The sequence below is a fragment of the Balaenoptera ricei genome, chromosome 15 (genome assembly GCF_028023285.1).
Source record: "Balaenoptera ricei isolate mBalRic1 chromosome 15, mBalRic1.hap2, whole genome shotgun sequence".
Lineage (NCBI taxonomy): Eukaryota > Metazoa > Chordata > Mammalia > Artiodactyla > Balaenopteridae > Balaenoptera > Balaenoptera ricei.
Genome location: NC_082653.1, coordinates 9,626,629 through 9,698,717, shown reverse-complemented (window position 1 = coordinate 9,698,717; position 72,089 = coordinate 9,626,629).

Below are 72,089 nucleotides of genomic sequence, written 5' to 3'. Positions count from 1 at the left end.
CATTATTTCATTGAGGCTTTATGTCTGTGCTGTGCTATGTATGTGCATATTATTTTGTGTCTTATGGTGTTTAAATATTCTAAGTATTACTTTTTTGACACGTTTTCTTCTTGGCAAAATAGTTCTCACAGCTATTGGTAAAAAAGGAAAGAATCCAGTATCTTACTTCCTTGTCAAGAGGATGGACAAAATTGGAAAAGTAAAGATAACCATTGGTGCCCATTCATCTGTGGGATTATTGATCTGCCTTTGGTAGTAACATCCTTCAGCCTTCTGGAACCTGATCAAGGGACCCCATAAAATTATGAGCATGTGTTACCATCAGAGGGCAGTGTGCACTCTCTCCAAGAGCCCATAAAAATTATGCGTTTCCCTGCTGTAGCTAAAAGGATTTGTCTGGCAAAGGGCAAACCCATTAGGCATAAACATTCAGCATTTTTTGCTGCTGCCTGTCATAATGGAAACAATGATCTGAAAGTTCTGATTAAACCTGCAAGATTTCCCATCTAGTGTATGTCTTCAAGCATATGCTTCTTAAAGTTATTTCTTTTAATTTCCAACTGTACTAAAGAGACAGGAGTTTAGAGCTGGGATAACTTTTTTAGGACTTTGGTAGGGAAAGCTCTCTTTAATCTGTGTCGCAGCACTCATTGGAATACAGATGGTCAGCAAATAATGGGTCTTCATCAAAACAATATCCAAAGTTAAAAAAAATTTGTTTAATGAAAAAGGAGTTATGATTAGCTCCAAGATGTGCTGGAAAGTTCTTATCCACCAAAACCTAATGCAAACGTGAAGAATTAGTGAATAACTTTTTCAGTCCTGGTTTTTCTGAGACGCATAAAAAAGAAATCTCTGTGTATATGACCGTTGGTAAGCCAGTAAACAAAGGCCAGAGAACACATTTGTACAAACCTGAGTATTTGCATTTAAAATATGGTCACCTGTGACTTTGTCAGCGATCGGAATTTGATTCATCTGTGGGCATAAAATCTTTGTGTTGGAGGGTGGACCTGGAGCTGGGAAAATTACGATTGCGTCGACGCACGAGCCAACATCAGCTCATGGTTCAGGTGTGAGATTGTAAAGGAAAGGGTCTGGTAGACTCGTCTTTCAAAAATTTCAGCAAATAAATTGTTTGCTTTACAACTTCAGGCGCAGTTGCGATGGGTAGCGTTGTTTTTCTGCTGACTGCGACAGATTGAGCTCTTCTGCTAGAATTTCTCAAGAGGGCAGTAAGGATTCGAGGCTCTTTCAGTATTTTTCTGAAATGACAGATCATCATCGTGCAGCTGCCATGGTTAGGGAACGCAGCACATGCTCCTGGGCTGGAGAGAGCTGCCGAATGCTCCAGAAAGGAAACGCTGCTGCCTCCTCTTATGTCCTCCAAGATGATATTTTGGGATGATTTCCCCCTTTTCAAAAAGAAATGTATGGATTTATTAATAGAGTGTAACTATTGATACAACATATATGTATTAATGGTTGACAAAGGATTTAAAAATTAAATGGCTCCTGGGATGGTGCCTTGATGGCTGGGTAAAACCAGGAATGGTTAATCAAGACAAAACAGCTGGGAAAGAGAAGTTCATGTAACCTAGTGGTCCTCAACCAGGGGGCACTTTTGCTTCCAGGGGGCATTTAGAGACATTTTTGATTGTCACAGGTGGGGTGCTCCTGGCATCTAGTGGGTAGAAGCCAGGGATGCTGCTGAAGACCCCGCAAGGCATAGGGTAGCCCCCTCCACAAAGAATTACTTGGCCTCAGATGTCAGTAGCACAGAGCTTGAGAAACCCTGATACAAACAATTGGGTAGCCAGGAAGGGATTGTGAAAATAGATTATAGAACACTAAAGAAAATCTAGTTTATTTTCAGTGTGTTAGACTCTGAAGATGAAAAGCCGGGAAGTCTGTGATATTCAGGATTGTTTTTCTTGTGCTTCCTAGTAAAAGTGTTAAGTTCTGAGACCCAAGCAAATGTGAGCCCACTTGGCAAGAGGAGTCGTTGAGGTGGATTTGCTGAGCGGTGGGAGAATGCCTTTTTATACGCTGCTATGAATTTGGGGCTGGTCTTTGCTGCAGTTCCCTAGATGCAGGGCCTCCAGATGCTGTTTTTTTAAACTGCAGGTTCAGTATAGAGATGCTGATGTGCCAGTGCAGAAACATTCTCTTGGGAAGGTTCTCAAAATGGGATGTTTTGCAAATGGCAGACTTTGGTTGGATATTTCTACGGCTGCATTTCTCAACCAGGGGTGATTTTGTTCCCCAGGGAAACATTTGACAACGCCTGGAGACATTTTTTGGTTGTCACAAGCAGGGATGGTGCTACTAGGTAGAGGCCAGTGATGCTTCTGAAGATCCTGCAGTGCACGTGACAAACCCCTCCCCTCCCCCAGTGCAGAATTCTCAGGCCCCAAATCTCAATAGTGCTGAGGAGCAGAGAGCTTGTTCTAAGGTTTCTGGCTTTGCATAATACATCATAATGCATTTTCCTTTCCTTCCTGCTCCAGAATCAAAAGTCTCACCGTTGATGAAAATTTCCTATCCTCAAACATTCCACAGATGATTTGCTTGTAGGGGCAAAGAGTGGAAATTGGATGCACTGTGTTTGTAAGGTTGATCCACACACTGCCAGGCATTTTAAAGGGACAGCTCTGAGCCCAGAAGTAGGCATTTAGACAGAGAAAACAGGTTGGGGACACGCAGTCATCCTGGAAACGCAATGAATTTTCCGAAGACCCAGGTACAGGGCCAGTCTTTGCAAGAACTGGAAGGTGACATGGCTTGACAGAACTATCCAGGAATGAGTGGACGTGGTAACCTGTCAGGAGAGAGGTGAGGAGAATAAAGACAACGTGAAGCGAGGGTGAAAAGCTTGCAGTCGGGATGGAGTTAGACCGAAGGGGGTTTGAATCCCAGCCCCACTATTCACTGGCTCGGTGATTTTGAGCAAGCTACTTGCCTTCTCTCAACTGTAGTTTCTGCATCTGTAAAATGGGAATAATTGTGCTCTTTAGTTTAGTTTTAATTGAATTAGGGCTTTAAATGTAATAGTGTATTAAAGAGCTTTGCAGAGTGCCGGGTATCTCCAAGTGCTGAATACATGCTAGCTACTTTAGTATCATTATCATGATCACTGTGAACACTATTTCCATCGTTCCAGAATTTTTGTTTGTGCTGAACTAAGATTTTACGTGTCCCAAAGCATTGCTTATTCGCACCCCCTTTTTACTAATCTGAGAAACTAGAATTTTAATTGTATGATTTTGGGGGTATCTCTTTCATATATCTTTTCTCATATTTTGAAATTTTGTCTGCATAGTGGGAACATTTAAAACCATTAGTCAAAAGATAATTGTTTGGGTTATTTGCTTACTCACATTGAAGGAGATATATTTCTTTTTTTTCTGTTTGGGTTAAAATAATCAGGAATTAAACAAATAATGTAACAAGGTGAAAAATTATCCTGGCAAGTAGCACTAGAATTTCCCTCATGTAGGTAAGACTGAATTCCTAGGCCAGCAGATATGGCTGGTGTTTACGGCAGAAATTCTACATGCTGTGGAACAGCTGTGTGACAAGGCAGAGGGAATGTTTCCATAGGCACACATGTAGAGTGTCTCTGTCCCTAGAAGGGCCACATAGGTTATCCCAGCTCATGATGTATAAATGTAGGGGCTAGCCTCCCATTCAATTGTTCAGCCGCTCTACAAACATTTACAGAGGACCTCTCATGAGTAAAGTGAGGCTCTGCTGAGGCTTGGAGCTAGACAGGAACTTTGTCTACAAGAAGATTGCAGACGGGTAGGTCATCCCAGAAGTGTCCACGTGACAAACAGGATACCCTTAATTTTATTAGTACTCCTCCTCAAACCACATGTCTGGTCAGGTCACAAAACTGAGGATACACGCCAGAGTCCGTATAATGCCCTCCCCAGAGGTGGGCAACCTTCACCTGGGAGGGGCCAGAGAATAAATATTTTCTACTGTAGGGGCTATGTGGTCTCTGTTGTTACTACCCAACTATGCCATTGTAGTTTGAAAGCAGTCGTGGACAATTTGGAAACAAATGGGCATGACCGTGTTCCAATTAAACTTTATTTATGGATGGTAAAATGTGAATTTCATGTAATTTTCATATAAGAAAATATCCTTTTTAAAATTTTTCCAACCTTTGAAAAATGTAAAAACCATCGTTAGTTCCTAGGCCATATAAGAGCAGATGGTGGGCTGGATTTGACCTGTCCACCCCTTACCTAGAACATGACAACGGAGGGAAGCCCTACCCTCTCCAAATAAAAATCCCATAAATTCCTACTTTTCTGTCTTTAAGGTGGAAGACACCACCCTGGATATTTGAGGACTTGATTTGATTAACTCTATAGGAATTAGCCTGCCAATACCTGACTTCTTACCCATACTGTCTCTGTTGGTACTACTTGACCCTGACATTTGAAAACGGGCATGGCTGTGTTCCAGTAGAACTTTATTTACAAAAACAGACTGACGTGGCCCGCTGGTCCTAGTTTGCTGGTCCCTACCCTACATGATCTAAACATGCCTATCTCCCCCCTTCTGATGTCGTCTTCTACCTCTCACTTTTTCTCTCAATTTGTTCTGTCCCTGTAGGACTTCTGCTGCTTGCTGGGTGTGCCAAACCAGCTCTTACCTTGGGGATTTGGTACCTTGCTGTTGTGTCAGCTCGAAATGCTCTTCCCCAGGCATCCCCTTAGCTCACTGGGCCCTGCATTAAGGTTCGTCTCTTATTCCTCAGAGATGTCTTCTCCGCTATCCTGTAAGATAGCAAGACCTTTTGTCCTGATAGGCACCATCCCTTACTGTGCTTTATTATTCTTCACAGCATTTCTTGTCACGTATATTTATTGTCTATCTCTCTCCTAGGGTGAGAGTTCCATGAGGGGAAGGCCTTAGTTTTCTTTTCCACTTCTGTCTTATCTTTAGTGCTTAGAAAAGTGCCTGGTGTATAGTAGGTGTTCACTAAATGCTCTTTGAGTGCATAAATAAAAATACTTAGAGTTTTCCTCTTTGGAATCAGACTGCCATCTCTTACCTGAACCCACAAAGGAGATTTAAGGTTTCTTTTACTTAAAATTTCAGCTGTTTGGTCTTCCTGCTCATGGAGACAGTGGAATGTTCTGTAGTAACGCTAATGACACAAATATAATGTAAGTCACAAATGTAACATAAAATTTCCTAGCAGCCATATTAAAAGGGTAAAAAGAAAAAAGTGAAGTTAATTTTAATAATACATTTTATTTGTCTAATATATCCAAAATATAATATTAACATGTAATCAATATTTCAAAAGTTACTAAATGGATATTACACACTTTTTTTGGTAGTAAGCCTTCAAAATCCGCTGTGTGTTCTATACTTGTGGTATTTCTCAGTTTGAATAAGTCACATGTAAAGTCTTCAGTCGCCATATTGGTTAGTGGCTACTATATTGGACAGCACAGGACAATAGAGTTTGATTCAGGACAGGAGACAGAATAGTGCCCTGGTGACTCATCAGTAGTTCTTCAGTAGCAGTTAAATACCTGATTTTGGCCAACCTTCATTGTGTTGTAGTCTGCCAAAGTTTTGGGATAAAACATCACTGTCAAAATTTATTGGTGCTCAGGGGAAAATCAGGATTTCTGTGGTATAATGCAACACTATAAATTAAAACGAATGCTTTTTAAAAAATTATGATTTTACATCATGCTTTGAGGTAATATAATGTGACAGGTTGTAATTTTTGTAAGATTTCCTTAATGTAAAGCAGGAAGTGAGTTTGAGAAAGTTTTCATTGCCCAGGACGTGAGAATCTGGGCCACATTTCAGCTGGCCATGGTAGTGTGCCACTGCTCAGATGTTGGGGCAGCAGATTCCAGCTGAGTCCTTAGTTCTGTTTGGTGTGGCCCTTGTGTGGTTCATTTGGATTTTAGGTTTATTCTAAGAATCTCCCAAGGATTAAGAGGCAAATGAAGAGAGATCTTTGTAACAAAACCACTCTACAGGGTTATATGATTTTGGAACTGGAGTCCCCATTGGTCCATATGACATGACTGGCAAATAAATTTCATCTCAAATGCAAGCTGAGATTGGTTTTTAGTGGTTTTCTGGGGTCCTGCATTAAGAAAACTTCTGAGGATGCCTCTGGACTCATATGAGAGAGTATCTTATTCAACCAGCAATGTTTGCCATGGGCATGGGAAAGGGTAGTTGCCGTTTATATGCTATGTATTTGCCCTTCCTGACCTAAGGTGTCTATTTCCTGCTCCTGGGGTGGGCACATAACAGGAGTTTCTTTTTCTGGGGTAAGAACAGTGCCAAAGTAGGGGTGAGGGTCCTACAATTGGGTTGAACTAGAGGCCAGCTTACTTGAGGCAGCCAGTTAGCTAGAAAGCTAGAACTGTGGTCAAATGCCTTGCTGACCTTGTTGTGTGGGAAACAGTCCCCAGTGCTAAGTCTTGAAGTTGAGGCTGGGATGAGCACAAGCCTGGACCCAGAAGAATTAAGAGAAGAATGGAATGTGTTATATAAAATAATTGGCATAAACAATTCTGACTAGAGAAGGAGAGCTTGTAGGGCAATAGGTTTCATGGTGATCCAGATTGCTTAGTAGTGTCTGCCTGGAGCTCTGTGTTGGAGGGATGCTGAGGTTGTGAGGGTTTAGGGAGAAAAAGACTCACGATTGATTAGTAATGTCTGCCATGAGTGTAGAAGATACGCAAACCAGCACACATGCTACATAATTACAACATCTGATTTAGAGGCATAGTGTGCTGGGATTCAGAGAGTCATGATTGATTGTTAATGTCTGTTATGAGTATAGGAGTTATGCAAGACAACACACACGTCGTTATATATTGGCAATCTAATTTAGAGGTGTGGTATAGGGATGACATAAATACGTTCCCTTGTTGTCTTTGACAGGTGCATGTTTTGTTTTCTCTCTTTACATTTACATTATTTGTCCATTTGACAGATGCCCATTTAGTTGTCTAGGTCTATGCTGGGACTAAGCTATACTCATTCAGTATTAAATGAGTCTCCCCAAAACACAGACTGGTAAGTGCCATCAAATAGGTGGAAGAAAAGGGCCAAGGAGTTTAAGAATGGCTTCATGAAGGAGGTGGCATTTGAATGGTGTATTGAAGATTGGGCAGATTTTCAACACGTGGGAATGAGGGAAAGAGCATTTGGGTGGAGGGGACAGCACAGGCAAGAAGGTGTGTTAGGAAAGCATGCGTGTGTATGAGAAACAGTGAGTAGGTGAGTTTTGCAGGAGTGCTTCCTGCATGGAAAGAACAGTGAGAGAGAAGATGGAGGAAGTTGAATGGGGTAGATTCTGGGGGGCCTCAAATGCCAAACTAAAGAACTGGGACTTAACAAACTGACCATATTGAGTGATTTGGAATATTCAGTAGCTTCTGTTTGTGTAGACTGAAGAGGTACCAGGTAGATGCCTCTACCACCTGGCATTCCCACCATCATAGCTTAAGCCCTCGGGGCTTAATGTAATTTATTTTCAAGAGCCGGCAAATGTGTGACAGGATAAAAATTATATTGATTATAAAATGTTCCCCATCCTTTCCACATTCCTTGCCTCCTAAAGAAGACTGTGGCTTGGCTTGATTCTATCTCCTCCCCTTTTCTGCCCTTCAAAGAGAGCCTTATGCCACGTAGGTCTTTGCGTTGGAGAATAAAAAGGAAGGAAAGGAGCAAGACTGAAATAGGTGTTTGGTGAATTGAGCTGGAGGATGGTTTCAGAGTGGTTTGAGGTGAGAAGTCGGGCTGTGCAAGGCAGTGGGGGACACAGGAGAAATATTTAAAGGGTTATTTTTTGCAGTCAAATATAAAGGACTGGCGTAATTCTGCAATCACTTTTGCTTGCGTGCAACGGGTTCCTTTAACTGTGACATAGATCGGGGACAACACAGGATGGGTCCTGGGTCCCAACTTCAGAAACCTTACCCATGGAGGCCACCTTGGGTCACACTTCAAATCCTCATCAACCACTAGGAAGATGCTCATCCTGTACATCAGTTTGGTTCTCAAGTCATCCTCAACGGGAAAATTCTTATAGAGTCGAAACTACCCCTGGGGGCTTCCCTAGTGGCGCAGTGGTTAAGAATCCACCTGCCAATGCAGGAGACACGGGTTCGAGCCCTGGTGCGGGAAGATCCCACATGCCGTGGAGCAACTAAGCCCATGCACCACAACTACTGAGCCGGCGCTCTAGAGCCCACAAGCCACAACTACTGAGCCCGCGTGCCACAACTACTGAAGCCTGCACACCTAGAGCCGGTGCTCCGCAACCAGATAAGCCACCGCGATGAGAAGCCCACGCACCGCAACGAAGAGTAGCCCCCGCTCGCCGCAACTAGAGAAAGCCCACGTGCAGCAACGAAGACCCAACACAGCCAAAAATAAATAAATAAATAAAAACAAAAAACAAAAAACAAAAAAACTACCCCCAGAAAATCCCCCAACTAATTACATAACAATGCAGCATCTTTCAGTAAGTCCAAGCCAGCCAGGCTTTCCTCCAGGGTTAGTACAGGATCACAGATTCTTTGGTGGAACTCCAGATGAAAGAGCTGGCTTGTGTTTAGAGGCACAAAATCTACGCTCAGCAGGGTGAGATGCTCACCTGTGGGAGGCACGTGGTGATGAATGACAGAGGGGAGCTCAGATTTGCATCTCCTTCTCACACCTGTTCTGGGCACACGCTCACTGAGGAAGACAGGGAGCAGACTTACCAGCATGCACGGTTTCCTTCCTTCCGGCCTCTGTCTCGCTCGGCCCAGCACATATTGTAGGTTTGGCAGGAGCTGAATGCATGTAGGATGTGACTCGATAGCATGATATTATCATGAACACCCAGGATGGCTTCATAGGACCATGACATGGAGGGGGAGGGTCAGGAAGTCCCCACCGCAGGCTGCCCACTGCCCATCCCATTAGCACGGAGAAGAGCATCCAGGATGATTTTGGTGGTTGGAGAGAAAAGTAAACTAGACTTTAAATGTATCCTTTACTTCCAGTGCTGATTTCTAATTTCTACGTAAATACAAGCCCTGGTGCGAGGACAGAGGCAGAAGCGTCATATGTATGTGCCCTCCCACTGGAAGCCAGCTAATAATTTCTCATGAGCAAGAATAAAGTGAAAAAGACTGCTGTTGCACTGGAAGCCTATTGACTGTGATAATTGTGTTTGAGTCTGGAGACCTCACCTGGTGCCTTCCTGCCCCAGCCCAGGTAGGTGACGTTCTGGAAACTGCATAAACTCTGCATGACCATGGAGGAAGGAGGAACCTATCTGCCCCTCAGAACATGGGACATGGGTGGGGGAAGTGTGCTGTCACAGCTAAAGCCATAGAGATGATGGCCCCATTGTTTTCCTGCCAAATGTGATGTGACCAGTTGGGAGGTATCTGGCAAGTTCTTCTTACATTCTACGTTTTCCTGTTCTCTCATTTCACTCCAGCCTTTTTCTTTCACTTTTTGAGTTCATTTCTATCTTGCTTTTTCCTCCCGAGCTGCCTTTGTGTAGCTGCCAAAGGAAGGCTTGTGCTTTCGATGGGAAGAGAGGGTTATCTGCTGCCTTCAACGCCTACACTTGCTCTGTGAGTTCCCTGACACAGGGGGCTGTTCGAGGCGTGTGATAAGCATCTCCCCACAGTCAGAGGCTCCCACCATACAGCTCTTCATCCTCTGTGTCACACGGCCTGCTGGGACCCCACGTGATGAACAGCAGGAGTCCTTAGAGGTTGGCTTATTTGAGGGTGGGGAGAGCTAAAAAAAAAAAAAGCCTACCTGACCATGACCTTGAGAGTCAGAGAGGGCAGAAAATTCTTCTTCTTAGAAGTCCTGACTTCTTTTGGTTTCAATAGTTTGTATACTGGTGAGGCTGGAACATATCTAGACTCCTGCAAATTCTGTCAGTGGTCTAACTTTCTGTGCCCTTGTATTTAGGGAATTGTATACAGTGGCGGTATTAAAACTACTAAACTGTAGGCACCAACCAATCATAAGAGAAGCCCAGTCAATCAGAACAGGTGCTGGAAATGAACAATTGGCATTGCCTTGCCAGGGTGTGCCTGCCGAGTGTGGCCTTATATGTACCCCGTGCTGCTGGTGTGCTTCCTGTGCCATTGAATCACACAGCTGTCTTAGGGACTAGTGGAGTCCATCCTATGTGCTTTTAATATATATCAATCAAAAGTATATAAAGCAAAGGAGAACAAGAAGAAAGCAATCTAAATAAGGACGCTCACCAATCTGTTTAACACTTAATGCTCCACACAGTGTGAGATGGGAAATGAGAATTTGCTTTTCCTTCGGTTGGTCTCAATTCCTGCATTTCACTTAGAGAGTGGGCATCTCACCCTGTTTGCTGTGGTTCTAGCATTTAAAGAGGCATATTGGTCATATAACATGGCCTTTAAGTGCTAGTGAGCTCTAGAATGGACCAGAAAAGCAACCATCTGTTTCAATTCTGTAGAAAAAGGGTCTGCGCTGGGCTTGCTGGGAGATGGTGTATAGGTGTAGTCGGTAGGTAGGTGTAGGCATGGCACCCTTTTAAGGATGATTTGGACCATTTGTAATTTGCGCTTTTTGTGCTGCCTCTAGAGCCCAGCTCCTGTGCAAGTTGTCTCTTGACTGTGTTGGCATCTTGTGCTTGGCTAACTAGCACAACTCAGATTTAGAGAGGAGTGTAAAGCTGCCTTCTAGGAAAATGAAAGTCAACATGAGACCATTCAAAAGTATCCTCTTCTTGGGGCTTCCCTGGTGGCGCAATGGTTGAGAATCTGCCTGCTAATGCAGGGGACACGGGTTCGAGCCCTGGTCTGGGAAGATCCCACATGCTGCGGAGCAGCTGGGCCCGTGAGCCAGAACTACTGAGCCTGCGCGTCTGGAGCCTGTGCCCCGCAACGGGAGGGGCCGCGATAGTGAAAGGCCCGCGCACCGCGATGAAGAGCGGTCCCCGCACCGCGATGAAGAGTGGCCCCCGCTTGCCGCAACTAGAGAAAGCCCTCGCACGAACCGAAGACCCAACACAGTCAAAAATAAAATAAAATAAATAAATATATATTAAAAAAAAAAAAAGTATCCTCTTCTTAAGGTCACTAGTTATTTGGTTTCTAGACCAAATAAACCCCACATTTCATCATTCTACCTCTTCCCATGATAATAAACCAAGATCATCCCACATTTCTGATGGTTTCTAGCATTGTGTCCCTAGAGTAGAAATAATACAGATTGTGCGTTCAGCATCTGGATCATTCATTTCACATCTCCCAAAGGAATCTCTTAGTCCGTTAACATCTGGATTTCCCACTTGTAAACAAACCCAAAATTACACAGGAGTTTAAGTTAGACTTTCATCCAGATAAACTGTCTCACAAATCGGGAAGGAGAAGACTGATTTTAGATTTATTTGCAGAACAAGGACTATTATAGAGGTAGGTACTCCATCTTTTATTTATTTATGCTTTGGCTTCAATATTTTGGGCAAATTTGATTTTAAACTTAGTACCCCATCTAAAATTTTGATCCTTAAGTAGATTTCAAACAGAATGTATCAATAACAAAATCATGTGTATGATCTGTTGGCTAAACAATACTGGGCTTTTCAGAATTAAAGTATCCATTTGTGATTTACCTACATTAAATAAGAAATTGAATAGAATTCCTTTTTTTGACTCCTAAGTGGATTTCATAGCTAAAAAAGAAGTAGTAAATACAAAAAGACAGGAAGAAAATTTAGTTTCTCTGTACTAAGTGCTGAACTAGTCACCAGTATTCAATAAGTCTTGTTGATTCAATTTGAATTGAAAAGAGAAATGAATAGTTGGTATTTCTTATACTGATGACTACCACAAAGACCAAAATGAAATTTCTGATGAAGTTGAATAAAGGTCAAACTTTAAAAGGCAATTGCATATATATTTTGAAGGAATGAGACCAGCAGTATTCCAAATATGAAACAACAAGGACACATCTATGATGTGGAAATTGTCACCTCATCTCCTTAATAATAACAAATACTTAAGTACTAGAATAAAATGTGATTCCAGGTGGAGTTTTGGTATTTCTTAGAAAGCTGAAGTCATCTGGACTAATACTTCTGTGTTTCTAATTGTGATAATTTCTATTTGTGAAATAACTGTAGAATAGTTATCATGACTAGTTTAAAGAATAACTTTGAAATCTACATATTTATACATTGGTTTTCCTTAGAAATAAATTATAATTAAGAACCTTTCTTTAAACACACACACACACACGCAAACACGTGTACACACACAAAACTTTGCTTCCTAATGAATGGGATCTTCTAGTCAGTTGCCTTTTCGCTCACGTGAGGAATCACGGAAACGTGCTTGCACGTGTTGATCCAGGGACGATCCTTAGTATTGGATAACATTTGTTCTAAAGAGGGCTGTAAGAAGCAGCCTTGATCTTTTCTCTGAAATTCCTTCCCTCCTTTAATTTCTGGAGAAAGGAAGCCATGGTAAGATTTGTGTACCATGGAGTGGATACAGGGGCTCCTGGAAGTTCCTGCACCCTTTCTCACTCACTCCTCCTCTGGTAATATCCGAAGTGCTCACACCCTCTTACATCTATCTCTTTTGCTCATGCCATTTCTCTTCTTGGAATATGTTTCTGCCCTCTCTCTTTCTGGCTAAATCCTATTTGAACTTCAAGATGCAGCTTAAGCAACCAGCAATTAGGTGCTCCCCTCTTGGCGTTCTCATTGCCCTCTGGAAATATTTTGGTGGTAACACTTTGGTAATTATTATTCTACCAGTGCATCTCCCTACCTAATCTGTGTTCTTTTGAAGGGCAGGGTATTTTTCTTTTATCTTATTATCCCCAATATCTGCAGAGTCTAGAACATGGTGAAGCTCAATTAGACATTCTAGTCAGTATAATAAATTATCTTTCAAATCCTTCCATTTTTTCATTGGGGAAAAAGTGTCTGGAGGTAGGCATGTCAGCACACTGCTGGGGGATTGGGCTGTGCATGTTTTACCAACAGTGTAGTGCTTTATTCCATTGTTTTGGTTTATTTTCCATAATAATATTTAATTTCTTTTGAATATCAAATAACATTTTGGAGGGCATATGGGTTTTTTTTGTTGTTGTTGTTAAAGGGAGCGGTCCCATATTTTAAATATAAGAAAATAATTGGAAATATTCCTTTTAATCATAAGAACAGCTAACATTTGTTGAGCGCAGACTATGACCCAGACAATATTGCCAGAATATGTTCCTGCTACCGAGTACCAAAAGGTCACTATTTTATTTTAAACATTAATTAATTAATTTATTTTTGGCTGCGTTGGGTCTTCGTTGCTGCACGCAGGCTTTCTGTAGTTGTGGTGAGTGGGGGCTACTTTTTGTTGCAGTGCGCGGGCTTCTCATTGTTGTGGCTTCTCTTGTTGCGGAGCACGGGCTCTAGGTGTGCGGGCTTCAGTAGTTGTGGCACGCACGTTCAGTAGTTGTGTCTCTTGGACTCTAGAGCACAGGCTCAGTAGTTGTGGCACACGGGCTTAGTTGCTCCGTGGCATGTGGGATCTTCCCGGACCAGGGATTGAACCCGTGTTCCCTGCATTGGCAGGCGGATTCTTAACCACTACGCCACCAGGGAAGTCCCAAAACATCACTATTTACATCTGGCTTGGGTGCATTCCAGTGGCTGGAGAAGGTCACATGCCTGTACCCTAGCTGCGAGAGAGGCGTGGGATGTGAATAAATAGATTTTAGTCTTTATAGTTGTAGGTGGTCACTATGTTTCATCCAGACTCATTAGTAGGAATTCACCCATGTCTATGAAAGAGGGTTCATGTTTGGGACTGGCAAGGAAGCATGGCAAATGGCCACTAAGTCCTATAAGCTGTAGCGGGTGCTCCCAGAGTCCCACCCCTATGCCCTCACCACTTCATTAGACACTGGCCCAAATTCCATCATTCAGCACCTGCATTTCCTTTCCAAAGGACTTTCTGTTGCTTCTGGATCCTGTTTTACACTGGATGCCAATGTGGCTGAGAAGGACTGATCTCCAAGTACTCAACATGGTACCTTCATTGTTAACAAACCCTGTATTGGCTGCCTCCCCTTTCCTGTCTCATGTCCCCCACTTCCCTACTGGTGTTTCCTGGGATCACACACAAAATAAACGACTGCCACATACTCATCTGTGAACTGATCGTGGTCAGGGGAATAGAAAGCTTTGATTGGGTCAGTCAGGGTCATGTGCCCACCTCTGTAACCTGGGCCTGGGGGAGATTCCACTTAAAACATGCAGACCACAGATGGTGGAGGTCTTGTTTTCCAAAGGAGGTCTTGGGGGTGATTACCAACATAAGAAAGAGTAGATTCTGAGCAGGACTAAAGAAGAATAATCCATTAATAATATGTTGGTCAGCAGAATAGACGACTCCGTTGGGAATAAAAACAACAACCCAGACTTGAAGATGCAAGTGAGAAAAGGAGAGAACAGGGGATCAGAAACAGCTTTGGTGTAAATTTAGATCTCCTACAAATTCCTTAAAACAGTTTTCGGGGAAAACCAAGGGACAGGTGGAAGATTCTAGAAAATGAGATTCCAGAAAAATGAGGGAAAAGAAATGGCCAGAATGTTAGGAGAACTTGTTGAGATTGGAGTCATAGAGGACAGAACAGGGAAGAGCCACAAAAAAGGACTGGAGTCAAATGCCACTGAGAGAACCAGAGGGGAAGAAGGAGGGCGGAAGTGAGGCGTGGGGAGCGGGCTGGGATGCTGGCTTAACAGAAAGGCCGCAGGTCTGAATCGAATGCAATTGTGTTTTCCCGATTCGGCTCTCACACGTTTCTCACGCTCTGAGTAATCTAGAACTAAGTTTCAGTTTTTGCCAGCCACTGTTCTCTAAAACAGGAATTGCTAAGAATAATAAAACTCTTACATTAAGACCTGTGAACTTACAGGAAATTACTGAATTGTGCTTAACTCTTGATCCTCACAACCAAGAATTTTTAAAATGCTTCAACCGTTTCATCATAATTTTACTTCTTCTCAAAGTATTTTGAGATAATTTTTATGAAAGATGCCATATAAAAGTAAATTGGTTTGAAATGGCAGAGGCTTTAAAAGATTATAATAGATTGATAAAGTGGGTCACCTCCTTACATGTTTGGCACGATGCCCAGAGAAAGAAAGTAAAAAAGTAAGAAAGAGACAAAAGTTGGGATAGGGCAAGAAGCCTTTTAGCCGAGAAAAGCAACCACACAATGAGAATAGTGACCTTTCAACTTTCAAGGAGTGACCTTTGTCCTCATGCTCAAAATATATTCTGGTGGAAAACACTCCAAGAACTTTAAGGTTTATGAGAGCTGAGAATAGTGTGCAGGGGTGTGTGTGTGTTTGCGGCGGAGTGTGTGTGTATACGCTGATGTAGACATAAAAGCACATTATGAACATAGGATCATATCCACTTAATATTCCAAGAAGGATGGGAAAGGAGGTAAAAATCAGAACCTTTGCCCTTGGGCAGTTGGTCTGGGTCTAGGAAACCCTGCTGGTTGTCAGTATATTGATGCAGCCCTTCACACACCTGGTGAAATCTGTGGACGCCAGCGCATGTGTGTCTCCCCAGCATGAACTCTTTGAAAAAAAGTATTGACTTAAAAATACAATATTAATTTGGGCTCACTGCAGAGATCTGGACAATATGGAGTAGCACAAACCACTCCGGATCCCTGACAATATAGACCAAGGTCTCAGAAGCACCTGGCATCAGAGCCGCTGGAGCTACTTGCTAGAAATGCAGCATTTTTGGTCTCGCCTTAGACCAAGTGTATCAGGGTCCTGGAATCTGCATTTTTCTTCTTCTTCAGCTTGTTGTCCTCATTTATACATTTAAATTGAAATTTTATTTATTTTTGCATAGATGAAAAATGTTCAGAAGTTTAAACTCAAAATATTTAAAAGATACATAGGGAAATGTAAGACTTGGTTCCATACCTGATTTTCAGGATACTTGTTTCCCTCCAAGATGCAAACCCTGTTACCAGATCTTTCTAGAGACATTCAATACTTGTGCAAGTATATAGGACATTCTATCTATCTATCTATCTACCTACCTACCTATCTCTATTATATAAAAGACTATACATACACACTTATCTATTAAAAATGGAAAGGGTAGCAAACCACATACATGGTTCTCATTTTTTTAACTGAACCTTGGGAAAATTCCACATATGTACATTCAGAGCTATCTTGTTAGTTTTTAGCCACTGACTTGATACTTCATAATTGATCAGTTTCCTCCTGATGGATATTTAGCTTGTCTCTAGTATTCGCCTCTGACAGACAATGTCATGAGTAGCCTTGTTATTTTTATACATAAGGAGAACATAACCCATATCAGTTGGTCTTTTTAGTTTCAAGCTGCAGAAAATGAACTCTGGCTTACTGAAACAGAAAAGGAATTTATTAGAGGATCTGCAGAGGGCCAGAGGGCCAGAGAAGCCAGGAAAAAGGCCAAAATCAGTCTGTGGGAGGAACTGGTATCATGAAGACACTCCTGGGTCCGGATGCTTCTGCCTACACCAGGCAGAAATGGGATTTCAGTTAGAATCACTGCTAGTGTCATTTCTGGAAACCAGATATAGCTCTGCCACTGTTGCTGCTACCTTAGCTAGAATAGATGATGCACAAGCTCTGCTTCTTTGTGTTATAAACTCCCAAAGACTCACTTGATTGTTGGAGCCTATGTATCCTTACTACAAAGGAGTCCAGGAAAGTGAGAATATAGCTTCCACCGTGGGAGTTTTGTAAGAAGGTCAAGTCCTTAAACAAAAGGGGTTGTGCTGGCTGGGTTTCTCCCCAAAGCAGACCCTTTTCCAAGAGCTTGGGTCCAGGGAGTGTATTTGGAAGATGATTCCAGGAAGCACAAGTGAAGGAGTGGGGGAAAATGAGACAAAGAAGGGAGGAAAGTCAATAAAAAAAGCATTAGCCAGTGGTTTACCACTGTGGGCATCTGGGCCTCAATCCCTTTGGGAACCCTCTGAGGAACTGTGTAGGACCAGCTTCAGAACTGACCCACCGAGCGGTGGGAAAGCTGGAGTACGATTCCTCCAACTCCCATTCTTCTTTGGTTGAGGGTTGTCCCAATAGGGTCCTCAAACTCCCAGCTGAGTAAGCTTTCCTGGTACCGGAGAAAGCTCCCAGGGAGAGAAAGAGTCATGAATGCTTGAGGTAGGAAGCTGTCATTGTGGGCAGAAAATGTCCACTTTGGCTCCTGGTCAACTTGGAGGTGGACCAAGAGTATGGGGTTAGGAATTAACAATGGGTTCATATGCCGGAAAGCCAAAAACAAGAAGGTGAGAAGACTTCAAAAGAAGAAAGAAAATGGATAACCTTCTAAACAGAAGAATAAACACAAGTGTGGGTTACTTGTTGCTTGCTGAACAAATACCCTCCTGATATATCTGATCCCTAATGCAGGGTGCGTAAAAATACTGATAGCAGTAGGGTCAATATTGTGGGAAACTTCTGATTTGTTTACTATTGACAGATACCAGCTACTATGAGGACATCAGACATAATGTTTATTTTATAATGATCAGCTTGTGGGAATATATTTCTATATGCCAATTTTTTTTTTCCTGAGCAGTACTGATGAGTACACACGAAATTGTGACTGCACCATTAGGTCTGATGAATCCATATAATTGCTGCACAAATATTTTGAGTTTAATTGCATGTAATGTAGTTAACACTCTGTTATCAGTGCCAATAAGGGGAGCAATGGCATGGATAATTCAAAACAGTGGAAAACCCGGAATCATTGAAGTGTGACTTTGGAGGACCATATTTGACTCAGGGCTGCAGATGCACCTTTCTAATTACATTTTGCTTCAGGCTAGTAGGAAAATTTATTTTCATTTGATAAAACATGGACTGATGGGAGAGGAAACTTGAAATGTATTCTGGGTGTTGGTAGAAGCTGGCATTAGAAGTTTTCAACAGATAGCCACTTTTAGGTGATTGAGAGTTCACTGGCTTAAATCTCATTAAAGGGAGTCAGATTATTTCTCTTCATTATTCATGTATGTTAAGTACCAGGCACCGTATTAAGTCTTTTACAAAGATGATCTCATTCCTTCCTCAAACCATCTGTAATGAAGGGATGTTTTGTGGTACAGAAGAAGGAAACTTCCAGAATCAAACTGTGGAGGTTTCACATCTTAGTTTCTGCCAAGTTATTTGGTGAAATGGGTTCAAGTTACTAAATGAGTTTCCTCCTCTGTCAATAATAATAGTGCTTAACCCATAGCTTTGTTGATGGCCCGTGGTGACAAAATGAGATAATCTATATAAACATGGTGACTGGCTTATTACAATTATACCCAGTCCATTTCACTGGGAGAGTTAGTTTAAAAGTCAGCATTCAGGGCTTGTTCTGCTTACTCCCCAGGCTGAGTTCTCAATGAAGCCTCTAGAACAGTGCTCCTTAAATTTTTAAGTGCACGCACATCACCTGGAGAACTTGCTGAATGCAGATTCTGACTCAGTATGTCTGGGATGGGCCTGAGATTTTGCATTTCTCACAAGCTCCCAGGTGATGCTTATGTTCCTGACTTGTGGACCACACACTGAGTAGCAAGGACTGGATAGTTTGGCTCGAGCATTTTAATTTCAGTTGGATTTTCTCCTCTGCATCCGTAAGCAGGTTCAGAGAAGAAGCAATGCTTTCTGTCTGCTCTTCTTTGCCACATGTGGTCCAACCCAGATTTCCATGAAGTCTTCCTGATACTTCAGGTCCCTTGGTTTTGTCCCTGGTCCACTTTTCTAGTATAACTCTACATGTGGTCATATGCTGGGAAGCAACAAAGAACACAGACTCTGGGGTCAGTCAGGCTTGGGTTCGAGTTGAAGCTCTGCTGCTTACTAACTGTGTGACATTGGACATATAACTGCTCTGAACTTCAGTTTCCTCATCTATAATATGGGCATGATGATCAAACTCACCTAATATGGTCATTGTGAGACTCAGACAAGATGCTTAATGTAAAAAGTCTTAGCTCAATGGTTAGCACTGAGCAAGTGCTCAAGGAGCTCCACAAGGTTTAAGTAATGTGAGGGTGGGCACTGTGTGTGTTTTGGCATTTACCAGTGAGTCTAACCCAAACTTGGCTGACCCTCTCTTCTTCACCAGAAACTCACTTTCCCAGCCTTCCTTTTAACTAACAATTGTCATGTGATCTAGTTCTGGCCAATGAAATGTAAGATGTAGTCTTCCAGGAACTTCTTGGGAAGAAAAAAAAACAACAACTGGGATCTGGGAAAGAAAAGAACCACTTGAGGAAAAGACCTCTGTCCCTTCTGTGTTTTATATTTCCAATGTCCTGCCTTTGCATGTGGTTGTGATAGCTGGGATTGTGGCAGCCCTCTTGTTACCACAATGCTGCAAGTCCTGCATTGAGCCTGCATTGCAACTCAACTTCTCCCTCTGTCCAGTCCTCCTGCCCTCCTCTTCCCTCAAGGATGTTGATCCTAAGAGCACTTTCTAATAAAATCCCTGCATGCTAATCTCTGTCTCAGAGTCAGCTTCCCTGGGAATCCAATTTATATGAATGTATTTGTAAATATATAAATAAAAGCAACGTGTGTTTTGGCTACTCACAAGGTCTTCTATGCTGATACAAAATAGTTAACATTTATCTCTGTTTGTGTGTTTGTTTCTGGTATCTGAAATTCCCTTCCAATGTTGGAAGGAATTTTCCCACCACATAAATCTTGGTTAAAATCAAATTCTTTCATTTAAAACTGAACATGACAAATGCTCACTTTCCCAGACTCTCTTGCAGCTAGGATGTCCTGCACCGCTCCGTGGGAAAAAGCCTTCTGAACTTTGCCTTGGTAGCCAGTGATGGTCATGAAATAGTGGCAGAGGGATATCTTTTTGGTGATGCTGCAGCTACATTTATGTTTCTGGTACAGCAGTGCCAGTTCACAGGAACAGCCTCTCTCCAGGGCTCAGAGTGGGCAGGGTCAGTGGTGCTGGCAGAACAAGCTGCTGTCTCCAGCATGTGTGGCCACAACTCATCCTCACCAGACTATAACAAAAGCTATAACATGCTTTTTCTGTAATTCTGGATGAAAAGCCACCTCTTGTACTGCCATTTCTCCAAGCCTTGTTATCTAGCCTTCCTGAATGTTTCTGTGAGCTTCCCAATAACCTTTTCTGTATAAATCAACCAGCATCAATTTTTCTTATTTGCATCACAGAACCATGGCTGGGACATACCACATAATAATATTTAATTTGTATCCGTGGATTTTTAAGGTCTTGATGTACTGTTGGTATCATTACAGATAACAACATAACTATTGCATAAAGATTTACAGTTCACAGAATATCTACACGTGCATTATTTCATCTGTTCCTCAGATAGCACTATGGGTTAAAGTATTTACTTTAACTCTTATTTTATAGGCGGCATCTAAAAGGTGGAATGACCTACCTAAGTTAACTAGTAAATAGCAGAGCTGGACTGGAACGTAAGCCTTCTATTTAATGCTTTTAAAGTTAGAAATCCTTTGGTAGCAAATATTGTACAGAGCAAAAATCTGAACCTCTGATCATGTTGGATAATGGAGATGTTTTAAGGAAAAAAATTCAAGTCATAAAAGAAAAACGTATTTTTCTTAATTCAAATAATACAGAAAAATAGAAGAAGAAAAGGTACCCAGAGGAAACAAACAGTTTCTTTTGTATTCGTCTAGTAATTTTCTAAGTATACTTAAGCATATTGAGGTGTATTCTTATTTTATACAAATCAGAGCAGATTACACATAATGTTCTTCAACTTGCTTTTTTCTTGCACTTAATGAAAAATCTCAGACATCTTGTCGATATCGTTGTATATAGCTTTGTTTAATTCTAACTGGCATTCATTATTATATGCTTATATCTTAATGTAAATGGTCAGTCTTCTCTTGATGTATGTTGCCTTAGCTCTGGCTTCCTAGAAGCAGTGCCCATGGTAGGCATTTGTATACACATGATTTATCAGTGGAGAGGAACCCAGGCCACCTTCCAGAAGAGACTCAGATTTGAGCCATTAGTGGCCAGCGGTCACTGCTGTTTGGGTGGAGGGATACCAGCTCATTAAAGGCATCTGGGTGGGACACCAACAGCATCAGGTACATACACTTATGTGGTTGCCAGTTTTCTTTTTTCTGTATTAGACTGTTGTGATGAACACTCTCATATTCACATCTCTATGTGCTGTGAAAAATTCTTAGATGTGAAAATTTTAAACCAAAGGATGTGGTAGAGAATGCTAGATACCCACACAATGTCCGTGGTTCCTTCCTCCTTACTGACAGAACAACAATTTGTTGGCTGCATCCACATTCCTAATTCTAAAAAATAATCATACTTCGCAGCCTTCTGTGAAGATAGAGACAGTTTTGATCAATAAAATCTAAGTGGAAATCACTGGATGTAGCTTCCAGGAAGGCTCCACAAGGGTGGGAGACAGTGACAGCAGCATTCACCTCAAACTTATTCTTTGCCTCCCTCCCTGTCCCTCCCCCTTTTATTTCCTGGAACAGGGATGTGATACTAGAGGTGGTGCAGCCATCTTGTGATTGTGAGGTGACAGGTCTTTTTGTCTGAGCAGAAGACATTAAGGAACATTATAGGATGTTTAGCAGCCCTGGACTCCCTACACCGGCTTCTATTTATAGAAAGGAAAAAAATGCCTTATTTGTTTAAGCTTCTAACAAATACAGAGTATGTGCATTTAAATGTCGGTACACACAGTGGAATTAGATTTCGTGGGATGTTAAGCTCTAAAGCAGGGTCTCTCAACCTCAACATTCTTGTTATGCGGGGCAGGATGATTCTATGTTATGGGGGCCTATCTTGTGCATTGTAGGCTGTTTAGCAGCATCCTTGGTCTCTACTCACCAGATGACAGTAGCACCATCCCTTCCCAATTGTGGCAAGCAAAAGTATCTCCAGACATTGCCAGATTGTTGAGAACCACTGCCTTAAAATCAGAGTAAGGCAAAAATCACACATAGTCAAAAAGCACACTTGAAAAATACATTAACTCATTGACAAAATACAGAATTCATTCATTCCTTCCAAAATATTTATTGAAGCTCTACTATGCGCCATGTGCTATTCTTGGTGCTAGAAGTGGAGCAGTATACAAGGCACAAAAACACAGATAAAGATCTCTGTCGCCCCTGGAGCTTACATTCTACCAGGATAAAACAAATAAAAACAACAACAACAACAAATAGTATGTTTTGTACCCCTGGGCATGTAACATCTTAACGTAGCTTCTTCATCATCACCAATAATAATAGTGAGCAATGGTTTGGAACAGGAATCTGCACACTTCAGTCAAGGGTTAAATCTGGCCCACCACTTGTTTTTGTAAATAAAGTTTTATTGTCACACAGCCATGCCCATTTTTGTATTGTATCAACAATGATCGAGATGAGTAATTGTAACAGAGACTCTATGGCCCACAAAACATGAAATATTTACTCTCTGTCCCTTTGCAGAAAACATTTGCTAAATCCTGGTTTAGAGATTTATAGTTCACAGAATGTATATGCGTGCATGACCTTGTTTATTCCTCAAAGCAGCCGTGTGAAAGAGTTGTTTGCTCTTTTGTTTTCTGGTGAGAGTTGGAGAGGTTGGATGACTTGCTCACATGCACTCTGCAGATCAGGGTGGTCGTCTCATCAGGGAGTTTGTCTTTGTAAAGAGGGTCCCCTTGGAAGAGCTCACTGAGAAGCGGCAGAGGCTTGTAGGCAGTGATGATAGGAGTCACGTGGACATCTGAGGACAAGCATTCTCGGCAGAAGGAAGATGCCTTATGTGTTTGAGGGACAGTGAGAGGTCAGCAGAGTCAGTGTCAGATGCCGGGGAGAGGGGCTGATGGGGCAGGGCTTCTCGCTCTGACAGTGACACGAGGCTGTGGAAGTTCTTGAGGAGAGGAGCAGCATGATCTGACTTAATGGTTTTAACAGAAAACACCAGCTCTGTGTTAAGAACAGACTGAGAGAGTCCAGGGTGGGAGCAGGGAGCCCAGGTGGATGCGGGGGTAGCAGTGGCTGTGTGAGAAAAGGTGGATTCTGAACGGACTCTGAAGGGAGACTTGGTTGCTGATGGATTGGATGGGTAGGGGTAGGTTGAGAGAGAAAGAGGAGTCCAGGAAGGCACTGAGGATTTTGTCTACAGAACCAAAAAGATGAAGCAATTGACTGAGACGGGAGAGCAGGTTTGGGAAGGGCCTGGGAACCAGGAGTTCAGTTCTGGACACGTCACATTTCAGATTCCTGTTATGCTCACTGAATTTTTGGAACTGCTATGGACTAAAGACAGAAGCAAAAGGAAAACGTGTGACAGTATATTTGGACCTTCAAACCCAACCATCCTAATTTAAGAGAATTATATGTTTCCCTACAGTGAATAGAGAGTGGGCGGAGAATTCTCAGAGGGTTTCCTGCTTGCTTATAAGTTTTCCATAGGTCCGTAAACCTTTTCTGTGAAGGGCTAGATAGCAAGTAATTTTGGTTTTGTGGGCTGCATTGGACAGCTAGGGCTGCCGTAACAAAGTACCATAGACTGGGTGGCTTAAACAATGGAAATTAATGTTCTCACAGTCCTGGAGGCTGGAAGCCTGAGATCAGGGCGCCAGCATGGTCAGATCCTGGTGGGGGCCCTCCTTCTGACTTGCAGATGGCTGCCTTCTCACTGTGTCCTCACATGGGGGGTTAGGGGAGATCTTCTTCTTATAGGGCCACAGTCCTATTGGATTAGGGCCCCAGCCCTATGACCTCATTTAACCTTCACTACCTCCTAAAGACCCTATCTTCAAATACAGTCATATTGGGGGTTAGGACTTCAACACAATTCAGTCCATTGCATGGGCCACAATCTCTGTCCCAACTACTCAGCTCTGCTGTTGTAGTGTGCAAACAGCCATAGACAGCGTGTAGACAACAGGCGTGGCTATATTCCAATGCAACCTATTTACAAAACAGGCAGCAGGCTAGTTGGCTCCACAGCTGTAGTTTGCTCACCCCCGGTTTATGCCATTCTATAAATGTAACATGTGTTAGTAGATTGGTTTACTCTGAGGCCTGAGAGCATCCTAACATGCAAAAGCAACCTAGCACAGAGCTTGGCATATAGTAGGTGCTCAACATATGTTTGCTTTGTTTAATGCTCTAGTTGACATATGTTCTATACAGAAGTATGTGGCTACCTGTTTCCTAATTGGCACTTCCTGTTATGCCCCCATCACTCTCATGCCCCTGGAATTGCTCTCATGACACCTTATCTTACAGTGAGATTGCATCTGACATGTGCATTAGGATCTAAAGTCAGTTTTAAATTAGTGCTTGATGCAAAATCATTGTGTCACCAAATCATCTCTAACATGGCTGTACCCAATGACATTCCCATCAACAGTGTATCTGCAGAGAGAGTGCCTAAGCTCCAGAATTTTGACCACTTATTCATATACGTCCCAACATTTAGGACAGAACAGGAGAGAAGCTGATCCATTCATCATAGAACCTGGGGGAAAAGCTAAGGACTTTTCTATGGTTCTGAAATGTTTTCTGGAACGATAGATGAGGAGTTTTGTACAGGGTGATGGAACCTGGAGTGTTTGGACGGGTTGATAAGATGGTGATTTATTTTGATGTGATGGTGAGGGCTGCAGAGGGATGTTACTACTATGAGTCTTGTTAATACAAAAATATTAAACCCGTTCCTGCTCCCTGCGTTCCTCCGATGGGAAAGATACAACATATAGGAAAACAACATTCTTTACTAGAAATATTGCTTTGCATGCTTCTCTTTTATTGTTTTGTGTTGCTGGGACAAATCAGAAAAGAAGCAAGGCAGTGAATAGAGGGAATCATGGGGAAAGATGGCATATTTGGGGTCTGCAAATGGATATTGAAAATGTAAAATAGCCTACTGATTTGTGATTGTGTTAGGGCAGTTCCCCCAGCTGGTGGTATTAGTAATGTAATTTTGAACTTCTCAATGGATATGATGCTATGCACATGTGAATAAGGCATGTGGTCATCTGAATAGTAGTACCCAAAGCCCCCATCCCTAAAAAAAAATTCCTCATTACTTGCATCTCCCACCCTGTGCTAGAGGGTTTAAAATTTGCTGCAGTGGTAGTCTTTTCTTCATGAAAGGTGAAGCAGAATGCAACTTGGTGAAGTTCATACTTCGGTTTCTGCTAAGAGCTTAGGGTTTTTTGAGCACTCTATTAGTTATCTATTGCTGTGTAACAAAGTACTCCAAAACTTAGTGGCTTCAAGCAACAATAAATATTTATTATCTCACAGTTTCTATGGGTTAGGAATTCAGAAGTGGCTTAACTGGGTGGATCTGGCTTGAGGTCTCTCATGAGATTGCAGTCAGAATGTCAGCTGGGGCTGTAGTCTGAAGGCTTGAATCCAGGGGACGGCAGGTCCACGTCTAAGAAGGCCCACTCACACGCACCCGCAAGCTGGTGCTGGCTGTTGGTGGGAGGCCTCAGCTCCTCTTGATATGGGCCCTTTCAGAGAGGTCTGCTTGAGTGTCTTCACAGCATGATGGATGGCTTCTCCCAGAGTGAGTCGAGACCAAGGCACAAGATACAAAGTCTTTTATGACCCAGGCTCAGAAATCATACAATCATTTCTGTAATACTCTACATAGCTCAGCCCTATTTAACATGAGAGGGGCATGCACAAGGCTGTGATTATCAGGAGGCTATGATCACTGGGGCCCTCTTGGAGGCTGGTTACCATAAGAGCTTGCCATGCATCAGATACTACCTCTATGAACGTTGTCTCATTTGACCTTCAGAGGAACAGCAGCAATACAACGTGGGATCTACTACTAATACGAGGAATGAAAACAAATTAGTTCCACTGATTTGTCTAAGGTCACACAGCTAGTGAGTTGTGGAGCTGGACTTGTCATTTACATAGCTGAGTTCAGAGCCTGTAGATTAACACCGCCTCCCATACCCTCCTTAGAGAGACCTGAGTTCAAATCCTAGCTCTGCCCATTGCTTGCACTTGATTTTAGTAATGCAACCTGATTACGCTTGCACAGACCAAATGCAGTAACGATCTGGAAAGCACAGAGGCAGTTCTTGGCATTTTGAGATTTTCACAAAATTTTTTTTCTTTTTTCTTCTTCTTGCATATTCTAAACCGAGGGTACCTGTGTAATAGGTAGTATGAGAGAAATTTTACATAGTGCATGTATGAGATGTGCTTTTAAAATTATGAGTTATGTATGTATTTTAATGTATATTTGGAAAACAAATTATGAATTGTAATTGACAAATTACTTAATTGAATCTTGGTTTTGATATCCATAAAATAAGCATACAAATACTTAACTAATTTCTTAGAGTTGTATGGATTAAAAAAGATAATGTATATCAAGGGCCAAGCAATTTAAAGTTCATAACAGGCACTCAATAATATTTATTACTATTAAACCTGTGATAAATGTAAAGTATTCTGGGAAATATTCAAGGTTAAGAACTGGGACCATAATCACCTGCAACTATTTCTGCACTTTCTATCTTTTAAGGGATATTCTTTTAGTGATTCGAGTTCCTTTTAAGATTATGACCCAGTGGTAGAGGAAGCTAAGAAGGAAATAAGATTTTCTTCTTAGTTACGTTAATAGCATCAGTGAGAATTAACTTTTACAGTTACAATCTTGATAAGGTAAGATATTTAAAAAGCAGGTGTTTTTATATTTAAGAAAACTGGTTGACTTTATTTGGTATATATATGTGCCTTGAAAAATTTTTCTTCCCACCCCCTGAGGTTGCCTAATTGTCACAGATGCAGATATTCTGGCTGTGTGTTCCTTTGGGTATGAATTCACACCACTCTGGTTTACCTTAACTGGAGGGACCTAACCTCCCACAATTTAATTTCCAAGCTCTAATGCAAAGCAGGCTTATTTGCTTTGACAGGCAACTGCAGGATAAACAGAAAGGGGCAGATTTATATAGTCAGCTAGCACTCTGCCATTATGAGAAATATGGCTTAACATGAAAGGAAATGAAAAAGAAGAAAAGATCTCAGACACCGTGAGATTCCCCCTAAAGAACTTATTTCCAATGAACCCTGGAAAATAGAACCAGGAAAGGCTCTTGGAAGACCAGAAGAAATAAATATTGATAGATTTATTCATAATTTGTGTCCCATCTTCTGCAAATAATTTGATATGGTTTAGAAAAGTCATTGAATCTCTCTCTTTTTTTTTGGATATTATTGCCCGAGGCATTCAAATAACTTTGGAATAGATGGTCAAATTTCAGGATGTCAAGCCATTGGTTTGACTTTCTCTGAATTTGAGATTTTTTTTATCTTAGACTATAATCTTAGTGATGAAAACAATTGAGGATATAAGAAGATAACATGATTTTAAATGTAGTATTTTTCCTTTTATAAATATAATGTCAAAGGCAATGTGTGTTTTTGAAAAATATAACAATTAGAAAGTAAAAGAAAAATATAGAAGTAAGAAGTTATCCTTTGTCACTGTTGACAATGTTAATAGTTTTGAGGATAGTTTGTGGTGGCCCTGTGCTATTGCCCTTTCTAAAAACAAAGGTTTCCTCTTGTGGAGCTGTTTTCTGCCAATTTGATCCCATTTGAGGAGCTGGGTCATCCTTAAGCTCCCTGGATGGCTCATCATGGGCAAAGATGGAATGGATATGGGAGACTCACTTATGTTGTTCAAGACACCTTGGAATGAGGTGACATGTTACTAACACTTTAGAGCAAAACCCTTACTGATACGTTTCCTTGATATCACGGTAGAGGCCAGAGTCAATATGAGAGACCCTGACAGCATGGTGGGAAGTTGTGCAGCCCTCCTAGTTGTTCAATAAATATTTGTTCAAGGAAGAAATGAGCCATTGACTGCTACTCACTCTTTCAGGGGCCACATTGTAACTCTAAGTCTACATTCACCACAAAAGGCTACCAAAAAATTACTGGAGAAACAGTTCAAAATTTAGGTTTATGAAATGATGAATGGCTTCACCTCCTATTTCCATTCCTTTTCATTTTTCTTTTGATTTTTTTTTAGAAATAGGGTTCCTCAACTTCTCAACTGAAAGACAACATTACCTTCCTTTGCCCTTTTTATCTTAGAACCCTAACCCTTTTTAATAGAAGAATTTTGCTAATGCATTCTGATGTGTTAATGACCACTCATTGGTAAGTAAGTATTTATTGTTGTATTTTGCTCCAATAGGATCCTTTTCTGGCAATGCCTTAGCTTAAAGATGTGTCACAGATAAGGTTTCTATTTGGGATCAGGTAGTCATTTCTACCTCGATTCCATATTGTCTCCTCCCTACTTCCCTTATCCAGAGGATACCTTCTCCCCAAAATGAAGATAACCAAGGGTAGGTGTATCAGTCATCACAGGCTTTCACGCCAAGATTTCATTGCCTTAAATGAAAAAATTTATTTTGTGCTCAAGTCAGGCCCACCATGGTTTGCACAGCTTTTCAAGGCAGCGTTCAGTGACCCCGCTCCATACCTGCAGATCAAGAGGTACCTCCACACTCGGCTAGGCAGAAGAGGACACTGTAGAATCAAACATCAACTTTTAGATACATTTTTTTCCCCTCACATTTCATGGTCGCATAGGCACACCTAGCTTCGAGGCGGCAGGAAAGTTAATCCTGTCAAATGCCTGGAAGGAGGAGTATTGGAAATATTGGTGAACAGAACCAACAGCTCCCATTCCTAGTCTCTTGTATTATGATGGGTTGAAATGGGAGATGAGTGTTAGCGTCTTAGGTACTTTTGAATCCCAATAGCTGATTTCCACATGAGACTTGAGGTGGGGGTTCATTCAGAGTAAGATTTTTGAAGGTCTGCTTTCCTCTTCTTTTTAAGCAGCTACCTACCAAGCAAGTGAGTTAAATAGGGCATCTGCTTAAGTTCTCTCAGCAGAAAAGGTTTATTCTTCACAAGTAATTTCAGTTTTAGTCAGCATTCCATTGCCAGCATTTTGTTGTAGCAATTGGGAGGACGTTTAACTTGTTGAGAGAATGACTCATAGAGGGGAAGCTGGTGGGTAAGCCCAAATTTTAGCTGTTTTATCTTTCGAGAATTGTTGATCTCCGTGCAGGAAAAAGTTGCACCCCTGTGTTCATTAAAAAAAAAGAAAGAATAAGAAAAAAAGAGCTGCTTTTGTTTTGGGTTTAAGAGTCTTTCTTAATAAGGAATAATGAACATCAACACCCAGTTATTCAGTAAACCAATTAAATTAAATTAGCATAGCCAGGGAAACAAAGGAACAATCCTTCAATTCTTCCATTTATACTATCGACTCAGCAGTCACAATATGAGACACAGTAGTAACAATACAGTCTGTAAAGACAATTAATATTAAATTTTCATTTTTTTATCAAGCTAAAATATTTAAAATACCTCTCCCCCCCAAAGACAGCATGAGTATATTATTTTTTTCTTTCCAATCATGATAAAATTGTGATAAAATTAGCTTTTTGTGCCTTTCCTATTACTGGTTTATGGTCAAGACTGTGTCTTTGAAACAATTGTAGCCAGTCTCCTTTTGGGACTTTTCCATTGCTTCAGCCTAGTTAAGCTACAACAAGGATGGGCCATCCTTGTTGTAGCTTAACATACAGTAAAGAATGCCAGCTTTAGAGAATGGTCTTAGGTCAAGAATTATTATTGCTTGAGGCCTCCAAGATCTAGTTATGGGTTTCTGCAAACCCTGTGGGCTCTTATGATAATGCTTTTTCTCCACTATTATTGTTATAAGGCATTAAATCAGTCAGATTCATGAGCAACAAGAGGTCACTGTCTGATTGAAATTCATAAGGTCAAAAAGGAAACTAAAAATCAATTTATAAGATATGAAGATTTAGGTTCAAACTATATCCATGAGCAATAAAATTTCACATCCATAAATGTAAGAAAATCAGTTATTAAACTTGAGGGGGGAAAGAAGACTTATTAAGTTTTACACACACATAAGGCAGCTAACACATAATTTTATCAGACATTACTGAAATCCTGTGTGTAATATAAGCGATGATGGGCTAAAATGCTAAATGGTTTAGCACTAAATTATTAAGTGATGTATCCCTAAGGTATTAAACAGATAGAAAATGCAGAGCAGGTGTCTCTCCTAGCAAGACTTGATCACCAGTTTAAGTGCATATTGATAACAAATGCACTTCAGAGGGAAAATAGTATTAGTAATATTTTTGCTGCATGAAAGCCTGGTGTCAGGATGACTAAAAGCTTCTACCTGACAAAGAAATGTTCATTTCTTTTTTTGTTAAGAAAAAAATTAATCATGATAAATGTTAGGTCCCTATGGAGCAAAAGGGGAATTCTGGAGGGATTTGAGTGTTCTTTTCCCTTCTGTCACCTCTGTGTGTAAAAAATAAAGTGAATGGAAAAAAAATTTGTCTACATTATGTAGTAAAAATTGAAATTATGAACACAGTGTGGCAAAATAAAAATATAATTTTGCTAGTATGAGTGTAAAGAAGATTTTATGAAAGCAAACATTTGTGTAAAACATTCCAATCTCTTAGAACCATGGCACAGTTTATAACCTAACTCTTTGTTTGGCTTGATCTCCATTTTGTCCTACCAATAAAAGGAAAACAGAACTTCCTGATGGTCTATTTGGTCATCAGAGGCTAGGGTTGAAAATTAAATAGCGAAAATGTGTGTTTGTGACTTGGATGGCAGTTTTCTTTTGTCTCTTTAGACACATTATAAACCCAAATATAGCTTCTGGTAGGTTTACGGAAATAAGATGTTAATTGGGTCTCCCTGGCCCTTGAGAGCTATGTAAAATTGGCGTAAACCTCACTCCATACACTAGAAGTTCAGAGCTGTCTCCCCAAATTTTACAAATACCCAGGAGGCTTATATTTTTAAATCTATCATCCTTGGATCTGAGTGCTGTGTTTGCTGTATGACTTTGGTGTAGGAATCTTTTCATCTCCCCACCTTGTTTTGACTTATGTTAGCTCATGTTTTACACTGAACCGCTTTTTGGAATTACATACACATGCACACCCTCCGCTCAGAGAAATCATGTAGAAATGCAAATTCAATAGGTGTATAAATGTACACTTAATCCTCATTTTACAGCTATGAAACAGGGCTTAGAAAGGTTCAGGAAGCTGCTCAAGGCTATGCAGCTTGTTCATGGAGCTGGGATTCCAACATCAACTAAGTTCATGGTCTCATCTTTTCTTCTAGACTTGAAATCTCCTGTTGGTGCCGACATAGGCCAGCAAACTATGCCCCACAGCCAAATCTGGCCGTCCATCTGTTTCTATAAATAAAGCTTTATTGGCACACAGCCATGCCCATTTGTTTACACATTGTCTATGGCTGTTTTGCTGCAATGACCAAATTGAATAGTTGAATTGCCTGTAAAGCCTGAACTATTTTTTCTTTAGCTCTTTATAGAAAAAGTTCGTTGACCCCTATTTAGGTGGTAGGCTAATAGTGACTCCATGGATAACTGGTTTAATAAACAATAACCTGTATGGTATGATGAAAAAAACTCCCAGTAGTTGGTGATCCAGCAAGTTTGAGAAATGTTAGGTCAGACAAAGTTAAACTGGTTCTTCTCTGGAGCCTTTAATGCATACAGTTTCTCTCCAAGAAGGTGATAAAGTTTGTGGCATAATTGAACTCAGAACTCTGTGTGTGTAACATTTCATAGGACACACTTGAGAAAGACTGAGTTGGGTAATAATTTGGGGAATACACTTCCCAAAGACTGACATTAGAATCCCTGGGTGTTCTTTGGGAAGGTGGCTAGAGAGGAGCAGAATTTACCATTTATAATTTAGAATTGATTATTCTAATATAATCTCTAATATTACTTTAGAAAAAGGTTCTCAGTCTGTGGTCCAAAGGATCATTGTAATTTTCCATGACCTGGATGGAAGCTAATCATTTTTGACTTGGTAGGAAAAAATGACCCATCAGATAGAATTTTATTCATTTTTATTTTCCTTCCTATAAATCTTGAGCCTGTGAGTACCAACTATAAGTGATCCAATGGATAAACAAAATCAAATGTTTATTAATAAAAAATTGGAAATGGCAGGACTTATTTAGTTTAATAACATGTTTTAAAAAGAGAAAAGATGTATCTATGGTTGTTACATTGTAGTTGTATCATGTTGTTATTTTCTGCCTAATGGATTGCTCTTTGTTTGTATGGTAGAATTATGTATAGTGTATTTCATGGTGTTCTGTAAATAGTACACAGGGCTTTCAGGGGCTCTGGCTGGCTTTAGGAGGTTGGGACAGCAGTGTTCAGTGCTGGAGGACTGGGTGAATCTCAATTCACTTGGTTGTGGATGACAAAAAACCAACTCAAAGTTGATAAGCAATTGACTTACATAACTGAGAGCGGAAGTGGATGTGGCTGTTTCTAGGAGTGCAAATGACATAATGAGGATTCTGTCTCTCTTCATTATTTTGTTCTGATTTCCTCTGGTTGACTTATTCTCATGGGGTATCTAAGATTATTGGCATTTCTAGTTCACATTTTGTCTGTAAGTAGAGATACCTGATTTTCTTAAACAACTTTATATCAATTCCTGAGAATGTCTTTGATTAGTCCTCAAAGACAAAGTGATTATCTGCCCCCTCCCCCCAAGTTAGTCTTACATCTTTTTTGGGTTTGAATGAATGTTTTACATAAGAAATTATTAAAACCAAGGGGGGTGGGTAATAAATGTATATAACATTAAATAATGTAATGTAATGTTACATTACGTAATGTAATAATGAGTTGGGCTCATTTGCCCAACCCTGGACCAATAATTGCGTCCAGGATGATGTATTCTGATTGACCTGACTGGATTTCATGATCAGATGTGAGGCAAAAAAAAAAAAAAAGCCCATGTTTTACAGTCCCCTGGGAGGTAGAAGGAGAAATTCCCAAAAGGAGAGGGAAGAGCCTATCGCCTGAAGAAAAGGGAAGGGAAAGTGAATGGAGAAAACCTAGAGAGGTCTATTATTGGGTATAGGAAGCAGAGACATTGGCTGGGGTCAAAAAGAATATTGATTTAGAAAACAGGGGACCTCTGTTGATACTAGAAGGTAAGCTTCATGAGGCCAGGATTTTTGTTTATTTTGTTTACTACTTCTAAAATAGGGCTTGGGACAAAGGAAATACTCATTAATTGAGAGAATGGAGTGTTCAATGGGCCATGGAATTCAAGAACTGATAGCAAAGAGGGTGGAAATCCTGGGTGTGATGTGGTAGATTATAAAATGCCGACAATCATCTACTACTCCCATAAAGAGGGGGAGTCCATTTCCCCACTTCCCACTTGCATCTGGGTTGGGAATATGACTTGTTTTGGACAAGGGGACATTAGCAAACACTAAGCAGAACAAGCGGAAGCTTGAAAAGCACCCATTCATTGGGCTTGCCCTCTTTGCTGCTCTTGGAACCCAGCCATCATTTGATGGAGCCTGAGCTAACCTGCTGGGGGTGAGAGACCACATGGACGAGAGCTGGGTGCCCTAACCAACAGCCAGCCAGCCCCCCAGCCAACTCAGAAACCAATCACAGACTCTGCAGTGAGACTCAGCCAAATCGAACAAGCCTGGCCCAGATCAGCAGAACCTCCCAAGTGCAATAGCCTGTTTGTAGACTCATGAACTAAAAGTTCTTCTTTTAAACCACTGAGTTATTTTTGTGGGGGAGGGGAGGTTATTACGCAACAGACACTCACTGATATGGTCAGTTAGGTCCTTGCCTAAAGAGAAATATTATCAGAGTCCAACACTCTGATGACCATTTTTTTTCTTGTGTTGGTCTTACTTTAAAGCCTAGAAGGTTTAACGTCCTCAAGTTCACATTTCGGTTTTTCGTTCCCTCAGTGCACAAATATATGTCTAACATTTGCATTTTGATCAGTCTTTCTATATTTCCCTGCCAGATTTTCAGTGGAGGAGGAGAGAGTGTTTTATAATTATTAGTATTATTTTATTGTCACATATATATCTCAGTTAATGCCAACATGATTGTTCCTGCTGTGGTTACCTGCATTAGAAATTTTCATGGCCGGGTATTGATCATTCAGGTAATTGTATGACGAAGGAAAAACAATTCCCTCTCTGCCTTTGAGAAAACAGTGAGGAGAAAGGATGAGGCAAATAAAAAATCAAAACATACGTGGTATTTTAAGAGGGACTGTCTTTATTGTTATTTTTTTCCTTAAAAAGAGAAGCTATTCTTGTTTAGGGAGTTTCTATTATAATAAATGTCAATAAAATTGTTTGTTAGGGAGCTAAAAAATACATGCTTATTAGAAATGATTTCCAGGTAAAATTTTATAAAATTACCCTTGCTTTATTACATTAGGTACGTTTTTATTATATTAAAATATAAATTATATAACATAGCATTATAAATTGTTATTAAAGGGATCTGCGGCATAACTAGCAGAGAACTTAAATATAACCATAAAATCTAAAATAAAAATCTATTAATGCAATAAACCTACTTAATAAAAGTTACTTTCATATTCGAAAACAAAATATTAAGGCATGCTTCAGATCTGAAAGTCAAAAAAGAGGGAATAAATTAGTGAAGGTTAAGAACCTTGTAGCAGCTGACTAACAAAGCTCTAGGGGATTATAAAATTTCATGCTCTTGTAATAAAAAGGATAAAGGATTGGCTAGAAGACCACTAAAAGTTAAAATAAATGAACATAAAGGAGATGAAAAGTCTGACATGACTGAGACCACTAATGTGTAAAAGACTAAAGAGATGGCATTAAAGTGTTAGAGGCTGGAATTAAATGTAAAATGAATTCTGGTAGTAGATTAATAGAAAATTATAAAGGTAAATGAGTTAGGTTTCATGGTTTCAGAAAACTTTATATATCTCATTATTTTTCTTGGCACTTGAGAAGAGGCAGAGTAAGACAAATTAAAATCTGGCATAAACCATATTGGAGTGGGTGGAAGTGCCAATTATCCCCCAGTGCTATTCCCCTCTTATTTCCTAATAAATGACCTTTAATTGTTCAGTGGCACATGTAAGCCCCCAATACAGCAAGATTTCCCAGTTCCCCATGCTCCTAAGTGGAACTGTGAACCTGAGTCTTATCCAATTAATTGTAGGAGGAAGTGACAACATCCGGAAAATGCACTTAAAAGGAGGTGATGTGTACTTCTTTGCCTCCCTTCTCCCCCTATTCCTTCCTCATGGTAGGACTGTGGATACAACAGTTGGTGCTCCAGCAACAATTTTGGACCATGAAGTGATCATGAGAATGGAAACTGTTTCTGGCAGAGAAACAAGACAGAGGAAGCCTGGAACCCTACCATTATGTAGCTCCATGTCAACCCTCAGCTTCCTAGTGCCAGACTTAAGAAACTTCCCCCTCTGCTATTTTGCGTTTCTTATCCTTCTAGTCAAAAACTCATCTTGACTAAGACAGGGTGGCTTTCTACTATCTCCAGGTAAACAAATGAAAATTGATATTGAGTGTTGCAATCAGCAGTGCACAAGCTAGTGGTGGAAGTCAGCATGTAATAATACCAGCTCCCATGTTGGAGTTGGGAGGGGTAACTGAGGATGGGACCATTTTATTCATTGGTGCTGATGCTGGAAATGAACAATACATTCTAAGCCAGGGTCTGTTCTAAAATTCAGTACAAGAGCAACCTGGTAACGGTGGTGGGATTTGTCCAAAAGCTGGATTTGTACAGAAAGAACACTGTTATTTAACTTGCATTACAATCAATATGATAGCTATTTTGAAAAGTAGCTTTTAGTCATATTTTCTTAAGATCAAGAAAATGTCTATGAATGAAAACCAAGATATTTTACTACTGCTTATTTGGAGTGACTTTTGAGGATAATGGATTTTTTTTGTGGGGAGGCAGGCTCAAGCCCTCCACAGCTCCCTCCCCTATCCCGTCTTGGCCCCTCCACTGCTATAAGCATATGTTCTCTTCTTTCTCTTTGCCTTGACCTTTCCCAGCTCAGTCTACCATAACAGTCGAAATGGCACTTGGTTGTTCTTAAGGAAACACCCAGTACCTTTGCTATAAGGTAGCATTTGCCCTTGATTCAGAGTAGATTTTCCAAACCATTAGAACCACTGCTGACCTGTACAGAAATTCTTCTCATGGTCTGAAATTAGTGATGGTGGAACTTTCCCAGAACTGTTTGAGCAAAGTATCTCCTGGCCTCTGTTTTCTTGTGTTCTTCAGGAAGCCTTCACACTTTGTGCCTCTTCCCTCTGCAACTCACAATATTTATTTAACATCTACTCTGTGCTACACATTTTCTAGTCACTAGAAAGATGACAGTCAACAAAACACACGAAAACATTAGCCATTTCATAATTTTGCAACTTGATTGCCCCTGGAAGGTCCTTAATGAATAGTCATTTACAACCTTCGCAGAGGTCTAATTTCTATTTATTAAAGTAAGGTCAGGTGCAGAAGGGGGCCACATAGTCAGTTACAATCCAGGTTTCACATGAGTCTCCTGACCTCTGCTCTTCTTACATACCTGGAAATGCTCGTGAAATTAACAACAATAGTAAAAACAACTACAGATTTGCTTCTGGTGACAAATATGATGTAGCCAAGAAAGCCTACAGGTGATGCATGTACAAGGGCAATTGTAGATAGAAAGAGGTGATTCTAGCTGGAAAATGGAATTTTTAAATAAACTGAGGAGTGGACAAAAGTATTTGAATGATGGCTTGGATCTAGGACTTTGTTTCTATAAATGATCATAGAAAAATGATTGGGGAAACCTAGTCAGGGCAGAAGTTATGTTTTTAAAAAAAGAGGTAGATTACTAAAAGCTCAAAGGATGGGGGATACAGAGGGCATTTAGGACATGGAAATTCACAAAGGATATATCCTTTATCAATATAGGGTTGGTATCATTTAGGACAAGGCTAGATTATGCAGTAACTAACAACACTCAAATATCAATGGCTTAACACAACAAAAGCTTATTTCCTATTCATGCTATAAATCCAGCAGGTCATCTGGGGGGGAAGGTGGGGAAGCTCTGCTCACAGTGGTCACCCATGGGCCTAGATTGAAGGAAGCAACACTTCAACACTGACTGTTGTCACTGCAACTGTGGATTGGAACATGTCTGTCTTTGTTCATCCTTTTGTAACAAAGTACCATAGACTGGGTGGCTTATAAATAATAAAACTTGTCCCATGTTGTATGTCCCATGGTTCTGGAGGCTAGAAGTCTGAGATCAGTGTGTCAGCATGGTCAGGTTCTGGTGAGAGCCCTCTTCCAGGGTGAAGACTGCCCACTTCTCGTCCCATCCTCACAATGCAGAAATAGCAAGCAAGCTCTCTGGCCTCCTCTTATAAAGGCACTAATCCTATTCATAAGGGCTCCACCCTCATGATCTAATCACCTCCCAAAGACCCCCACCTCCTAATAATAGCACACAAGGGATTAGATTGCAACATTTCAGTTTTGGGGGGACACAAGTATTCAGTCCATAAGAAGGGCAAATCACTTAGGACCTCTTAAATCTTCCACTTGCAAGTAATATAGGTAACATTTGTTTACATTTAATTGGCTAAAGCAAGCCACATGGTCATGCCTGCCCTTGAGGGGTGGGGAATTGCCACCGTATTGCGCGCCTGCAAAGCCGAGCATCAGAACTTAGTGGTGAGCAGCACCAATATCCCACCATCCATGACTTGGCGCTCAGGATGCCATTTCCCCCACTGCACAGGGAGCCCCTTAAAAGAGGAAACCCCATATACAGTTCTCTGAACCACCCACCTCCAGCCAAGTGCCTGGCACATAGTAGTTTTTCAGTAAATGTTTATTGCCCTGAATTGATCTCTACTCTGCATACTTCCCGAAACCTCTCATGATTTATTGGTAAAATTTTCACCCTAATTAGTGAATAAAAGAAACTCCTTCTATGAGTTTATAAATTATTTATCTTACAAAGCCCTTCTGAGCTCTTCAAGCGCACCGTAAATAATTTACATTCATACTTGTGTGATTTCAAATTTGTTTATTAACATTATCTTGGAGATAAAAGACAACCTAAATGAAACCACACTATCTTGCTGATCATTTGGAATAAGAAAAACATGCTTTTCTTCTCATGTGAAAAATCTTATTGACCCACCATAAGTAGGGTGTGAAAGCCTAGTTCTTTTCGAACAGTAAGCAAATATTTCTGCTGATCTAAGCCATGGCACTCATGCATTTACCATTTTTTGAATTCCTGCTATATGTCAGGCACAGAACTAAGAGAGTCTACACTCCTCAGTATGTTCAGTGTGAACCTGAACTTCAACATTGTGTCTGCAACTGCCCCCTTGATATCTCCATGTGGATACATTTCACAGACACTTCAAACTGGACATGTCCAGAAAGAACATGTGATTGCGTCTTCCTCCTAACAGCGCCAGAAATCTTTCCTCGTCTTAGTAACTGGAAACTCCATCCACTCTGTTGCTCAAGTCATAACTATGTATAGCCTTGGCATATCTCAGACCCCACATCTAAACTTTTGAAATTCTGTTAGCACTACCTTCAAAATACACCCAGAATCCAAAAATTATTCTCATCTCCACTGGTACCACCAGAACCCAAGCTGCTCACTGTGATTGTCTATTTACATTTCTGTTTCCCCTCGAGATTCTGGGAGCTCCTTGAGGGCAGGTCTGTATCCCCAGAACTTAAGACCTTCCAAAGTACATATTAGGTACTTATCTGTATTGACCATTAAAACCAAAGTTGAAAACCTGAACTAAACCCATCCTTAAGAATTCCCCACTAAAGGCAATACTAGTAAAAATAAGTAAAACAACTGAGCAGGGTTTATTTTTTAAAACAGTTGGTGTGAATAGCTCAGAGAAACATCAAAAGCCAATTTCTCAACAAAGTGCAACTCTTCAAGTCAGAAAATTTAATTTTAGGAAGAATAAAGCAGGGATGGATTGAGAACTGAATGAATGACTTGAACATAGAATTTTTCACTGCAGGGGACAGTGCTCCAGAGTATAAAGTGCCTGGTACTTACTGAAGTAAAGGATTCATAACACTGGGGGTTTTAGATGGCACAGGGATGTGCATTCTTGATTTTAGTAATATGTATGTATTTGAATGAATATTAGAAAAACATCTGATTTTCCTAGTTAAGCTCATGCTATCATAAGTTTCCTGACTCAATGCTTTTATTTAAGGAAAAAAAAAAGTGAATCTGGTCAAAGAAAAAGTGTAAAAAGAATAGTATGTGTCGTATTTAGGTGGCTGGTATACCCATGGTTGATGCTGGGGAAACACTATTTTAAGGACCTGGACCAGTGATTGAGAAACCAGTTCTCTAGCTCTTTGGATGCACAAGCTTGCACAGTGGTACTCGCTTAGGATAACTCAGTTGACAATGGCCATCCGTCATGTTTGAATTATGTGAAGCTGCTGCCACGTCAGAGCTGATTGGCTCGAGGCTGTACTCCTGACTTAAGCTGGGCCAATCAGATTCTCCTTTAAAAGTTTAGGGACCCAGGGAGACCCAATGAGGTTCTGAGTATGGTTTGGACTGTGAACTTGGTTGTTTTGGGGTTGCTGTATTTTGCTATGGGATGGAGAAGCTGAGTTAACTGTGAGAGAGGAAGACAGGGAGAAAAAAAAACGTAGGTGCACAGAGAAAAATAGAAATGAGAGGTAGAAGGCCCTGGTCACTCTTGTTTTCCAGGTTCCAGTCCCTTTCTGGTTTGGCTGAATTTTTACCCTTGGGCTTTATGAAACACCCTGGCATCCTGATACTGAATCTCCACCTGCCGACCCATTTCACCTCCAGCACTGTAGTCATAGGCTTGTTTGAATTATTACTGTTCCCTGTAACAAAGACCTTCTATCAGTGAATATTGAGCAGGTTATTTACTTTCTGTGTGCCTCAGTCACTTGATCTATAAAATGGCAGAAGCTGATTAGTGTTTTCCAAAGTGCAGGATAATCACTGGAGAAAGATGAGATCTTAAGTCTTATTTAGAGCTAATATCAAATAATATTGAATGACATAGTGATTCTTTTTCTAATTTTCTTCCAATCAAGGAGAAAGTTAGTTTGATTCTAGTACGTTTTTAATACTTTTCTAATGCCTGTTAATCTCTTTTTTAAAAAAATAAATTTATTTATTTATTTTTGGCTGTGTTGGGTCTTCCTTGCTGCGCGCAGGCTTTCTCTAGTTGCGGTGAGCGGGGGCTACTATTCCTTGCGGTGCGTGGGCTTCTCATTGCGGTGGCTTCTCTTGTTGCGGCGCACGGGCTCTAGGCATGCGGGCTTCAGTAGTTGTGGCGCGTGTGCTCAGTAATTGTGGCTCGTGGGCTCTAGAGCGCAGGCTCAGTAGTTGTGGCGCACGGGCTTAGTTGCTCCGCAACATGTGGGATGTTCCCGGACCAGGGCTCGAACCCGTGGCCCCTGCATTGGCAGGTGGATTCTTAACCACTGCGCCACCAGGGAAGTCCCTGTTAATTGCTCTTTTTAATGAAGAGAAAGGAGACATCAGATTGGGAGCCTTTAAAGGCTGTAGTATCCAGCCAGAAATTGCTATCAATTTTTTTCATTGAATTTATTTTTTAAGGTTACTATTCATTATTATAACTCTTGTTTTAATCCTGGTTTTTCATTCATGGTAGTGGGACAAAACTTCCTTTAAAAATAACTAAAAAGTGGAGGAAAAGGAACAGCTATTCCATGCAGTAGAATGACAATTATAAATGTAGGATGATGGAAATAGAAAATCACCATTTGGCAAACACCACAGTAATAATTATTGCAGGCAAGAGTCATCAATGGGCACTAAAGTTAGTGGGCAAAAATAAGATAAGAAGCAAGATATTTGCACTGTCAAAGAATCTCCCCACAAAACATTTATTAGTACAAAGGAAGAAAAAGTTTAACTTGACAGTGGAGAAATTACAGACACTGCCTCAAACCTAATGATCAAAGTTAATAGCCCATTATGTACCTTGTGATATGATGCGCTGAGAAGGGCACGAAGCTCTCGTGGTATTCTTCTCAAAAATACAGAACTTCAATCTAATCATGAGAAAACGTCAGACAAACCCAAACTGAGGAATGTTTTTACAAAATAACTAACTGGTTGGTGCTCTTCAAACATATCAAGGTCATGAAAGAAAGAAACTGAGGAACTGTCACATTGGAGGGAACTAAAGAGACCATGACAATTACTTGCAATATGTAATCCCAGATTAGATCTTGGACCAAGATGGATGGATGTTGAGGGGACACAGGTGATATTTGAATGAGATCTGTAAATTGCTTAATAGTATTGTATGAATGTTAATTTTCTGCTTTTAGTAACTGGACTATAGTTGTGTAAAATGGAGACATTTGGGGAATCTGGGTAAAGGCTACAGGTGTACTATTTTTGCAACTTTTTTTCTTAAGTCTGAAATTATTTCAATATGAAAAGCCAAAACTCTAGAACTACATTTTTTCTAGATCAGTCATTCTCAAGTAGGGACAAATTTGTACCCAAGGGGTCATTTGGCAATGTCTGGAGACGATTTTGGTTGTCACACCTAGGAGGAGGATGTTACGTCATCGAGTAGATAGAGGTCAGGGATGCTGCCCAGTATCCTACAGTGCACAGGACAGCTGCTTACAGCGAAAATTTATCAGTTGCAAAATGTCATTAATGCTGAGTTTTATAAACCCCGTTCTAGAATGACTCTGTTTTAAAATAATATATAAAAACAAAGAATGTTAAGAAAAATAATAGTATAGGAGCTATGTGAATATCATTGTGCAGTTGGCACGCAAGTGTGTAAGCCTCATTAGAATCTGATCTCTGCATTTCTACTTGGATCTAACATTTTGGGTTCTGTGAGTTTAGGCGCAGTGCCATTCAAGGTTAGAGGTGGCAGGTGGGAAGCTTTGTGACCGCACACGGTGAGTGGTCATCGTTAGTAAACTATTTTCTTTCATTTCCCTGGTCCAAAGTGAGCACATCAGTCTGACCATTTCTAATGAGATATAGGATAATACCTGGTCCAAAGTGAGCACATCAGTCTGACCATTTCTAATGAGATATAGGATAATACCGTGTGGACGACTCTTGCTGTCAGCCACTGCCTGGTGGGCTTAGCAAAAGAAATGATCCTTCATTAATTAACCTTCACTTTCTATGTAGATTCACTCATTGAGATGCAGGTAATTAAACCAAGGTCATTTCAAGGACTGACAGGGAAAAAACAGCAGTTAGAAGGTGGTGGAGTTTTTTGGGTAAAGTACTTGGAATTCTATTTTTATCTTTGGGCAGAATTGCAGAATCATCTTTTCCTGACTTTTAAATAATCTAACTTTTTTTAGTGGAGTATCTCTTAAGTTCACCTCAAAACCATATCTCAAGAATTTTTAAAGATTTAGGTTATAGGTACCTCCTGCTGGTTTAGAAATAAATATTAAGGTAAAAATTTAATTTTGGGGGTGTATAAACCATGTAAAGGAAAGGTAATAGAATTATGTTGAAGAGGAGAAAACAAAGAGAAAACACAGTTTTGTGGAATGCAGTTGCTCCTATCTCCTATCTCTTAGTTTGAGCTACACATTTTGTGATTTTTTTTTTTTTTTTTTTTTTTTTTTTTTACTGCTTATAGTATTTGGCCTGTGTAATACATTACAGTGGTTAAGAATGTGGATTTAGAGTTAGGTAAGTGTAAGTGCATGTTGTAGTTCTAGGTAAGCGTAGGATCATGTTGTAGTTCTTCCCTTAATTTAGACCTTGGGAAATTCATTTCACTTATCTGGCCTTGGTTTCCTCATCTATAAAATGGATCTAATGCTGGTTAGATCCAATCTACTACCAGTATTGTTGACAGGATTCAGTGAAATATGACCAGTGTAATAGCCAGCAGTGCATTCTTGGGGTGTTCATAGGGATGATAGCTGCGTCTTAAGTAGTGCCTGTCATATGCCAGGTAGTATTCTGAGGGCTTTACCTAGACCAACTCATTTAAGCCTCCCATCAGCTTTCTGAGTTAGGTACTGTTATTGTATCTGTTTTATAGATGAGGGAGCTAAGACACAGAGAGGTGAAGTAATTTGCTCTAGGTAACACATCTACAAGCAGCAGAGCTGGAATTTGAACCCAGGCATCTGGTTCTAGAGTTTGCCTTCTTACCACTGGACTGAACCATCTCAGTAAATTGTTGGCTTTTATTATTATTCTCATGCCACGTGATGTCTTAATAATATATTGCTAAAGTGATCCCACTCAGGAATACTTTCTCCTTGGGAAAAGAGGTGGTTCTTGGGGGTGCAGGCCTAGTGAACTCTTCCAGGCCAACAATAACCATATCACAAATGCCAAGAAAAGCCCATTTTATTTTATAAAAAATATCTAATAGCCGTTGAGAAGCATCGCCCCCAAGAGGAAGGCTGAGTCATGACAAGACAGCATTGGCTAGCCTTCTGGAATTTGCTGTGATTTTCCTTTTCCATCCCGGCTTCTAAAATTCACTTTTTAAAAAGATGTTTGCCATGTCATAGTTTCAAAGCCATTTCAGATTCTGACATGAACGTACTTGGAATTGAGGTGTTATATTTAAAGTTACCGTATTACAGTAGATGCCAATGACGTGTAGGCTTATTAGTACCTCTTAAGGTAGATAAGAATTTCTCAGCTTGCCTTGCTAAGCACTTTACTTTTAGTCATAATGATGAAATGCGTAATTTGTAAAACATATACAGCATCAGAAGTAAGGCCATTCAGTATATCTAATACTGCCTACAGTTATTAAAGTCAGTTTTTATTTGTTTAAACAGGTCATAAAAAAAGTAAAATCTGAAATAAAGGACTAACTCTCTCCTTACTATTATATCTAATACCTGTTCAAAATTCTGATTAGGAATCAGTGCAAACCAGGAGAGAGAGAGAATGACTTAAAGGGCAGAAATAAAGTTTCAGCCTGACCAGCATTTGTGTTCTAGTCAAGGTTGGTCAACCTTTAAATGAGGCAGTGTTTTTCATTAACTTATACCAAAACCACATCAAATCGAAAATTTTCCTCACATACCCAGGTCATACCTAGCCATTTTCTAAACTTGGAGGCTCATTTCTATCCCCTGACTACTCCCAACTATAGGTAAGCTGAGGAAATTAATCTAATTTATTACACTTTTGCTTTTTTCCTTCTTTCTGTTATTCTTACTTCTTCCTCTAATTCTTTCATTTTGTGACATCACAGCAGCATGTGATGTACACACATACAAACACATGTGTGCACAAATACAGCTGCATGTTAGGAGCCAACGTAATGTGAATAAAACCTTTGGCTCTTGTAACATAAGTGTAAACTCCTTGCCTTATGGGAGAAATACTATTTTATTCTTCTAAAAATTAATTTTATTAATTAAAAAATTAATGAGTACTCCTGCATGTTTTGTAATAAGTGAAGTCATGGAGATATGTTTAAAAGCCCCCGTCCTCTTCATCATCAGTGTTCTGAGAACATCGTGTTAAAAGCTTGATGGTTATGGGTCTGTATGTGTCTGGGCACATACAAATCTACACATACTTGACCCCTCTGTGCCTCAGTATCATCATCTGTAGAGCAGGGGATAGATAGATCTCCAATCTCTTTTCCATAATTCTGAGCCTCAAAAGGTTTTGAAAGCTAAAAGTACTTTGATCATCCGGAAGCAGAACGTGCCCTATACCGACATGAGGCTATTTATGGTCATTATTTATCCCATTTAGCATGAGTGTTCAAATGTTTTGATACAGAAACATCAATTTTTTTAAAATTAAAAGGTGCTGTCCCAGACCCCACTGTTAAGTAATCCATGGTTAAGCTTCTCGGGGTGGCAACCTCCGAGAGGGCCCTCGATCTCCTGGTGATCGTGCCCTAGTGGAGACTCTCCCCTTGAATGTGGGCTGGACTTTTTGACTTGCTTCTAACAAGTAGAATCTAGCAGAGGTGAAGGACTGCCACTTCCAAGATTAGATTAGATGGGGCGTCACTTCTGTTTTGGGTGCTCTCATCCTCTCTTGGATTGGTTGGAAGCAGATCTTCCTTACCTACTTTGTAGAGTTTTTAGAATAATTAAATGAGATAATACTTGTAAAGTACTTAGAATCATACCTGACACGTTGAAGTGGTCAATAAATATTAGTTACTGTTAATCTTCCCAAGATTTTTTTCCTATTTATTTATTAAATGAGATTATACCACTACTTCAGCTACTGATTGCTATTACTGCTTTTATAGGCACATTTTTCTGCAGCTTGCCTTTTTGTCTTTTTTTCCAATTTAACAATGTTTTACATAGAGCGTTCCAGTTCAAGATAAATAGATTTAAATTATTTTAAAAAGACCAATCAAATTCTCATCTGTTCAACATTTATGTAGTATCTAGTTACTTTTTTCTTTGTTTTGGTCACTACAGACAATGCCTCAAAAGACATCTTGAGAATATTTTCAACTCAGCTGAGTAGAAAGAATCCAGTTTTTTAAAAAGTTAGGTTTATAGAGGAATAATTTACATATAGTGAAATTCAGCTCTTTTCATGTTCATTTCTATATGTTTTGACAAATGTGTACAGTTGTGTAACTATCACTGTCATCAAACTATGTAACAATTCCGTCATTCCCCAAACAAGTTCAATTTTGCCTAATATATTTTGTTTAAAAAAGTACAACTAAAAAATAATATCAGTGCAACATTTAGGCTATAACCATGTAAACTACCCCCACCCCACCCCGATGTTAAAAGAAAAATCCAGCCAAACTGGAATGGCTCTTCAATTACTCTCAAGTTTTTAAACCTTTGCCAAAAGTGTTTGAGCTTAATTAAGTTAAAATATTTCAAAGGGAGCCCAGTTGTAATAATTTGTTTATAATACAAGCTTCTCTTTGATCATGGATGTTCACTTTTATAGAAACCCTGTTATCATTCTTAGGATAAGGGATAAAGTAAATTAACTTCATGTTGGGAAAAAATACAGGAAATTAAAGAAGTACCTGAGGTGAACTGCCTTAGTAATAACAGAAAGATGTGACTTTACAGAGCCAGTGGGCCAGTGGAGTAGAAACAGAGTCTGTGGGGGAATGGTGTGAATTGCTTAGATATTATGGATACAGTACATTAAAAAGATAGCTTTAAAAAATGTGCTTAATATCCCTCCTTCTGGTCTCAGCATGAACCCTCCTAGTTCCTGCATAAGACAAACATTGCCTTGAGACAGTGAATTTAGTAAACAGTGGTGCAGTGATCTTCCTTTATTTGGCTGGAAGGAATGGGGAAGGATTTTACATCTGTGCTAATGGGCATCCCAAGCCAGAGGAAATTCAGTGCCACTTTTCCAATTTTTCCTTTCGAAAGATTCTTACTTGCTTTGAAGAGTAGGTACATATTTAATCTAGTTGTATTTAAAAATCTTTGTTTCAGGCTCCCCCCTGTCCTTCCTGCCATTTCCTCCCTTTTGGGGGCTTAATTTTGTTTTCTTTTTGACAAATCATGAGCATTAAAAAAAGATAGGTATATTACCATTAACTAAAGAATAGCTGGAATGCTCACAGCATTTTGGGCTGGAGTGAGCTAGGATTTGAATTAAGATATCAGCAATGAGGTATTTTCGAGAAAGCAGGGTTTTTTTTTCTTTTCTTTTTTACTAGGAACCTAGATTTGGATACCAATTCCACCACTTAAAAGCTGTCAGCATGTCAGAATTTTACTTATCCTCTCTGTAACTCAGTTTTCACATCTGTAAAATGGGATTCATATATTCTTCACAGGAGTATTGGAAATATCAAGAGAATAGGTGTGCAAAAGGACTTTGAAAACCATAAAGCACAGTATAAATGACAGATGAAACATTTGTGGAATTTAAGTCCTGGGACTTGGGTTAGATCTGGGGTCTGCCCTTCACCAGCTATTTAACCTCCCCAAGTCTCATATTCTTTACAGATGAAGTGGGGATAATACCGTTTCATTAGATTATTGAGGCTTTAATGGAGTTTATGTTAAAGTGTTCTGTAAATTCTAAAGCAGGAGTTGGAAAACTTTTTCTGAAAGGGTCAGATAGTAAATGTTTGAGGCTTTGCAGGTTGTATGATCTCTGTTGTAACTACTCAACTCTGCATTTGTAGTGCAAAAGCAGCCATAGAAAATACATAAGTGAGTGAATATGGCTGTGTCCCAATAAAACTTTATTTCCAAAAACAAGTGTGGCCCACTGACCATAGTTTGCCAGTTCCTGTTCTAAAGCATATGATGCAGCTTTGTTGAGTTCAAATAATGCATTGGAAGTGGAGGATTACCACTGCTCATTTATTTAGCCCCTCAGATTGCTATAGGGGAATGAGGTAGTGTTATAGGTTAGTAGAATGTGATCAAATGGGAGTGTGGTGGGGAACATGAACTAGTCAATAAATGGTGTGAGGGCTTTGAAGGAAACATTAATTGGATCCACATCTCAAATTACAAATTTGAGAAATTACAAATGATTAAACATTTAAATGTAAAAAAAAACAAACCAAAAACAACAACCCATAAAGCACTAGAAGAAACCATGAGATAATTGCTGTGTAAACTTGGGCTAGGAGCAGAGCTTTGAAATCCAGAAACCATACAAGAAAAAGATGGATAAATTAAGCATATTACTAAAATATGCATGATCAAAAATTCCAAGATAGAATGGGCAAGCAACAAGGTCCTATTTCATAGCATAGGGAACTATATTCAATATCCTGTAATAACCCATAATGAAAAAGAATATATATATTTATAACTGAATCACTTTGCTATACACCAGAAACTAACACAACATTGTAAATCAACTATACTTCAATTAAAAAAAAAAAAGAAACGAAAATAGAAAAAAAATCCAAAGGCAAAGTAAAATGTCAAATGACAATCTGGAAAATATTTCAACTTAGAACACAGGCCAAAAGCTAACCTCCTAATATATGAAGAGTTCCTAGAAATTGATAAGAAAATGACCAACAACCTAAAAGGAAAATGGTTAAAAGATATGAACAGACTGTTCACAGAAAAAAGAATATGATAAAGGGAAAGCTGAGAGAATAGAAGCTGACAGAAGTCCTGAGGGAGTGGAGCCCCTGAATTATTTGACTCTGGAAGTACACACCTCCCCACTTACTGTTGTGTGAGACAAAAATGCATATTATTTGAGTGATTTTGATTCTACCATTCTGTCGTGTATTGCCAAAAACATCTTATTGATACAGAAATTAATGGCCAGGGGTCCCTTTCCCTAATATTAGGAAGTTAGGTAAAGTCTTCTCGAATTTATTTTTTATAAAGATTTTTTTTTGATGTGGACCATTTTTTTTAAAGTGTTTATTAAATTTGTTATATATTGCTTCTTTTTGTTATGTTTTGGCTTTTTGGCCACAAGGCATGTGAGATCTTAGCTCCCTGGCCAGGGATCGAACCTGCACCCCCTGCATTGGGAGGCAAAGTCTTAACCACTGGACCGCCAGGGACGTCCCAAAGTTTTCTTGAATTTAGATTCCAACCCATCCCCAGAGAGAATGAAGTAGAGAATCTGGAAGTAGCTGAGCTTAAATCCTGATATGGCAAATTAGTCACTAATTTGGATGAATTTTCTTAGAAGGAATGCACTGATTATCTATTGTTGCATAGCAAATTACTCCAAGAGTTTGCAGCTCAAGACAAAACAGAACAAATTTATTATATCTCCCAGTTTCTGTTCTGGCTCAGAGATAGTCATGAAGTGTAGTCAAGATGTTGGCCAGGGCTGCAGTCATCTGAAATATGACTGGGGCTGGGGGAGCTACTTCCATGATGGCTCACTCACGTGGCTGCTGGCTGGAAGCCTCAGGTTCTAAGTCATGGCGCCTCCCTTTTCCCCCACCTCTCGCCCCCTCAAACACACACCCATGGGCTACTTGAGTGTCCTCACAACATGGCATCTGGCTTCCCACAGAGCAAGTATTCCAAGAGGACAAAGCAGAAACTGCGAAGCATTTTAGGGTCTAGTCTCAGAAGTCATACACCATCATTTCTATGACATCTTTTAGGTTACACAGGTCAGCCCTATTCTGTGTGAGAGGAGACCACACAAGAAGGCAAAGCTCACTGGTGGCCATCTTGACAGCTGGTTACCACAAGTGACTATATTTATTTCTTCTCTTATTGCTCTGGGTTAAGCTCAGTTATAGGAAAATAAAGTTATATGTATATCTTTGGTTGTAAAATCTGTACAATGAATTTCTCTCAATAGGTCTGTGATAGGAACTGGGTCACAGATAGAAAGTGAGTGTGTCTTCTAATGAGATCCTACTGCGAAATTTCTCTAAGTTTTTGTTGTGATTGAATTCATATGTTTTGCTAGATAAGCAGGGATAAGTTTTGTATCATGTTTATACATTTTGGGAGCCTATTTTGTCAGGCTTTCTCACTATCTTGTAAATGTGGACCTTAGAATCCATAAGCAAAGCCGGAATTCCCCTCTCCCCTCTCTCCCACGCTCACTCAGAATTTCTGGCACCATCTCTGCAAATAAATGAATGATCAATTAACTCCTGAAATTCCCACTTTTTAGAGCAGAGCCCAGGTAATTTTATCTGGAAAAATTTTCACCACAGGTGTTCCTATCACCCAGTGCAGTTGTAGAAAATCTCAATGACGTTCTCATGAATAATCTGGATTTAAGCAATGAGCATCATGGTGAACTCAACAGAAAGAAATAATTGCAAAATGTGCCCCCAAGTAGCTAAGTAAATTAACTTGCTATATGGGATGAAATGTGTTAAACCAATTAAATTTTAGAGAACATCTGTCAAAAATAATGATTTTTGTTTTTAGAGTACTGAATATTAAGACATTTCTAAAAGTAGTTAAACAGCAGGATCGATAGTCTATTTAGATGGATTCTAAACTGTGTCAAGAAAATTATCATCAAAGGGTGAGAAGACCCTTCTCCCCATTTGTGCTATAGCATCTATTCATTCCCTCAACAAATATTTCTTAAGGACCCTCTATGGGCTAGGCTTTGTCCACAGTCGTATGCAGATGGACAGCCCCCAAATGCCTTTATATAATTAGAATAAAGAGGACAACATTTATTTTAAAATAAAAGAGGTGGGGACTTCCCTGGTGGTCCAGTGGTTAGGACTTCGCCTTCCATTGCAAGGGTGTGGGTTCAATCCCTGTTAAGGGAGCTAAGATCCCACATGCCTAACGGCCAAGAGACCAAAACATACAAAAAAGAAGCAATATTGTAACAAATTCAATAAAGACTTTAAAAATGGTCCACATCAAAAAAATCTTAAAAATAAAATAAAATAAGAGGGGGTCAGGAGTATGGGAGGGAATTTTAACCAAGCTGTTTTTTTTTTAAACAAAAACTTCTTAACTTTATTTGATCCTTCACGAGACCATTCCTGACAATCTTTTGTATTGATTTTTAGAGGAATACATACATACATACACCCACATATATACACCCATGTGTGTTTGTAGTGTTTTTCCTGGGTTATCATGAGCATGTGTTACTTTTATTAAAAATTAGAAAGAATACGAGAAATACAATATTTACCCATGATATCGCCACATAACCATTGTTAATATTTTATTTCTATCCAAGTTTTTTCTATCATCATAGGAATGCATAAAACTTAATGAACTTGGCATCATACTAAATTTTTTATTTTATAAGCTGTTTTGAAAATCTAACAAATTATCCATGATAATTGTCCAATGTCATTAAATAGACTTAGAATATTTCAAATGTTCTCATTAACTAATTTTGTTGATTGTTGCTGGGTTCTTACCATTAGAAGTAATGTTGCAATAAACATCTTTGTGAATAATCCTTGTGCGTGTGGGACACACACAAGTTTCTAGGAGTGGATATAAATATTTTAACATATTTTAAGGAAAGTGATACTTAATTATGGTTCCAATTTATGCTTCCATTAGTAGAGCATGAATACTTGTCTCACTATGGCACCCTCAACAGTAATAAATATCTTTTTTGTTCAGATATGCCAATTTTATTCACATTCTTTTATCTTGTAATTATTGACTACAGATAAAATTGAGCTTTTTCATGTTTATTTGCCACATGTGTTTTTTCTTTTATAAATTGTCTGCTCATGTTCTTTACTCATTTTTCAGAGGGAGGCATTCTTTTTCTAGTTGATGATGAGGGAGAGTACCCTTTTTATTAAGATCATAATCTTTATCACAATATTGCAATGCCATTTAATACCTGGCAATTTACATTTTATTTTTACTTATGGTATTTTTGACATATACTTCTTTAATTAGTCGAATCACACAATTATAAATTTTAAAATAAATATAAATTAAAAGTCAAAAAATCTCGAATTTGTTTTACTGAATGGATTTAACTTGAAATTGCCTCCTCTCCCCAATTCCCCCAGGTACATTTACTGGATAAATGATTTAAATGTTGCCTAGTTGTACACTAACTTCTTCCATAGTCTATAGTTGTCCATGGGCTGCCTATTCAGACCTGATAACAACTGTCACCTCAGATTATTCTTTGTACTCACTTATTACTCTTCTATTTTCAAGGACATCTGGTCTTTGCTCATTGCCTTATTCTTCTAGACTGATTTTACTGGGCTCAGAGGTGTATTGAAATTATGCCGGGAATGAGGGGATTGATGAGGAGGATGACCGTGGCTTGGAGTTGGAACTGAATTGGTCTTGGCCATTCCCTGGGTCTCACAGTCCATCTGTTGGCAGAATTGATCGTCCTTGCTCTACCTACAGCCGGCCCCGCTGCCCACTCACTAAGATCACTTCCGAGCAACTTACACAGATGTCCTGTGTGAGGTCTCTTTTGATCTATGTTGGATGAAGAACTGATTGCAGCAGGAGATGAACCTGGGGTGTAGTACAGTTACCCAGGAAGGAAATGGCAATGCCTTGGATGAGGCTGGTAGCCATAGAGAAAAGCACTGGCCCAGACTTGAGATATATTTTGCAGATTTGAGGTTTGAGATATTTCCTAGAAAGACTTACTGGGAGATAGGAAATGAAGGATTTGGAAAAGTGTTGAATCAAGATTAAAAACAAAAAAAACTAAAGTAATGCCTATTCATTGTAGAAAATCTGAAGATATAATAAAAGTATAAAAAAACCTCTTATCCCATTAAAAATATCTTAGTGTATTTCCTCTTAAGCTTTCATCTATCGACGGAAATAAAATTAAGGTTCTGACTCTTGGTCTGGATTGATTTAAACCAGATTTGGAGGGTGGATTTAGGATGACCTCTCATAAAATAAAGACTGTGTACCATTTACAAAATCCGTTTTTGAAGGACAGCTCAACAAAGCTGGTGGTCATGGTTTAGGAGAGTTGAAACTCTGGTAGAATGTACAGCTGAGTGAGCATTGACTAAGAGAGATGAATATTTATTAAGATATCACGGGCAGAGGAAACATGGAAATATGGGTCCCTGGCTGAACGTCTCAGTTATACACGCCTCTGTGCTCTGTGTTGATTATTTTGTTTACATTTTCTTACATGGGCTACTCTATGGAATGCTCACAGGTGAACAGAAGCAGAGATTTCTTAATTTAGTGCTGCTTGTCCAACACTGGAGAGGTTAAGTAATTTACTTACATCTATCTGTCAATATCTATAAATCTATTTCCATTTTTATATCAAATAGAGATAGCCATTTGTGTGTGTTAAAGCCCGCATTTTCCCTCAACATTATGTCACAAACATTTTCTGATTATTGCTGGTATATTTTCAGCATTTATTCTGTAACTCATCAACTTACTGAAATCTTATTTCTAATTGCTTTTCCATTGATCCTCTTGAGTTTTCTATAAGATGGTCATATAATCAGCCAATATTTTTGTCTTACCCTTTCCACTAATTATACTTAGAATTATCTTCTAGTCTAATTTTATTAGCCAGGTTAAAAAAAAGTTTAATAATATTGGCAAGAAGAGAGTCTTTTATTTTTCTGTCCTGCTTCTGGCTTTGATGGAATGGCTTTTAGTGTTTCTAAGGTATGATCTTTGTCTGTTGATTTGAGATAATATTCTTCATTAGGTTTCAGAAGTTCACTTTTATCTCAAGTTTATTAAGAGTTAGTTGTTACTGTTCATTCAGAAGTTAATTCTGAATTTTATCTAATGTCTCTTCAGATTAAGATGATTGAAATTATGATATTTTTATGGTTTATATTTGTATTTTAAAATCATTTTGTGCTCCAATAATAATGCTTTTAGGCAAACAATAATTTTTATTTTGAATATGTAACACTTGTTTATAAAGCACTTCTTGACTATCTTCTATATTCACATCCTGTGGTGAGTGTCTGGAATACAACCGAGAGCAAAGAAATGGTTCTTTCCCTAATGAATTTAATAATCTAGTGGGGGGAAACTAGAAGAAAAGTGTGATATTTGAAAAGAAAGTGTGATATTTGAAGTTTGCTTCTGTCTTGGATGTGATTGCAGGTGGCCAACATACGTTTTAGAAGAATGGAGCTCTAATTTTAAAATGGAAGACAGCAGGATGATAGGCTGTAACACAGAGGATCTTGCTTTTAAAGCGAGTGGTTTTAGGAAAGAACTTGCTTTATGATAGAAAAGACCAACTTAAACTTAAATTAAAATATTTTCAGAAATATATTTATGACTCTAGGAAAGGTGATACAATCCAAAGTTCATTACTTCACTGATGGTCAAACCTCATTCATTTCAACCAACTTAGTGTTCCTGTTTTGATGTTTTGGCTAACTCTGCTTATGATCTTGTTAAAAGTAGATGTGTCTCCAGAAAAAGAGGTTTTAGTATTTTTAATGCAAGTGATTTTCTATTAAGAGATGACTCTCATCCCTAGACCCAGATATAATAGATATTGCTGGTTGCCTGGATATTACCTATAGTCCCTTTTTTGTACTAATAAAACTCTGATTTTCTTTGGGGAAGAAATATGCCCAGCCAAAATACTTACAACCAAGACCTCCTTGAAGCAAGGGATGGCCAATTGACCCAGTTTTATCTAGTGAGATATAGGCAGCAGGGGTTATGGGAGAGGTTTTGCAAAAAGATTTAGACCTGATTGGCACATTCTTTATAGGCCCTTGCGCCTATTCTTTTCCTAGAACACAGATATGATGCCTGGAGATTCAGCAGCCATGAGGGTAAAACATACACTCTAAGAATGAAGAAGCAAGGTGTAGAAGCCTTGATCCTTGCTGATATACACATGCAACTGAAGCAGCTCAGAATTGTCTACCTTTGAATTTCTTGTTACCTGAAAAAAAATAGACCTGTGTGTTATTTGAGTTTTTTGTTACTTGCAGCTAAACACTTTTCTAATCAATACACAGGCATTATTTAAAAATAAAAAGAAGAAAATTGTGCCACAGGGTGGCGCTAGCTCTGTCAGGACAAATTTTGTTAACAAGACGGGTCATATAAAAGCATGTATTTTCTTTTGAAAAAAATTTTTTTAAATTTTGTATTGGAGTATAGTTGATTAACAATGTTGTGTTAGTTTCAGGTGTACAGCAAAGTGATTCAGTTATACATATACATGTACCTATTGTTTTTCAAATTCTTTTCCCATTTAGGTTATTACAGAACACTGAGCAGAGTTCCCTGTGTTATACAGTAGGTCCTTGTTTGTTATCTATTTTAAATATATAGTGTGTACATGTCAATCCCAGACTCCCAGTCTATCCCTCCCCTGGACTGTTCCCCCCCGGTAACCATAAATTCATTCTCCAAGTCTGTGAGTCTGTTTCTGTTTTATAAATAAGTTCATTTGTATCATTTTTTTTAGATTCCACATATAAGTGATATCACATGGTATTTGTCTTTCTCCGTCTGACTTACTTCACTTAGTATGATAATCTCCAGGTCCATCCCATTATTTCATTCTTTATAAATGGCTGAGTAATATTCCATTGTATATATGTACTACATCTTCTTTATCCATTAATCTGTCAGTGGACATTTAGGTTGTTTCCATGTCTTGGCTACTGTAAATTGTGCTGCAATGGACACTGATGTATCCTATTGGACCATGTTTTTTTCGGCATATTAAAAGCATATATTTTCAAAGTATATGTCCATGAAAGCTCTTTGTAAGGTTTGGGAGAATGTTGGAAGAGGATACTGGGAGAGTTCAAGAATAGAAGGAACTCTAGGGATCCACACCATTATTCTAAAACAAAAATTCACCTCTGGCATTTAGTGCTTAGCTGCTTTTCAGCTACTGGCCTCAGATGAAGTGGCAGTGTTAACATAATGCCTTGTACTTAGAGCCTCATGAATAGACCTCGATTGCTGATCACACAGCAGTTCACCTGTAAGTCCTAATAACCCCAACTTCAAAGGCTCATTCCATTTAGAAGGAATTTTTTTTTGTTTGCAGTTTAAATGATACAAATACTCAGTGAACTATAGACACCTCCTGCTGTTTCTGGTTTTCATCTCAAAAGAACAGGAGACTGTGTCACGTACTGCAGATTTAAAAACTCATATGTGCAAGGAGAATCTCACTCTTAAAAGTTGCCTGTTATTAATTGTAGTTTTATTATTGATCCTTTTAAGAAACACAAATGACTTTATTTTTTTTAATGACTTTTTAAAAAAATATTTATTTATTTATTTTAAATTTATTTTGGCTGCGTCAGGTCTTAGTTGCAGCACGTGGGATCTTCGTTGTGGCCTGAGGGACCTTTTAGTTGCAGCATGTGGACTTCTTAGTTGCGGCATGCATGTGGGATCTAGTTCCCCGAACAGGGATCAAACCCGGGCCCCCTGCGTTGGGAGTGCAGAGTCTTACCCACTGGACCATCAGGGAAGTCCCCCCAAATGACTTTAAAATGTTTTCCTTCAGCACACCTCAGCAGTTGGTGCACTCAGTGAATGGTTGGTTTGGGATACAACAGGTAGAACCCTAGGTCTTGGCCTTGTGAATAAGGCCAAGATGAGACCATCACATGAGGCAAAATTCAACAGTCTATATTAAATAGAAAACAAAAGAAAGCAAAAATCATGACTGATAACTGAGTCAACTTCATAGAATTTTTAACACTTGCCATTGGTAGCCAGGGTCATGGAAACCAAGTTTCTTAATTCTACTTGCCCATGATGAGGACAGACCTAAGTCTACATAATCCCGGCTACATGGCCACTCCATGTGAATCAATAACATGCTTGTGGGATAGCGTTAGTACTGGCAAAAAAAATTCTTAGCTGAACATCTGTTTCAGCCAAATAAAGAACTTTCTTATCAACAAAATGTAACCATGTCCATGAGAATCTTTTTATCAATTCTTTATCTTTCTACGGGCACAGACAGGAAAATTTTTAAGAGAAAGATGAGAGAGATCCAGATGTTCTCTCCCTAGAATAGTGTCTTACAAAAATGTGTTTTCAGGCTGTTTAGATTATTAGCAAACCAGAGTGCAACTAAAGGTCTCTCAACTCATCACAAGGGCCAGACCTTCAAGATGATATGGGAAATTTCTCAAGGCTATTGGAAAGAACTGTGTTTGCAAAGTAAGAAAGGGAACTCCTTTTGTTGGGCACCTGCTCGACTGTAGACATTGTGCAAAATGCTTTCAGATATTTATCCACTCAACAACACTGTGAGGAAGGTACTAGGGTCTCTCTTTTACAGATGGAGGAATGGAGGTTCAAGATCACAGCTAGTACAGAGCTGAGTGCACATCCGTGAGCAGTTGGGTGAATTGTGAATCTGTATTCTTCCATCGAGCTGTGTCGGCTCAGTCTCACTGTAGGTGTCATAGCCTTGTTGGGGGTATATGACATGAACATGTGCAATGTTAAAAAGCAATAAAGGGACTTCCCTGGCGGTCCAGTGGTTAAAACTTTGCCTTCCAATGCAGGGGGTGGGTGGGTTCGATCCCTGGTCAGGGAGCTAAGATCCTACATGCCTCGCAGCCAAAAAACCAAAACATAAAAGAGAAGCAATATTGTAACAAATTCAATGAAGACTTTAAAAATGGTCCACATCCAAAAAAAAAAAAAAAAAATCTAAAAAAAAAAGGAATACAAGACCAAGGACTTGAGGAGAATGCCGCATGTGGTTAATTGGCAAGTGAGAGTTAGGAGCTGTGAACTTGTTATGAACCAGAGCAACCTGGGAAGGCCTGGTCTCTCTGTAAGACTTAAGTAAATAGGTCCAGGTGAATTGTACGCAGGCTGAAAGGTATGAATCTTGTGGGTGATAAACACAAGGTATGCTTATCACATTGCTAATAGATCTGTTTGACTATGAAAATTTTGTGAAGGAAGCTTGAGGGTAGACTTCAATGGACCTTGAATTTCAGGTTATCTACACTTTTATGTAGAAGGTCAGTTTTTCTCTGGACCTTCCTTTATCCCCCCCACCCCCTGCCCCACCACCTTGGGGGTCCCGACACATTGTCAGGGGTTATGAAGTTCCATGTGAAACTTTACTTTTTATTTTCTAAATTTTAATGATAATTAGAAAATATTATAAGCATATGGTAGAAAACCAACCTTATCACTGTGTACTGTCTTGTGATGGTGTTACCAGGTGGAGGCTAAACGATGTCACAGCAGCTGCATGCATGAGGATCTCACAGTTGTTTGAATAGAGGAAAGTTGTGGCCACGAATCTGTACACAACATCCAGAAGGATGGACATACCAGACTTCTCCTACAGAGTGAGTGTCCTACCTGTGTGAGCAGATCTCATTATGGAACTTACCAACTTGAAACCCTTCAATATTGGACAGTACAGCTGTTAACACCCAAGGAAGAAATAACCTGCTTCTGAGACAGATGCTGTTGGCGCCCTGCCCATAGCTGGTTGGCACTCACTCTTCTTGCATGTGCCCAGGTGTCCAGCTACAAACACCTCTGAGTCTTAGGGGCTTTCTCTTGGCAGGCCAGATATGTTGGGGAGTTAATTTTGGGAGCAGCCATCCACCAATGACAAATGGGAATTGGAGGATAAATACCCCAGTTGCCTCCCTTCTTGGTGGGTCAGTTCTGAGGTTTCCAGTTGCCACTGAGCCCCAGTTGCCTGCAGCAGTAACCTGCCTATCACCGCATGCTGTATTAACCTCCCTTCCTTCTCTATATCACGTACCCACATTGCTTACCACTGCTTACTAAGATCAGTTCTGAAACAAACCCTTGTATCCAAATCTTTGTCTCAGGTTTGCTTCTAGGAAGCCTAGCCTGATCCTGATTCCAAAGCATTTGGAAGAAATATTCATTTGATGAAGATTCCCAGAAGAACACAATACTAACCTTATCTTTAAGTGAACAAAATAGTTCTGCAGAGTTATCAATATATGCCTTGATACAACTGACATACAAAGGTTATTCTTAGATTTGGGTTCTGATTATCCTGAATTAGAAATAAAAATTACAGCCATTAATAAAGTTTTAGACAGCATGCTTGTGAGAATGGCTATTCCTTACATTAGCATTATTGAAGTTGAAATACAGAAACAGATTAAATACACAAACAAACCCGAGATTACATCCTTCTGCTATTAAACCAAATATCAGCGATTTTTGTTCCAGCAAAACAACATAATCTGTCACATTAAATTAATGCTGGGAATTTAAATTTTATTGGTTTTATAGTTGTGTTTGAATGCAATTTGAAAATTTATTCTGGATTTATAGTTATATCAAAGCTGTCAGTATAAGGAGTTTATAATTAGTTTTAGGTTTATACATATTGAAATTAAATTATAATGAATTTTTTAAATTACATTGAGGGTCCGTGAGAGTATATATATTTTCCTTCATAAAGGAGGCTGCTTGAGCCTAAGGCAAAACCTCTTGAGGTGATTGGGGAGCCCCTGGAAGGTTTTGATCAATAAAGGGACCTCGTGAAAATGATGTTTCAAGACAAATAAATGGAAGATGAGTTTAAGTAGAGAGCGGCAGTGCCTGGATTACAGTAGAGGTACAATACTGTTTTCTGAATAAATAAATTAAAGTAAACCAAATTAGAAATCTGCTGCAGCAAACTATACAGTAAAAAAAAAAAATATATATATATATATATTTTTTTTACTGCAATTAGAAAATGGAGAGTTAGAAGAAATACATGACTTTTTAAAAAAAATTTTTTTTATTGGAGTATAGTTGATTTACAATGTTGTGTTAGTTTCAGGTGTACAGCAAAGTGAATCAGTTATGCATATTCATGGCTCTTTGTATATGGGATGTGCATTAGTTCCAGGTCTGCTGGAGAAGAACCCTAAGACAAGAGTTCATGGGCAAGTGATTTATTAGGGATGTGCTTCCAGGTGAAACAAGGAGAGATTTCAGGTGAAGTCCCCCAGAGGGAAACTGAAGCCTGACCCCACTTCAGTTTGGGGAACCATGGAATGTAGGTCATACTTCCAAGTTGATCTCAGTTTGAACTAAGGGAGCTGGGCTTTGACATTCCTACACCAGCCAATCATTGTCAAAGGGCTGCCACATTCTAGCACATCCAGCTTTCTGAAGTCAGACAGTAGAGGTGACAGCCTGGAAGCTACAGTGCCCATAAGCCAGGGAACAAGTGCACAGAAATGACAAAAGGGCATCTGTGTGCAGTGCCGACCGTGTCCATCACCAAAAATAAAGCATCAAGGTGACTTGAGTGCTTTGACCTATGAGGTGCCAAATGGACATCTCATTGAAAGAGAAAAGGAATTTGGGAGGGGTCCTGGGAAGGAGATGATGAGTCACGACCACTGGATTTTTAGGAAGAATGAAACACTCAGAACCCATTTGCTCATCCACTGCTCTATTCCAAGCCGCCATCATTTCTTAGCCAGATCACAGCCTTACCAAATTACTTTCTTTTGCCTAAATATACCACTTGTGTGTTTACAACTCTGTGCCACTTTGTTCCCTTCCTGAGAGATGCCGTTTCCACCCTTTTCCATCCTTTTCATCCTTCAACAATCATTTCACATATTACCTGTTCTGTGAAGCCTATGCCAGAGTTAGTCAATGCCTCTTTTGTCTTCCCACAGTCCTCGGAGCTCACTGCTAGCAGAGCTCGTAGCATTCCACACTATTTGCCTATTCATGTCTGTCTCTTCAGGAAAGTGGAAACCATGTCTTATTCTTCTTGTATCTTCTGTGCCCATCAGTGATCAGGACTCTGCTTTCAGCTGTGATCTTCAAACCTCATTAACTGTAACCTCACGGTAAGAAATACAATATATGTTCGTAACACACACACACACACACACACACACAGTTGAAACAAAAGCTTCATGGAACAAAATTTACTATGACAGAATGCCACACACTCTGATATTTTCTATTCTGTTCTCTTCTATTCATTATTCACATGTTTTGGACAAAGCCCACCAAACCAACTTACTTACTAATGACTCATGATTCTCAGTTTGCAAAACTCTGCTTAGCATAAGCTCAAGAACTATTTGTTGATCCGAATTGCAAAATATTGGCTTATTTTGAAGCAAACTTCAAATATCATGTAATTTGATCCATAAATACCTCAGTAGGCATTTCTAAAACATAAAAACTCTTTATTTCTTCATACCTAAAAATACAATTTTCACACCTAAAATATATGATAATTTCTTGGTATCAAGTATCCAGCGAGAGTTCAATTCCCCCAGTTGTCTCATAGTTTTTAAGAAATTGTATCTGATTCCCATTTCTCTTAGATTTCTTTTAATCTATTAGTCATTTCTCTCTCTTTCTTTCACCCTCATCACAACACCTTAGGTCTTCTGTAATGTAGGTTTGCTGTATTATTTGAGTATATTCAAATTTGCTAGACAAGACAAGAAAGCAAATGGGATGGATGAAACTCATAAGAAATTTTAAGCATTGATGATAAGTAATCTAGTGGCTTATGAGGTATAGGTGATACTCCCAGGCTGTGTTAAGAATGAATAATGAGTAAGGAAGAATCTTATGGAACAAAGGTAGAATTCATGAGATATGCTAAATATAGAGAGTAAATTGGTAATCCATAAGGATGATAGAGATGGAATAGATGGAATGCTTGGTGGAACAAACAAGAGTCTCACTTATAGACAGAAATGGACAGAAAGACCAAGTCAGAATGAATGACCATGACAGCTCTGGGTCGACAGCTATGTCATCTTTAAATCAGCCCCCATTGGAGACCCCCAGTATGGTCCTGCTCTGTCCCTGCATGTGCTCTACCTAGAAATGCAGATAAAACCCACAGTGACTCAGCAGGCTAATTGGCTAGAGATAGCTGTGGACAGGTGTATTTGCCAGAATAGAGCAAGTGTGTCTCATTGGTCCCAAGCATCCTCCATTTGTGGTCCCCTTGCTCAGACCTCAACTTTGGTCCTTATAACCCCACTATGGGCTTTGGCGAGGCTGATGCAGGAGGGAGACAATGTTTCCTAATCTATGACTAAAGTGGTGTCGTGCTTCCACTTGCTTGCATTTTATTCTGTGTGATACCCCATCTCTTTCCCTTTTCTTCTTTTCTTAAAAAATTAATTTTTAAAAAAGACTTTACTTTTTCAAGGAAATTTTAGTTTCATAGCAAAATTGAGAGAGAAGTCACAACGATTTCCCATATATACCTTATCACCACACATGCACAGCTTCCCCCCATTACCAACATCACCCACCAGAGTGGTACATTTGTTACAATCAATGAGCCTACACTGATGCATCATTTTCACCCAAAGTCCATAGTTTACCTTAGGGTTCACTCTTGGTGTTGTACATTCTGTGGGTTTGGACAGGTGTATGGTGACACATATCTATTGTTATGGTATCATACAGAGTAGTTTCACTGTCCTAAGAATCCTCTGTGCTCCACATATTCGTTCCTCCACCCTCACCCTCACTTCTGGATATGTGTTTTCAATTGATTTATTAAACTGTGATTCAAGCATCTTACTTTGGTCTGTGAACCTTTGTGTTCTGTGATAACTGGATTAGCTTCCCTTGCAATGTGCTTGGAGGTTACCATTGCATTAAGGCAACTTAATGCAACCTAATTTTAAGATGCTGATTGTAATTCTTTTTAACTCACCTAATGCTGGACCCTGTTAGTTGCTGATCTAATTTCCTCACCATCGCCACCTCTACTTCTCTTCTGTAGAATCCTAGTGTTGTTCAGATATCCACACCTTCTTCATTCAACCAGTTGCCTTAGGGGAAGCTAGCCCCATTCCAGTTCCTCAGTAAACCTGATTGGTGTAAGGTTTTCTATTCAAATCCCATTGCCAACAGTTGACTCAGGAATGATCACTTGTTATAATTCTGGCCAGTGAGTTGTGGGCAGTCTGTTGGGTTGGGGGTGGGTGGAGTTTCTGGAAAAGGATTCTCTAGTCCTATGAGAAGACACACTTCACAGGATAGGAATCCTCTCTTATTCCTCTATATATTGAACCAGGAAGTGACATGGAATTGCTAGGCCCATCTTGTCAATAGCCCCATGGGGATGCAGAGAAGTGAGAAATGGACAGATTCTACCTTGTTAATACAGACATCGTTGAGCAGACTCAACCCACCCTAGAACCCACATTACCTCTTCTATTTCTGTTGTTAAAACTTCTTCATTCTTGAAACCAGCTTGGGTCCAAGTTTTCATTTCTTGCAAGTGACAGCATATTTAATTGAAATACCTCCCCATAGCTCTGGTTTAAATGACTTAAACTGGCCATTTTTTTTTTTAGCATCTTTATTGGAGTAGAATTGCTTTATAATGTTGTGTTAGTTTCTGCTGTATAACAAACTGAATCAGCTATATGTATACATATATCCCCATATCTCCTCCCTCTTGCGCCTCCCTCCCTCCCACCCTCCCTATCCCACCCCTCTAGGTCGTCACAAAGCACCAAGCTGATCTCCCTGTGCTATGCAGCTGCTTCCCAGTAGCTATTTTACATTTGGTAGTGTATATGTGTCAATGCTACTCTCTCACTTCATCCCAGCTTACCCTTCCCCCTCCCCGTGTCCTCAAGTCCATTCTCTATGTCTGCATCTTTATTCCTGTCCTGCCCCTAGGTTCTTCAGAACCTTTTTTTTTTTTTTTTTTTTTTTTTAGATTCCATATATATGTGTTAGCATATGATATTTGTTTTTCTCTTTCTGACTTACTTCACTCTGTATGACAGACTCTAGGTCCATCCACCTCACTACAAATGACTCAATTTCGTTTCTTTTTATGGCTGAGTAATATTCCATTGTATATATGTGCCACATCTTCTTTATCCATTCATCTGTCAATGGACACTTAGGTTGCTTCCATGTCCTTGGCCATTTCTTAATATATTATTGTAGCCTATCAATACTGGAATTACTTTGGGAGTTTATTAAAATACATATTCTGGGGTCCCGTGCAAACATACTGATTTGGAATTTTAGGGAGGCACTGGCACTCTTATACACACTAAGGCATCACACATAATAGCATAAACTTGATGAGATTCTTTTGAAAACTTATCCAAAACCTGCAGATAAAGCTAAGGATGACTCCATGTCTTTCACTGTGAGTGATAAGAAACCCAAGAGTTATTTAATATTGAGGAGAATGCACCCATGTTCGACTTACTGTTTGCCATTTGCTTAGAACCAGATAGCTTAAGTTGTATGTTAACTTGTAGATTTCTGTCTGGAGAAAAAAACCCCAGGAGGACCTTTAAGATGGCAGAGGAGTAAGACGTGGAGATCACCTTCCTCCCCACAGATACATCAAAAATACATCTACGTGTGTAACAACTCCTACAGAACATCTACTGAACACTAGCAGAAGACCTCAGACTTCCCAGAAGGCAAGAAACTCCCCATGTACCTGGGTAGGGCAAAAGAAAAAAGGAAAAATGGAGACAAAAGAATAGGGATGGGACCTGCACTTCTGGGAGGGAGCTGTTAAGGAGGAAAAGTTTCCACACACTAGGAAGCCCCTTTGCAGGCAGAGACTGCGGGTGGTGGAGGGGGTAAGCTTCGGAGCCACAGAGGAGACCGCAGCCACTGGGGTGCGGAGGGCAAAGCAGAGAGATTCCCGCACAGAGGATCAGTGCTGACCAGCACTCACCAGTCCAAGAGGCTTGTCTGCTCACCTGCTGGGGTGGGTGGGGGCTGGGAGCTGTGGCTCGGGCTTCGGAGGTCAGACCCCAGGGAGAGGACTGGGGTTGGCTGCGTGAACACAGCCTGAAGGGGGCTAGTGCGCCACAGCTAGCCAGGAGGGAGTCCGGGAAAAAGTCTGGAACTGCCGAAGAGGCAAGAGAACATTGTTTCGGGGTGCATGAAGAGAGGGGACTCAGAGCACCACCTAAACGAGCTTCAGAGATGGGCGCAAGCCGCAGCTATCAGCACGGACACCAGAGATGGGCATGAGACACTAAGGCTGCTGCTGCTGCCACCAAGAAGCCTGTGTGCAAGCACAGGTCACTATCCACACCCCCCTCCCGGGAGCCTGTGCAGCTCACCACTGCCAGGGTCCCATGATCCAGGGACAGCTTCCCCGGGAGAACACACAGCATGCTTCAGGCTGTTGCGACGTTATGCGGCCCTCTGCCGCTGCAGGCTCGCCCCTCATTCCATACCCCTTCCTCCCCCTGGCCTGAGTGAGCCAGAGCCCCCTAATCAGCCACTGCTATAACCCCCTCCTGTCTGGGTGAAGAATAGATGCCAGAGGGCGACCTACACGCAGAGGTGGGGCCAAATCCAAAGCTGACCCCCAGGAGCTGTGTGAACAAAGAAGAGAAAGGGAAATCTCTCCCAACAGCCTTAGGAGCAGCGGATTAAATCTTCACAGTCAACTTGATGTACCTGCATCTGTGGAATACCTGAATAGACAACAAATCATCCCAAAATTGAGGCGGTGGACTTTGGGAGCAACTGCAGACTTGGGGTGTGCTTTCTGCGTCTAATTTGTTTCTGGTTTTATGTTTATCTTAGTATAGTTTTTAGTGCTTGTTATCATTGGTGGATTTGTTTATTGGTTTGGTTGCTCTCTTTTTTTATTACTTTTTAAATTTTTTTATTTTAAGAACTTTATTATTTTTTTTCTCTCTTTTTTTCCTCCCTTTTCTTCTGAGCCGTGTGGCTGACAGGGTCTGGGTGCTCTGGCTGGCTGTCAGTCCTGAGCCTCTGAGGTGGGAGAGCCAAGTTCAGGACATTGGACCACCAGAGACCTCCCAGCCCCACGTAATATTAGTTGATGAGAGCTCTCCCAGAGATCTCCATCTCAACGCTAAGACCCAGCTCCACTCAATGACCAGCAAGCCCCAGTGCTGGACACCCCCTGCCAAATAACTAGCAAGACAGGAACACAACCCCACCCATTAGCAGAGAGGCTGCCTAAAATCATACTAAGTTCACAGACACCCCAAAACACACCACTGGACGTGGTCCTGCCCATGATGAAGACAAGATCCAGCCTCATCTACCAGAACACAGGCACTGTCCCCTCCACCAGGAAGCCTACACAACCCACTGAACCAACCTTACCCATTGGGGGCAGACACCAAAAACAAAGGGAACTATGAACCTGCAGCCTGCAAAAAGGAGACCCCAAACACAGTAAGTTAAGCAAAATGAGAAGACAGAGAAACACACAGCAGATGAAGGAGCAAGGTAAAAACCCACCAGACCAAACAAATGAAGAGGAAATAGGCAGTCTACCTGAAAAAGAACTCAGAGTAATGATAATAAAGATGATCCAAAATCTTAGAAATAGAATGGAGAAAATACAAGAAACGTTGAACAGGGACCTAGAAGAACTAAAGAGCAAACAAACAGAGATGAACAACACAATAAATGAAATTAAAAATTCTCTAGAAGGAATCAATAGCAGAATAACTGAGGCAGAATAACAGATACGTGATCTGGAAGATAAAATAGTGGAAATAACTACCGCAGAGGAGAATAAAGAAAAAAGAATGACAAGAATTGAGTAGAGTCTCAGAGACCTCTGGGACAACATTAAATGCACCAACTTTCGAACTATAGGGGTCCAAGAAGAAGAAGAGAAGAAAAAAAGGGACTGAGAAAATATTTGAAGAGATTATAGTTTAAAACTTCCCTAATATGGGAAAGGAAATAGTCAATCAAGGCCAGGAGGTGCAGATAGCCCCATACAGGATAAATCCAAGGAGAAACACAACAAGACACAGATTAATCAAGCTATTAAAAATTAAATACAAAGAAAAAATATTAAAAGGAGCAAGGGAAAAGCAACAAATAACATACAAGGGAATCCCCATAAGGTTAACAGCTGATCTTTCTGCAGAAACTCTGCAAGTGAGAGGGGAGTGGCAGGACATATTTAAAGTGATGAAAGGGAAAAACCTACAACCAAGATTACTCTACCCAGCAAGGATCTCATTCAGATTTGATGGAGAAATTAAAACCTTTACAGACAAGCAAAAGCTAAGGGAACTCAGCACCACAAAACCAGCTTTACAACAAATGCTAAAGGAACTTCTCTAGGCAGGAAACACAAGAGAAGGAAAAGACCTACAATAACAAACCCAAAACAATTAAGAAAATGGTAATAGGAACATACATATTGATAATTACCTTAAATGTAAATGGATTAAATGCTCCAACCAAAAGACATAGACTGGCTGAATGGATACAAAAACAAGACCCATATGTATACTGTCTACAAGAGACCCACTTCAGACCTAGGGACACCTACAGACTGAAAGTGAGGGGCTGGAAAAAGCTATTCCATGCAAATGGAAATCAAAAGAAAGCTGGAGTAGCAATTCTCATATCAGAAAAAATAGACGTTAAAATAAAGACTATTACAGGAGACAAAGAAGGACACTATAAAATGATTAAGGGATCAATCCAAGAAGATATAACAATTGTAAATATTTATGCACCCAACATAGGAGCACCTCAATACATAAGGCAAATGCTAACAGCCATAAAAGGGGAAATCGACAGTAACACAATCATAGTAGGGGACTTTAACACCCCACTTTCACCGATGGACAGATCAACCAAAATGAAAATAAATAAGGAAACACAGCTTTAAATGACACATTAAACAAGATGGACTTAATTGATTTTAATGTCCTATTTATAAGACATTCCATTGAAAAAGAACAGAAAACACTTTTTTCTCAAGTGCTCATGGAACGTTCTTCAGGATCATATCTTGGGTCACAAATCAAGCCCTGGTTAATTTAAGAAAATTGAAATCATATCAAGTATCTTTTCCGACCACAACGCTATGTGAGTAGATATCAATTACATGAAAAAAACTGTAAAAAATACAAACACATGGAGTCTAAACAATACGCTACTAAATAACCAAGAGATCACTGAAGAGATCAAAGAGGAAATCAAAAAATACCTAGAAACAAATGACAATGAAAACACAATGACCCAAAACCTACAGGATGCAGCCAAACAGTTCTAAGAGGGAAGTTTATAGCAATACACTCCTACCTCAAGAAACAAGAAACACCTCAAATAAACAACCTAACTTTACACCTAAAGCAATTAGAGAAAGAAGAACAACAAACCCTCAAAGTTAGCAGAAGGAAAGAAATCATAAAGATCAGATCAGAAATAAATGAAAAAGGAATGAAGGAAACGATAGCAAAGATCAATAAAACTAAAAGCTGGTTCTATGAGAAGATAAACAAAATTGATAAACCATTAACCAGACTCATCAAGAAAAAAAGGGGGAAGACCAAATCAATAGAATTAGAAATGAAAAAGGAGAAGTAACAACTGGCACTGCAGAAATACAAAGGATCATGAGAGATTACTACAAGCAACTATGTGCCAATAAAATGGACAACCTGGAAGAAATGGACAAATTCTTAGAAAAGCACAACCTTCTGAGACTGAACCAGGAAGAAATAGAAAATATAAACAGACCAGTCACAAGCACTGAAATTGAAACTGTGATTAAGAATCTTCCAACAACAAAAAAAACCCAGGACCAGATTGCTTCACAGACGAATTCTATCAAACATTTAGAGAAGAGCTAACACCTATCCTTCTTAAACTCTTCCAAAATATAGCAGAGGGAGGAACACTCCCAAACTCATTCTATGAGGCCACCATCACCCTGATACCAAAACCAGACAAAGATGTCACAAAGAAAGAAAACTACAGACCAATATCACTGATGAACATAGATGCAAAAATCCTCAACAAAATACTAGCAAACAGAATCCAACAGCACATTGAAAGGATCATACAGCATGATCAAGTGGGGTTTATCCCAGGAATGCAAGGATTCTTCAATATATGCAAATCAATCAATGTGATACACCATATTAACAAATTGAAGGATAAAAACCATATGATCATCTCAATAGATGCAGAAAAATCTTTCAACAAAATCCAACACCCATTTATGATAAAAGCCCTCCAGAAAATAGGCATAGAGGGAACTTACCTCAACATAATAAAGGCCGTATATGACAAACCCACAGCCAACATCGTTCTCAATGGTGAAAAACTGAAACCATTTCCACTAAGATCAGGAGCAAGACAAGGTTGCCCACTCTCACCACTATTATTCAACGTAGTTTTGGAAGTTTTAGCCACAGCAATCAGAGAAGAAAAAGAAACAAAAGGAATCCAAATCGGAAAGAAGTAAAACTGTCACTGTTTGCAGATGACATGATACTATACATAGAGAATCCTAAAGATGCCACCAGAAAACTACTAGAGCTAATCAATGAATTTGGTAAAGTAGCAGGATACAAAATTAATGCACAGAAATCTCTTGCATTCCTATACACTAATGATGAAAAATCTGAAAGAGAAATTAAGGGAACACTTGCATTTACCATTGCAACAAAAAATAATAAAATACCTAGGAATAAACCTACCTAACAAGACAAAAGACCTGTATACAGAAAACTATAAGAGACTGATTAAAGAAATTAAGGATGATACAAACAGATGGGGAGATATACCATGTTCTTGGATTGGAAGAATCAACATTGTGAAAATGACTCTACTACCCAAAGCAATCTACAGATTCAGTGCAATCCCTATCAAACAACCAATGGCATTTTTCACAGAACTAGAAGAAAAAATTTCACAGTTTGTATGGAAACACAAAAGACCCTGAATAGCCAAAGCAACCTTGAGAAAGAAAAATGGAGTTGGAGGAATCTGACTCCCTGACTTTAGATTATACTACAAAGCTACAGTAATCAAGACAGTCTGGTACTGGCACAGAAACAGAAATATAGATCAATGGAACAGGATAGAAAGCCCAGAGATAAACCCACGCACCTATGGTCACTTTATCTTTGATAAAGGAGGCAAGAATAGACATTGGAGAAAAGACAGCCTCTTCAGTAAGTGGTACTGGGAAAACTGGACAGCTACATGTTAAAGAATGAAATTAGAACACTCCCTAGCACCGTACACAAAAATAAATTCAAAATGGATTAAAGACCTAAATGTAAGGCCAGACACTATAAAACCCTTAGAGGAAAACATAGGCAGAACACTCTTTGACATAAATCACAGCAAACTCCTTTTTGACCCACTTCCTAGAGAAATGGAAACAAAAATAAACAAATGGGACCTAATAAAACTTAAAACTTTTGCACAGCAAAAGAAACTATAAACAAGACGAAAAGACAACCCTTAGAATGGGAGAAACTATTTGCCAATGAAGCAACTGAGTAAGGATTAATCTCCAAAATATACAAGCAGCTCATGCAGCTCAATATCAAAAAAACCCAAACAACCCAATCCAAAAATGGGCAGAAGACCTAAACAGACATTTCTCCAAAGAAGATATACAGATTGCCAACAAACACATGAAAGGATGCTCAACATCACTATCATTAGAGAAATGCAAATCAAAACTACAGTGAGGTATCACCTCACACCAGTCAGAATGACCATCATCAAAAAGTCTACAGACAATAAATGCTGGAGAGGGTGTGGAGGAAAGGGAACCCTCTTGCACTGTTGGTGGGAATGTAAATTAATACAACCACTATGGAGAACAGTATGGAGGTTCCTTAAAAAACTAAAAATAGAACTACCATACGACCCAGCAATCCCACTACTGGGCATATAACCTGAGAAATCCATAATTCAAAAAGAGCCATGTACCACAATGTTCATTGCAGCTCTATTTACAATAGCCAGGACATGGAAGCAACCTAAGTGTCCATCAACAGATGAATGGATAAAGAAGATGTGGCACATATATACAATGGACTATTACTCAGCCATAAAAAGAAACGATATTGAGTTATTTGTAGTGAGGTGGATGGACCTAGAGTCTGTCATAGTAAGTCAGAAAGAGAAAAACAAATACCGTATGCTAACACATATATATGGAATCTAAAAAAAAAAAAAGGTTCTGAAGAACCTATGGGCAGGACAGGAATAAAGACGCAGATGTAGAGATTGGACTTGAGGACCGGGGAGGGGGAAGGGTAAGCTGGGATGAAGTGAGAGAGTTGCATGGACATATATACACTACCAAATGTAAAATAGATAGCTAGTGGGAAGCAGCCGCATAGCACAGGGAGATCAGCTCGGTGCTTTGTGACCACCTAGAGGGGTGGGATAGGGAGGGTGGGAGGGAGACGCAAGAGGAAGAGGATATGGGGATATATGTATATGTATAGCTGATTCACTTTGTTAATAAAGCAGAAACTAACACACCATTGTAAAGCAATTATACTCCAATAAAGATGTTTAAAAAAGAAAAAGAAAAAGAACCCCAAACAGTTATGGTTTAGTGACTGTAGGACTTTGCCCAGTTTTGAATCTCTTAGGAAATTCATGTCGGCTTCTTTTGAACAACTTACAGTATAAACCTGCATTCCTTGCCTCCTCCTTTGAACCACTCTTGCCATCATTTTGGTTTCCTGATTAATAAGTTGAGTAAAAATTTTGACACATGTTTATTCTATACTTGTATGTCAGTCATGCTTTCAGCTTTTTGAAGTTTAATCTTTAATGGGATTCCTAGCCCTTTTGTTCATTTCTCCACTCCCAAGGATGGCACGATTCCCTCCTCGTTACCAGTAATGGTTGCTTATCTTGATACCTGCAGGACAAAGGTAATGAAAGAACTCGATCTTTTCATTTATGCAAGTGTATGTTTGTATGTTTCTAAAGTAAACACTATTCAGGCTATTATTTTACCTTTGGCCACTGTCCCTGGTGATTGTAAGTGATATCTCAAATGCATTTAGGTGCTGAGCTAATTTCCTGTTTCACCGACCAAACGATGGTTCTATTCTCTGGAATATATTTAGAGCATCCAGGGCAAGTGTGACCCCAAATTTTAATTAGCTTCCATTTAAAATCTAATTTCCAGGAGTTTGCGTCATCATTTGGAACAAGTTTCTTTGGAGACAGGGACGCATAGGGGAGAGTGGTCAGCCAAGCAGACCTGGGTTCGAATCCCAGTACTGCTGCACCCTTGCATGACCTTGGGCAGGTTCCTTGGAATCAGTTATCTTTCATTTGGAAAAAGGATAATGGCAGCTGTCTCATGATGTAGTTCTGTAAGTGAAAAGGAAGAAGTTGGAAGGAGCAGCTCACTCCTGAGACGGAGCACTCAGACAGAGTTCAGGTTCTGCTGCATGTAGGTTTGCGATTTTGAATGAGTTACCTAATGTCTTGGGGAATCATTTTCCTTACCCAAAAAGTAAATCATAGTTTCTATCTTGTAGGATCATAGTAAATTGTTTGCTAAAGTAAACATTAGTTGTTAGAATATCACTTTCACATATTTTACTCTATCTCCATACCATCTTGCACACTCGTCGCAAATTTTGCTATATTTAGGTACCACTTATGCTATCATCTGCTTATTATTTTTATTCAATTAATATCATTAAACAAATATTTACCAATTGTCTACTTGTCTAGGCACTGTTGAGGTTTGGGAGATACAGAGGTGAACAAATAAGAGAAAACCCCTTGCCCTCGTGGAGCGCATGTCTCCGTGAGGGTGATACC